Source organism: Fundulus heteroclitus, unplaced genomic scaffold (assembly GCF_011125445.2).
Source record: "Fundulus heteroclitus isolate FHET01 unplaced genomic scaffold, MU-UCD_Fhet_4.1 scaffold_43, whole genome shotgun sequence".
Taxonomy (NCBI): Eukaryota; Metazoa; Chordata; class Actinopteri; order Cyprinodontiformes; family Fundulidae; genus Fundulus; species Fundulus heteroclitus.
Genome location: NW_023396846.1, coordinates 71443 through 143531, shown reverse-complemented (window position 1 = coordinate 143531; position 72089 = coordinate 71443). Strand labels below are relative to the sequence as shown.

Below are 72089 nucleotides of genomic sequence, written 5' to 3'. Positions count from 1 at the left end.
GGAGGAAGGAAGAAGTGAAGGGTAAACTCGGTTAAAGGTTTCAGTCGCACTCTCCCTGAAAAGATGTTGTCTTCTAACATCTCTTTTGCTAAGTGGGAAAGATGCATTCAAAAATATCAGAGAAGTGGACAGACAGTGGAACCACAGTTACAGAGAGACCTTGGAAATATGTAGACCCTTATTGATGAAGACTAAAATGTGTCCCCGTTTGTGTGGTGGCTGTTTAACAGGTTGAATTGAACCACAGCTTTTAAGTATTTCACACAGTTCTTTTGCATTTCAGTCTTAAGTTGATGTTAAAAACCAGTTACAAGGAAATGGTTTAGATGCATGTGCAAATATGTCTGCATATGTTTGGATAATTTGATTGACTGTGACTGGATTCCATTTGACTTTATAAATGCCTTGAGATGACACAGGTTGTGAATTTGTACTATATAAATAAAATTGAATCGAACTGAACTGAATATGCAAAGCTGGTAGTGGTACTTTTGCTAATATACAGCTGTAGTTTTAGTTTTGATGAAGCGGTTTCTCCAAAGTTTTAACTTCGGGGACTGAAACAAAAAGTATGTTGCAGTGTTCAAATTTACTTGGCAAAAGGAATTGCTAAAACCCGTATAATTTTTCAGATCTGCAGAGCATCATCAGTACTCTGAATTTTTTTTAAATATTTTGGATCGCATTGTTAAACAGATTCCATTGAACACCTTAAGATGCTGACAATCACATCAGGTCCAGCAGATGGCAGTATTGTGTACCTGTTTTTGCATCTATGACAGTTGTCCTGCTCTCATGCACAAACCCAGCAGGTGCACAAGTGATCAAAGAGAGAGCCAGACTTTTTTTCTGGTTTTAGTTGTTATTTTAATTAAAAATAACTTTATCTCCTGATAAGAACCATCCTCCAAACTTTAAAAGAAACGGCCCATTGTACAATCAATATGTTGGCAGCCCAGAGGGGCATATAAACCCCTCTGAGCTGTAACTTAGAGAGGAAAAAGCTACTTTGCAGTTCACTTCTCCAGTTCTGTTTATTGTTCTCTACATGAGAGACACCGCACACAGTTTGGATTCTTGACTTAAAAACTGCAACAGCAGAATTTCAAAAACTCTTTGGCCAACATTTAGAAGAAAAATGTCTTCAAGATGACATGAGAGCGAGGATTTTTGGTAGGTTTTTCTTTTTCATAATGTAGAACAGGGGTTCCCAAACTCTTTTAGCCGCACACCCCCTCCCATGTCCCAGCCGGGTTGATGCACCCCCAAGATTATATATATATATATAAAGTACTTTATATATAAAGTTATATATAAAGTAGTTGCAGTTACAACTCAAATGTCGTAACAAAGCTTCTAAATCTGAGTCTGACGCCAAACTCAGATTTTTCAGATTCAGACTCAAACACAAAGCAGTTTGATTTGTGTCCTATTTGTGTGATGAGCGAGCGAGAACTGGTGAAGCAGCACAGAGTAACAATGAGTCTAGCGCTCCATAAAGATGTTATTAATCAGATAAATCTTTCTGATTGTTTCACAGCGGTTACCTTCAGCAGGTAAACACGGCCATGGCAACAAACCTCGGCTCCCCCAGCCCATTTCTGTCTGAATATGCGCTAAAACTGCCTCTTTAAAATGAATTGCACGGTGTAGTCTGCGCCTGTCTGAATCGCAATGAAAAGTATTACAGATCTGTGCATGAGCATAGTCAAGAAATCACGTCTATCACCACTAATCACCACCAGGACCAGCTGTAACGACAGCGGTGTGCGTGTCATGCGTGTCAGAGCTGGTCACCGGTTCAAAGTCGCGGCACCATGAGCAGCAGTGCTGTTTGTAGGCGCTGCACGATCCATAAAGACAGAGTCACTCAATTTAATCTCCTAAACAAAACTTTTGGCCCAATTAAAATTTTTCCTCTGCTGAAGTAAACGACGTAAAGTCAGGAGACATAAAGTGACATTTTCTTGTTTTCTTCCCCCGGATCCATTGCGATTCTCTCCTCTGTTGCCTCCAATTCCTTTCTCACACTCTTCCTCTCCTCCTTAATGACTAACCTTCACCTGTTTCCCTGATTTCAGCCAATTGAGCCTATTTGCGAGAATTATTGAAGCAGATACCACAAGCAATATGTGCATATACAATATAGTAATAATAGTAATCTCATCTTTATTGTCATTGAAACATACATTACAACGAAATTTGTTCTCTGCTTTTAACCCATCACCCTTGGGGAACAGTGGGCTGCCATGTGCGGCGCCCGGGGAGCAATCTGCGGTTAAGGGTCTTGCTCAGGGACCCAGAGTGCCGGCACTGGGAATCGAACCGGGTATTTGAATCCTTTTCTGAGTGCAAGCGCGCTGGAGGTAGCTGGGGGTAAGTTCTTCCTGAAGTCCACAACCATCTCCACTGTTTTTACAGCGTTGAGCTCCAGGTTGTTCTCCCTGCACCAGGTCACCAGATGGTTAGCCTCCCACCTGTAGGCGGACTCGTCACCATCAGAGATAAGTCCGATGAGAGTAGTGTCGTCTGTGAACTTCAGGAGCTTGACAGACTGATGACTGGAGGTGCAGCTGTTGGTGTACAGTGAGAAGAGGAGAGGAGAAAGAACACAGCCCTGGGGGGAACCAGTGCTGATGAGCTGTGAGTCAGAGTCATGTTTTCCCAGCTTCACCTGCTGCTTCCTGTCGGACAGGAAGTCTGTGATCCACCTGCAGGTGGAGTCAGGCACATTCAGCTGGGAGAGCTTCCCCTGAAGCAGAGCTGGGATGATTGTATTGAAGGCAGAGCTGATATCCATAAACAGGATCCTGGCGTAGGTTCCTGCAGAGTCCAGGTGCTGGAGGATGTGATGAAGGGCCAGGTTGACAGCGTCGTCTGCAGACCTGTTGGCTCTGTAGGCAAACTGTAGGGGGTCCAGGAGGGGATCGGTGATTTCTTTAAGGTGTGAAAGCACAAGGCGCTCAAAGGACTTCATAACTACAGAGGTCAGAGCGACAGGTCTAAAGTCATTAAGTCCTGTGGTCCTTGGCTTCTTGGGAACGGGGATGATAGTGGAGGATTTGAAGCAGCTTTGGTTTTATTTTTTCTAAAGTCGCTTGTAAATTTCATGAGTTGCGGGTTGCAGTTTTTTGGGCTTGTTCCTAAAGGTGAAGTTGATTGTTTTGGCTCTAAACTAAGTGACGCTGAAACGTCTCATAACGGGCTGCAGCCCATCCTGACAGGAGCAGAGAGAAAACTCAGAAAGAGCCGATCTGGACGTATTTTCTGCAGTTTACGGTTGCAATAACTGATTATAACTGCTGAAAGTAGATTAGGCGGTGCAGATCACCATTGGTTCTAAAGATGAGTTTTATACTCATCTTATAACATTGCAGAACCCAACCCATAAACCATACTTTAATGCTTATTTGTTGTCTTTTTATGTCTCTAAAATGTAAAATTAGTATTAATTTAAATTAAATTTAAATGCTTAATGCCATGTCTATCTTTGTTTAAGAGGTGTAAAAAATATATTTTGACATGAAAACGGATATTTATTTACAAGGGGACAGATAGGGCATTAAATGATATATAAATTGTACAGGTGCAGGTGGATATTTGAATTTAAATATCCTGAACATTTTAATAAATAGGCACCTTCAGCTAAATGTAAGAGTTCCTATATCATGGAACACTCAACAAATTACTAAATCACAATACAATCAAAATACGTGCTAATTTAAGCTTACGAAGCAAGCATACTTCTGCAGGACTGTACAACAGAGTACATTAGCTTCCCCTCCCTGGGCTGCCACCTTACCGTGGTGGAGGGGTTTGAGTGTCCTAATGACCCTAGGAGCTATGCCGTCAGGGGCTTTATGCCCCTAGTAGGGTCACCCAAGGCAGACAGGTCCTAGGTGAAGGACCAGACAAAGAGCAGCCCAAAAAGCCCCTTATGGTGAGTATAACATATGGATCAGAATCAGATCAGACAAACTTTTATCTCGTGTTCCATCGTCCAGACGTGGGTCACCGGGTCCCCATTCTGGAGCCAGGCCTGGAGGTGGGGCACGTTGGCGAGCGCCTGGTGGCTGGGCATGGTTCCTGTCATGGTTGAGTTTTGGTTTGGCTTCATTTTTCTGTTATTTTAATTTTTTCATCTCATGTGGGTTTGGTTTGACTTTATTTATTGTTAGTTTTCATTGTCATCAGTTATTTTCTGTCATCTTCACTTCACCTCCTCAGCAGTCAGTCACACCTGATAATCATTTACCAGCCAATTAGCCAGACCCTTGTTCCACCTGTGAAGTGCTCTATTTAAACCTGCCTCTGCCTTCAGTTCAGCACTGGGCCGTCTTCAGTTATCCACCTCTCCATGCCAGTCCCTGTTTTGCATTGGAAGATTTGTTTTTGCTCTCTTGTTAAGGTTAGTCCTGCCAGTCACTCTAAAGACTGTTCACTCACTGTTTGTTCCTGTAGAGGTTCTGCTCTGTGTCCTGGTGTCTCCAGTGATCTGCTAACTAAGCAGCACTTCGCCTTCCTAGCCACCCAGCTCCTGCCATCACCTACGTCCCTGACCTTCTGCAGTCCTGTACCTCCAGTCTTCTTCATCCAGCTACTTCAGTTAAATAAAACTCTGGGTAAACTTTAGTCCTGTGTGCGCTTCCTGAGTTCATCATATATATATATATAATATATATATATATACTATTATATATAATATATATCTATAAATATATATATTATATATGTGTAGGATCTACTCTCTCTATTATGTGTACTGTATATATCTCTCCTCTCTGTGTATTCGCTCTTACTTCTCTCTCCTCTGTGTCTGTCTCATATCCATCTCTCTATCTCTCTGTGTCTGTCTCCAATCTCTCTCTCTGCTCTCTACTGTCTTTCTCTCTACGCTCTCTCTATCATCGCCGCCCTGCCTTTTCACTCGCCTGCGTTTGTGTCTTCCCTTCTTTGTCCTTTCTATGTCCTCTTATTTAGGTCACTCATCTTGGCATTGCTGTATCAGAGTTACACCCTTAGTATGTCCTGCTACTGCAACGAGTAGTGATGATGAACTGAATGCTATCTACACATTAATGATTGTATCATTGTTATGGGAATATGTGCTCATTCACTCAAAGTTTAGGGGGTGTATGTGTTGACATCATTGGTCTTGCACACTCATCCTGTGATTACAATTTCTCCTGTGCTTGCTCCCTCCCTTCTTTTGAAGAAGAAGGGAGGGAGCATGTGACTGCTGCTCTGACTGAGACATTCTTAATGCTCACTTACATTGGGTCAATACACACATCAATACACTGATTGAATGTGATCTAAAGTGTTACTGAGTAAATTGAGATCTGTAACCATCCCCAGTAAGAGCAAGGGTACCCTCTTGCGTATGATAATCACCTTCATCATTATGCCTGTCAACATTGTCCGGCTCTGGAGGTTCTGTGAGTTGCCTGGACTTACTAATGTTGTGGCATACTCTAAAGGTTATTATTACTTTGCACACCTTTCCTCTCCAGAGAACCTCAACTCTCCATGCAACACATGAAACCTCTATTTCAGCTGTGCAATACCCATCTCAACCACTGCCCAAGTTCTCTTCTAGGCCTTATGCAGAATTCAGAGAACAGTTTTAATCAAAACAGCACACTGATAATAAAGCTGGTAATGCTAATAAACATAGATGAGAGCAAAATATTTCTACAGGACATATTGTATTCTAAGCATTTCCCATGTATAATACCAAGAATAAACATCTTTATTGTCACCATATGTTACCATGGTAAACTTTTTTGAGACATATACCAGCTCAGGATGCACACAGATAACATATAACACGCAGACACAACAAGACTTATTTGAAGAGTTTTTCTTTATTTGTAGGCTATAATCTCACACATTTTACCTGCTGTAATTTTGTTGTGGCCCTGGATCTGGACAGAGGTATGGTGTTAAAAGCTATGGTCTGCATGGATAACCACTGTCACCTAACAGGTGGGAACCAGCCATCGCATAGGGGGTCTCAGGCCGCTTTCAGACAAGATTCTGCCATCATGCGTTGAGCCGGGCCATTTTGCCACCACAACCAGAATGACAAAATTTTCATCAAAGACAATCTGTGTTTTAATGCTGTAATAACACCAGTCACTTATTACTCTGCTGACAGAGGTTGGTGACAAACCCAAGTCATACAAAGCTGCTCGTTGCAAGGAGCCAGGTATCACAATGTTGTGATGACCTTCGTTTCTAAGCTTACTAAGCTGGGTAGGACAGATAAGTTCATCCCTGATAAGCTCAACCACAAACATGATCCCAGCACTCTTAACCTGGTAACATCTTTTAATTTCTGTGTTGTTAATTGTACAAAGAATGTCTTGTCTTTCTCCTGGTCTTTCTGACATTTTCACTGCTTAAGACACTCTTAGGGTCACTAAAAGTCTCCCTCACTAATCCTAAAATCCCAGGAGCTGTCCTAAGGACTAAGGTGCTTTCTGAGTAACTTTTATCTTACTGAGGTAAAATTCTAAGAAAAGTCATAGAATGACCATGGTTGGGGATGCTAGTGTGGCTATGTAACAGCACTAAGGCTGTCAGCTGGGACCTGGATATGGAGTCACAGCATTTCTGGATTTTCTTTGCTTTCTGAAACAGTTGCTTTTAGATTTAACAGTGTTTGTAGAAGTGATTTATATGAGAATTAAGCTACGATTCCAACATTTCTGTGGATGCATATATGTCTAAATTTAATTGCTTTTAGTAATAAGAGATGAAAAAATGTCATGATTTATGGAACTACACCAGATATTCAGCCAGACACAAGGGGGAACGTTAAGTAGGTTTATTAGATGAAAGAACAAACAGAAAAAGTCCTTGGGAGAGTCCAGAGGGGAGACAGGCAGGGTGAGCTGCAGGAAGCTGAAAGACCAGGGGAATCTTCCAGGAGGGAGACAGAGCTCCAGTGGCAAGTCCAGACCTGGGACTCAGAACCAGGTCCACACCAGGTCCGACTAACTGGCAACTCAGAAGCAAAACGGGATTAGACAGGCTCAGCAATTTACAGACAGGGTCAGGCTCATGGGCAGACAATCCAGGAATTAACAGAATCCGAGGTCCAGCAGCCGAATCAGGTCCGATATCCAGGCAGGCAAAAACAGAAACAGACAGGGGTCAGGTTGGCTCGGTGACAGGAAGTAGAAACAGTTCAAGAACGAACAAACAGGCAGGCAGGCAGGCAGAGTAAGTTTGCACCGTGAGGATTGAGACGTTCTGGAGAAATCTGGTCAAAATCAGAATTCAAACTGCTGAAAGTACTTTAAATATAAAATTATTACATACTGTTCAATAAATGATAAGCTTTTTTAATTAAGATTCATTTTCAATTGAAGACCCTTTTATGGGGGCAGCCATCTTGGTGAAGAACAGTTCTGCCACCTACCTGTTTGTGACGTCAGGTTGTGGGACCGACTGTAGAGCAAGTCCCAATGCTCTATCTGTCCCCTTGTAAATAAATATCCATTTTCATGCCAAAATATTTTTTTTAACCCCTTGAACAAAGATAGACATGGTATTAAGCATTTAAATTTAAATGAATACTATTTTTTCATTTTAAAGACATAAGACAACAAATAAGCATTAAAGTACAGTTTATAGGTTAGGTTCTGCAATGTTAGAAGATGAGTATAAAACTCATCTTTAGAACCAATCTCTGCTCAAAATGGTGATCTGCACAGCCTAATCTACTTTCAGCAGTTATCATTAGTTATTGCAACCGTAAAAAGCAGAAAATACGGGCAGATCAGCTCTTTCTGAGTTTACTCTGCTCCTGTCAGGATGAGCTGCAGCGTGTTTCTCCTCATGTTTCTCCTCATGTGCACTCCGGCGCGTGCCAGAGAGCACATGAGGAGAAACAAGACATTCTGGTGGTGAGTGGATGACTGAGGCATGTGCAGGTAGGCATGTGAACAGGAGAGCAGAGTTGACTCTAATTAGTGCAGCAGGTGGATCTGATCAGAGTGCTGGCTGAGGAGTAGACACAGCTGATAGGATGGTGGCTGAGAGGTGAAGGCTGATTCAAGAAAAGACCAGCATAGTTTTAAACAAACGAAAATCTAAATCATGATGTTTTATATATATATGTTTGTCTAACCCATCACAACATGATGAACATAAATACATTTAATACACATAAGATGCTTTGGTTCCCATTATGTCTCTTGTTCTTTGCTGGAAGCTGATTATACCAGAAATAATGATGTCAGACGCGATAACAATACTGTAACAATACTTCAAATTCCTGTAATTCATAATAGGTATCATACTGTCAACAGTTCCACCATAAAATTGCAATAGTTTAAGGGGAACAGATAAAAGTGCACATAAAAGCAGAAAAAAAATCATTTTATAACTGAAATTAATGCCACAGGAAACTTTCTGAAGAATTTGCATTAATACAAAATGACCAAAAAACCCAGAGAAAATTTATACAAAGATGAAAATGTTTCAGTAGCAGATTGCTTGCATTTTGTTGTCATTAGATCACAGATAATTTGCTGACCGGTGATTTTAAAGAATATTTTTACCAAAGAGTTTGTTACTGATTGGCACAAAAACCAGTTACAGTAAACTGATTGTTGTGGAGGCTTCATATATGAACACCTACACAGTCTTAGTATTTGCCACAGTCGTGCTTTCAATATCCCTGGTGTTCATCTCCTGACTGTCAGATGTTTCACAAGAACGGAGTGAAGCCAGAAACTTATCCAGGAAGCTTTTCCGACTTAACAAATACAAAGTTGTGTCTGCAAGGGGACTAAGAGACACACAAACATAAAATATACAATGAGGTATAAAACTGGTAATTCCTAACAGGTTAAAAACTATGAAGTTCGGAAAAAGCAGAATGTAAATTAGCAGCACTGCAACCTGAATGGCTGTAATTCTTCGTTTTTCATCTGCTGGGACACTGAGGGCTCCAGAAAGAGCTTTAATAGTCCCAACCAAGCAGAAGATGAAGACGGGGATGGGCAGAAGGAAAGCACATAACGAGATAATGGAAACAGTCATACGATCAACAGGCAGCAAAGTGATTAGGTAAAAAAGAACAGAAAGAACCCAGACCACGACACAGACAACCACAGATGTCTTGATGTTTCTCCTGAATCTGTACCACAGTGGCTTGGCAACAACCAAATACCTGTAACAACAGAAATATCTATTCAGTCTATGGAGACTATCAGGTAAACCTAGTGGGATGTAAAATAAGCATTAAAGGGAACCATATGCTTACCTTTCCAGGGAGATACAGACCATGAATCCAAGACTGGCAAATAGACCAAAGCTAAGGATGTCAGAACCTGTATAATAAACCTTATTCATTGTAATTCTGCCACAGAACTGAATGAGATCAGAAAAAAGAAGATTGATGACGAAGATAGGGCAACCCTGGTTCTTTTTCACCTGCAAGAAAGAAAACAGAGAAAAAAAAGAACTAATGACACAATAATATTAACGCTTAAAATGTTTCCTGTTTGAAACATTCTAGTCTAACAAACATTTCTAAGGGTAAGAAAAGGCAACTTAGACCTTAAATGGGAGAAAGGTATTATTTTAAGAGCAAGCACAATGTCAATTAGTACATTCTTTGCTGAATAGATTTGTCATTTTGAACTCGCCTGTAGAAAAACTGCAACTAGTACTACTAGAGTGAAAGGAAGTCCAATGGGAATGGTAATCCAGTCCACCCAACTAGTCACTTTAAATATATCAGCTAAACTTTTATCAATTGATGTCATGTTTGAGATCAAATGGACACTCTGGTTCTTTGAGCTGTTGATGTATTCCAAATCTTCCATTCTTCTGTGTTGAACCACAACTGTGAAGACAGTGGTATCTGTAAACACAAGAAAAATCTTTATGTGTCATTATAATTGTACATAAGTGGTTTTAAGACATAATGGTCTTAAAATGCATTGGTTAAAGTGGATAATTTTCTGCATCATCAAATTTTAGATATTTTGGTCACAGCCTAAAATTCTGTGAACCTCCTACTGAAAACAGACTAGTCCTGTTTTAGCATTTCCTGGTGTGAGCCCTTCCTCCGTGATTTTCTATTGAAGGCTTTGTTAACCAGTCCTGCTGGTGCTGCAGGTCTCCCTGCTCCGCCCTCCCCACCTGGGGTTTCTGAATTGGATTGGAGCCCAAGGCATCAAGGACCTGCCTTTTTGCCTGTATATCTGGATTTTATTTGCCATCTTCAGGAACCATTGCAAATGTTCCCCCTAATTTTTCATGTGTCTGAGCAAACACACAGACTCCCAGAGCGTTCACTTGACGTCTGTGAGCAACATCACACAAGCACACTGAGGCTACATTACGCCTGTCCAAAACCTGAGATTATAACAATTTACTACAATACTCAAGTTACAGCAATAATTTCTTTTAAATTACTTAGTTTAGATAAAACTGATTTAGCCAGATTACATGAAGTCTTGCATTTTATAGCTGTATAGCATATTTTTTATTTCAGAGTAGGGTTCCTGCAAGGAAGTACTGAGAGACATTTACATCTTTCAGAGTTCCAATTTTATTCCCATTAAATTAACATTTTCTGCAGTGAGATTTAGAACCAGCATTTGGTGCTCTGCAGCCTCACTTCTGTCAGTCTGCTCCAGGGCAGCTGTGACTACAACGTAGCTCACCACCATCAGAGTGTGAATGTGTGAATGCATGGGTAAATGAGTGAACAGTGTAAAGTGCTTTGGGGTCGTCGGATGATTTATTTCAATATTCTCAGCCACACATTCCTTGTCTAACATAACGAGGGAACGCTCTCAGTTCTGGACAATTTTGTTGTGCCGCTCTTCGTTTTCATGCCAGCAGCAGCTTTTTAATAATGCAGAAAATCTTTCAGAGGCAACGTATGTTGCGCTATCAGGAATGTTACTGTTGCACTCAGTTATAGTTTAAATAGTTTAGTAGAACTGATTACTGCAATGGTGTTTTTACAGGTCTGCCTATATGAAGTGGATCAGACAGCTGCAGCTGATCCAGAACCTGCTGCCCGCATCCTCATTAAGACTAAGAACGTAGAGAACATGGACCCCAGTTCTAAAGTATTTACACTGGCTCCCTGTATCTCAGAAAATAGACTTTAAAATACATCTGTTAGTTTATAAATCCCTGAATGGCTTAGCACCTAAATACATCAGTGTATCAACCCTCCAGACCACTCAAGTCATCTGGCACCAGCCTACGCTGCAGAGCCAGAACTAGAAATTTTGGCACTTCCAGGTCTAATTTTCCATTCATATATTTTAGTTTACATTCATATATTTTCCCACCCAACACTGTTAGAACTACTGCATATTTCACTTAAATAACACCACCTTTACTTCAGCTGAAAATATACATATAGCCTATATGAACAATATAAAGGTAGGTTGGCATAAATTAAACACCTACATCAGTGTGAACTAATCTTTAGAAGGATGGGTGAACAATGCTGGCAAAAAGATGAACATATCAGTTATTTCAATAACTCGCACAATCCCACTATTGCTTGCATATGTTGAATATAGACAATTAATGCTTTAATTGAGTACAATTAAACATAGGGAGCCCACCCCGATTCGGAAGCTCCTCTGTGGCGGCTCGATCTGCATTGAGGAGAAACAGCTTAGGGCAAACTGGAAACTTTAGCCAAATCTGGAGAGGAAGATCAAGCTGCTGCTGTTACTGGCTGAGCTCCAGAGACAAGAGCTGCTTTGTCAGACAAGCTGTCAGAAGCTGCTGTCGTCTGCTAGATTTCTGATGCAAGGATTTCCGTTATTAAAAATATTTTAAACATTTTTTCCACTATCTGCAACAGAGAGTGGAAAACATCTTCCCCATTATTTAGCCCAGGAGCTGATGCGGTTGGTCATCTCCAGTCTTTTCCAAGATAAACGTAAAAGTAATTTCCCCCTGGGATCATTAAAGTATGTCTGAGTCTGAAACAGTTTGTTTTGATGAAATGGTCCAACAAGTTTAATGTCACCTCAGCCTTTTTGTAGACTTGCTCGAGTTGATACTAAAGAGCATTCTTTGTCTGGTTCTTTTTGTGGTCAGTCATGTTTTGCTGAGGTGGAGTAGTTAGACTAGAGTGCAGAACAGATGACAGTTAATGATTAAATTAATACTTAGAAAGTCCAAAATAGTACAGAGCAGGAAATCCAAAACTGGTCAACACAACGGAGGAACAGGGATGAGTCACAACAGAGAGACCGATGGTTTTAAATGGATGGGGAAGAACAAAGGGGAGATCAGAAGCACAGGTGACGACAATAAATCAGTAATTAAAGTGAGAGGTGCCAGCAAATAAAGGAGGAAAGATTGTGACAATGATGTCGTCTGTATATCCCTTTTTTGTGCGGAGGGTCTTTCTTGCATTCTCCTACTGTGTCCCTATTGAGACATAATGCGAGAAATGCATTTTTTTTCCCCTCAAATATCCAAATGTATTATTTTCTCTACTCTACAAAAAGTCTACAAAAAGTCACCAAAGCTGTTCATAGTTTTGTACAATAAAACATCAAACAAAAACACAAAATGTATTGTTCAGTAACCGTACAGTGTTAATAATAGAAACTTAAACAATATCCATGATAGTAAAATAACCTAATCCAAAGCATTGGTTCATTCCATTGTGTTTTGCATAATCTAGTTAGTAAAATCCCAGCAGATCTGCTCCTGCTTAGGTACTCAGACCAGATCTTCTTGCACCAACAGCAACACCATGTTCAAAGTCCTTAAATCTCTATACTTCACGGCTCAGTTTAAGCTTCAGAAAATCACCTTCATCATTTCTAGGTGTAAGTATATGCACTGAGTTGTAGCAATGTAATGGACTGATGTAGTGTTTGTGTTAATGATCTACTAATTAGGTGTTCTAATAAATTGTCTAATGAGTTTATATTGCTTATAAAACAGCAAAATACTTGAATGTGATTTATCTCATACAACTTAACATACATTATCATATTAAAATTGGATGTGTGTTAATTACCAATAACCTTTATTGTTACAACACATCACATGAGCAAAAAACGATTTTCATAGGAGGAAATACTAAAACGAAACAAAATTCACTAATGCATTTCTTTAAAACATTTTGTTACAATTGCATTTATAAACATTTTCTCTCAAACTGTATTGAGAATTTGTGAATAAATCTACTCACAGCTTCTTTACTCGAGATGGCTTTCAGGTCAGGTCAGCTGAATGAATAGGTCGGGTTATATCATTACCGTTTAAATGGAAGGAAAAACAGGAAACTGTGGTTTTGCTTATAATCGGGTCCTACAGTCACATGCTCTCTAAATCCATCCCTCTACCAGCATCACATTAAAAAAAAATTTTTTTTATTTCATCTTTTAGTGTGCAGCAATCTTTGTGCTGTATACAAACGTTACAGAAAATAAACTGCACAACAACCTGTAAATTGATGTGACCAAAGTAAATTAAGATAGAGACTAGTTTCATCCTGTAAAAAAAATAAAATTCTGCACTCTTTTAAGTGGTTGCCTTTGTGTGTTCAATGTCACCGGTCAAGTCTGGTTTAACAGGTAATGAGTTTTTGTCTGCTGCAGCATCAGATGTATGCCATCTGTATGAAATATGAAGCAGATACTTACTGGGAAACTTTTTTATCAGTCTCTATCCAGTAAATTATTTAAGTTACTATTGGTCAAGCTATGTATTAACCCACTGTACACTATTAAACAGTAAAAATGCATTTACATTATAAATCAAAGATGCAAATTTTATTACTTTTTTTGCTGTTCTGTCATTAATTTAACTTCCTGCCACTCGATCCATCACCATGATGCTCCGAAGACACAGAGAGTTTGGTTTCAAAATAGGTTTAACCTTTTGTGATTACTGATTAAGCAGTTTCCATTGGTGCTGTTTAATTTCTTCACTCAGAGTTTCAATTAATGTAAATTAATAGGCCTTTGCAGGCCCGGGAAATATTTGGATCACCTTTGTGACCTGTGACCCCTGTTTCCATCCAGGGGGTCCCTGTAGACACTGTGGAGGAGTATAGGTACCTTGTAGTATACTTTAACAATAAGCTGGACTGGACCAGGAACACCGAGGTGGTCTACAAAAAGGGCCAAAGCCGACTCTTCTTCCTGAGGAGGTTGAGGTCCTTTAACATCTGTGGGACGATGCTGAGGATGTTTTATGAGTCTGTTGTTGCCAGCACGCTCTTCTTTGCTGTCACATGCTGGGGCAGCGGGCTGAGGGCTGCTGACAACCACAGACTTAACAAAGTGATCAGGAGGGCGGGGGATTTTGTGGGGGAGGAGCTGGATACCCTGACGGCCGTGGCAGAGAGGAGGATGCTGTCCAGGCTAAAGTTCATCTTAGACAATGTCTCACACCCTCTCCATGACACACTGACCCAGCAGATGAGCTCTTTTAGCAGAAGGCTCCTCTTACCCAGATGCACCACTGAGCGTCACAGGAAATCATTCCTGCCTGTGGCCATCAATCTTTACAACGCCTCCCTCAGTTATTCTAATAGTGATGACCTTCACTATGGTCACATTTGGCCTAGAGCAGACTGTCAGAACCAGGGCTGCCATACAACTGGTGCCACCAGGTGGTCAGGACCACCATCAGCAGGCAAAGCAGGGGAAGTGTCTTGCCCAAGGATACAATGACTGAGATGGATGGAGCTGGGATTCAAACCAGCAACCCAGGGTTACAGGACAAACTCCTAGCTCTTGTGCCACTGACAGACCCCTTAACCACCCTCCAATGCTCCAGCTATCTAGTCTGCTGCAGTCAATCCACTGAAACCCAAGTTCTGTCCAACTTAAAGAAACATTTCCTGATCCAGCTGCCATCTTCCACTCACCTTCCATGGAGCTTTTTATTCTTCATCATTCAAGTAAGCCTCCACACAAGAACTCAGTTTGACTCCTGTTACCAACCTACTCACCTGTTGGGTTTCCATTTAGTGACTGTGTAACCACAGTTTGACAGATGCCCAACATATATTTGCTTCTCCAACCTAAACATATAAATCCTGTCCAATCACAGTAAAGTAGTCAGACACCCCTTGAGAAATAAGTTCTGCCCCATCGTTGTCGAGACAAAGCATGGAGACCCTCCAAGACAAGGCTGAGAGATCAACTTGATGTCATTCGCTGTTGGAGTAAGACAAATTGTCTTGGTTTTCTTGATGTATGTAACGGCCTTTAGGCTCCATCCTAATACATCTAATTATAGCTCCTAGCTCCTGTTCCTTGACCTTTCGTGGGGTCAGCAGTAAGAACACTATCATTGGTAGGAACGGAGCTTCCATCATTACATAACGTAACCACACATGGATGGTGTGAGACAAATCCGGGGATAGTGGATCTGTTTGTTTTTGTAAAGTGCCTTCAAATGTTTGTTCATTTACTGCTGTTTAAAGTGAGTTGAATTTAACTTTTATTCTGAATAAACAATCTAGGTTTTAATAGAGGCATCTGTACTTTAATATCAGAGGTAACATTACACTAATGTGTTTTTCCTATTTTTATTTTCTCTGCTCTTCTATCCTTAATTTCAATACAGTTATTGCACAATTTTATATAAAAAATTAAAAAGATTTTAAAATAATTTTATTTGGCTTGACATTAGACAAAGGCAGGTCAAAATTAGAGTTTAAGGTACATACTGTTTCTGCTGTGGATGTTTGATAGTCAAGGAACAAACTGACTCACACAGCAGCAGAGATGATGCAATGAAACATTAATTGTTATCTCCTTTTGTCACTATCTTCTTTCTACAGAAGATCTAAAAAGAAACATTCCTCTTTCAGAGGAGCTTTTTACAGATTTCTGAGAAGTTTACATAAGACATCTCACCAATAGCAGAAGATTCTTAAGTACAAGCACACATATTGTACTCTTTTAGTCACACATTTAAAACCTCAGTTTTCAAAAACCGTTTCATCATGATGAGATAAGTTTATATAAATAAGCAACCATCCTGATAGTGTTTTGATAGTTCTTTTTGAGCATACATAGGACCCCAGCAATGGGCACAATGAGCACAAATTGGCTACTGCTACACATTTGGATTGATTTTAAAATTCTTTTATAACATGTCTTATTGCAAGAGACCCATAAATCAGCTACAACTGTAAGTGATCTTAACTCACCTGAATTCCCTAATGTGTTTGCTGCCTGCTATAACTCTAGACAGAGAAGAGTAGCAATTTTAATCCACAAAAACTTTAGTTTTAAAATATTCTACTTAGGGCTGGGCAAGTTAACGCGTTAATTTCGCGTTAACTCATTAGACTATTAACGGCGATATTTTCTTTAACGCGCATTAACGCATGTTGCTCACATGCTTTTATTTTGTGAAGGTCTGTTGCTGCGGTGTAGGGATTTGAATCAGAACAGTTGGTGGCGATAATGCGCCAATAACCTCGCTGTCAGCCCAGCCTCAGATTCAAAGAGGAAGAAAGGTGCTGGCCGGAAAAAACATAGACATATATAAAGAGTAGACCCCGCATCGACCGCTCTCGCCTATAGGCGCTGACGAGATTTAGGGGCGCCATCTTGGGGCGGTCGACAACTCCGCTCAGTCTAATGTGTTAACCAGGTGCAGAATCAATTTTAATCAACTATAACTCGTTTAATGTTAAACTAATTTTCACATTTGTTTTGCTTAAAACTTTAAAACTATAGCTATTATAACAAATGGTCCAGTGCGTTTAAATAATCTTAGTGGGGTTAAAAGTAAAAGAATATTCTGACATGATGTATGTATGTTTCAAAACACAGCCACGCACACATTTTTTATAATTTTTTTATTGCTATATAAACAAACACATTTGTACATGTACATATGTACATATACGTCCCAAAAAGAACCCCTGATGGGCGAAATCTGTAAAGTAGTAACCTTTATTTATTTTTTTGCAATTATTATATACAATGAAATACACTATGGTATATTGAAACCATAGAACAAAACCTTTTTACCGGCCCAAGCATTTGTTTAACAAATGAAAGTACTATATAAACGTTTTTTTTATTATTTACAAATAAGCTGTAAAATAATAATTTTAATCAATACGAACTGAAGGCTTCAAATTGCGGAGATCAGCGCGGCCCACCGCGACCCGAGTCATTGGATTAGAACGGGAGAAAATGAAAAATTATTATAAAAAAATACAAAGTACAGTAGGACAATTAGTGACTCGTGTGTATTTCACTGCTCTTTTGACTGAGCCGCTGCATCCGTGACTCCGCTCTGTAGCGTTTTTTTCTTCTAAAGCCCGCGGTGCAGGTGAGTTTTTTTTTCGGGAGAAGAACACATTTTTATCGGTAGTTGTCACTCTTTTTTTTTTCTGGGCAAAAAGATTCTTATAAACCGACACGCCACCTGATGAAAACTGTAATGAACGGCTCATCAATGCAAATCCGTGAAGCAGCGAGACCGTGAAAGGTGAACCGCAATATAGCGAGGGTTCACTATACATATATAGTACATATATAGTATATATATATATATATATATATATATATATATATATATATATATATATATATATATATATATATATATATATATATATATATATATATGCTGTTTATTCACTAATGTCTAACAACAACTTTGTATCTCCTAGTATTAGAAAACTTACATTTTGATCAAAAATATAAACAATGTCTTTTCATCTTGCTTGTGAAAAGTTATCCCTCGAGCCCTGACATAAATAGTCCCTCGATTTAAACAAAAATGAGCCGCACAGTGCTGAGGTATCATTAGTGTGTCAGCTTGAATCAGCAGGATTAGGTATCAAGTCGACCGCCCCAAGGTGGCGCCCGTAATTCCTGCGCAGCGACAGTCAATGCGGGGTCTACTCTTATATTATGTCTATGGGAAAAAAACACAGCTGACATGCGGAAGGCGGTGTTTCCCGCAGGTACCGCGAGCGAGCTTAGGCGAGGCGAGGCGGTGAGTTGGCGAACGGAACAAGTTTTGTGCGGAGCGGAGCGGAGTCTGCATCGACGCCGTCGGTGAAGTCGCTTCTCGTTTCAAAGTATCCATTTATTTTTGCCTGTTTTTCCCTGCCATTCACTATATGCACGCGAGAAACCAACAACAAAAAAACGCGTGTCAACGTCAAATAAACGCAGATATAGAGTTAGCAAGCATTTCAGTTTAAAGTTCTTCCAGCATGGAATATGACAGAAACAAGTTAGTTGTAACCACTGCCAAGTTAAACTTTGGTATTGAACATAAAATGGTAATGCTGCTCCCTGCTGTTACCTCAGAAATTGCCTGTTTTTGGTAGATTTTTTCCCCATAAAGAGAATTCCCTGTCAGTGGCAATAAGCTTTAATTTATTATTATTGCTATTTTTTGTTTTACATGTTTAAGTTGAGCTTTACACTAAATATGTGTTACTGATAAGTGCTACAAATGTTACAACACTTTTGTTTATATGGCAGCAGAACATTAAAATAAAAGTGCTCTTTACACTACTTTTGAATTCATTCTTGGAGTTTGTAAATACAATGCGATTAATCGCGATTAATCAGTGCGATTAATCAGTGCGATTAATTGCGATTAAATATTTTAATCGTTGCCCAGCCCTAATTCTACTGAAGGTAGATTCATAATAATTAAAATATCTAGTTATGTATTGTCAGTATATATGGTCCAAATGTTGATGAACCCTCATTCTTCCACAAACTCTTCCATGCACTTTCAAAACACGGGGATTGTTCTCTAATTATCCTTAATCAACGTGCATATTAAAATAATCTGTAAAGCTTTTGCAAAACGATTAGATATAGTCACTCCTTTCATAATTCACCCAGACGAAACTGGTTTTATCAGAGGAGGACAGTCATCCACAAACACACGCAGATTACTTAATTTAATGGATTATTCCTACAGTACAAATATTAAAACTAATACGTATATTGTCTTTAGATGCAGAAAAAGCATTTGATAGAGTAAATTGGAATTTTTTATTCACTACTCTACATAAATTTGGTTTTGGCAATTTTTTTATAAATTGGTTAAAAATTGTATACAGCTTTCCTACAGCCTGTGTCAGGACAATCAAACGTCTTCCAGCTTTTGTCTCCAGAGGGGCTCTAGGCAAGGATGCCCGCTTTCCCCCTCACTTTTTGCCATTTTTATCGAACCTCTAGCAGCAACAATTAGACAAAAAAATGTTGTCAAAGCTATAAAATGCATGAATATAGAGCATAAGATTAGTCTTTATGCTAATCATGTATTACTCTATCTTCAGCACTCTTCCCTCTCTCAAGTAATTAGATTACTAGAATCTTATTTCAAAGGTTTCAGATTACTCAATAAACTGGTCTCAATCTACGGTACTGCCAATTAATTGCTCTTTTCAGAACCCCCTAGGTTTACATTTGCAATCCGGAAATATTAAATATTTGGGTATTGCTGTGTCGTCTAAACTAGCTGATTTAGTCAAATTTAACCACATCCCCCTTTTAAAAAAGATAGAAGAGGACCTTGAAAGTTGGAAATCGCTTCCAATTTCACTTATGGGTAGGGTAGCTTCAATTAAAATATTGGTCTTACCTAAAATAATAACTTTTTTTTGAATGATCCCCAATAAACCATCATCCGACTGGTTTAAATCTCTTAACTCTTTAAAACTCTTCTATCACTAAATTTCTTTGGAAAGATAAACCACCCCGTATCAGCTTAAAGACACTACAGAAAACTGAAGACAGAGTGGGACTAGATCTGCCTAACTTCGATAATTACTACTTAGCAAATACACTACAATACATCTCTAAATGGATAAAACATAATCCTTTAGATGAGCCCTGGATAGATAAAGAGCAGAAAATATGCAATAATATCACGATTTCAGATTTGCCTTTTTTTAGCTCAAATATAAAACGGCATACATGCTTTAAAAATATTAACATTAGCTTTACTCTGACAGCATGGTGGGAGTTTCTTAAAATGACAAAGTCATCCCTTATCCCATGCAGTCGTACACCCATCTGGAATAACCCTGACATCCTACAAAATAATAATATGATAAACAAGAGCAGCGCGCTTGCAGTCAGAGAAGGTTGCAAGTACCCGGTTCGATCCCCAATCCCGGCACTCTGGGTCCCTGAGCAAGACCCTTAACCCCAGATTGCCCCCCGGGCGCCGCACATGGCAGCCCACTGCTCCCCAAGGGTGATGGGTTAAAAGCAGAAAACAAATTTCGTTGTAATGTATGTTTCAATGACAATAAAGATGATATTACTATTATTACTAACTTTACATACTGGAAGAATAAAGGTATTGAATACCTGGAACATTTACTTGACGTAACCGAGTTCATCACTTTTGCCAAACTAAATATGCAATATGACATTAGTAAAAATAAATTCTTGGAATATAAACAACTTAAATCTATAATTAGAAATAAATTTAAGCATATTAAAGGTGGTTTACAAATCCCAACTAATATATTAGAATTCCTAGATTTCCAAACTACTGTCTAAATCAGGGATGGGCAACTGGCGGCCCGGGGGCCGCACACGGCCCTCGTCATCAGTCAGTGCGGCCCGCGAAAAGATCAATAATAATTTATTAATAAAAAAAAAAAAAAAAAAAAAAAAAAAAAAAAAAAAATGTAATTCTACTTTTGACCGATAGAGGCGCACCGTGCCCAAACAATAGCGGGCACGGGCCGCTTTGCAACAGAGAGAAAGAGTCGGGAGCCATGGCAACGAGCAGCGGCATCAAGAGAAAACTTGACCGAGAAAATCGCATTTTTCAGAGAAAATGGGAAGAAGAGTACCTTTTCACCGAATTCAAAGGAAAGCCAATGTGTCTAGTTTGCTTGGAGACATTATCAGCCCTGAAAGATTATAATTTAGGCCGACATTACAACACCTTGCATAAAGTTAAATTTGAGAAATACACTGGAGCTGCCAGAACCGCTGTAGTAGCTGACCTCAAAGCAAAAGTATGTAAACAGCAGCACTTTTTCACAAAAGCTACGACGTGTCAGGAGTCAGCCATCACAGCGTCTTATGATGTGGCACTCGAACTTGCCAGGGCAAAGAAGCCACTGTCGGATGGAGAAGTTGTTAAGAGGTGCGTGGTGAAAATGGCCAAAGCATTTGGTGACAACAACATAGCTAAAAATTTTGAAGCTGTGTCCTTGTCCCGACGCACAGTAACACGCAGGATTTTTGACATCCACGATCACGTCGATGTAAAAATGAAACAAGTCATGCAGGACTGCAAATACTTCTCATTAGCTTTGGATGAGAGTACAGATGTGACAGATGTCAGCCAACTGCTGGTTTTTGCGAGAACGATTGACAATTCATTTTATGTACATGAGGAGTTACTGAAATTTGCATCTCTGCACGACACTACTAAAGGCAGCGATATATTCAACGCCGTTACCGGTGCTGTGGGTGAATACGGTGGCTTTGAAAAGCTGTCAGCTGTTGTTACGGATGGCGCACCTGCGATGCAGGGAAGACACCGAGGTTTCGCCGGGCTACTCAGGCAGAGCGGAGTAAACTGCCCTATACTGCACTGCATCATCCATCAGGTGAGTAGCGTCATATTAATTGTGAGATGTAGGCTACTGTAGAACTGTTGTGCCGTGGTTACATAAAATAGAACCACATACAAACAATATATTTTATGACCGCAACTATTTTTTTCTAATCTTTCCAGGAAGCCCTCTGCGCAAAGACGTTAAACTTTGGCCACGTCATGGATTTGGTGACAAAAGTCACTAATATCATCAGAGGAGGGAACAGATCGCTATGTCACCGGAGGTTCATCACCTTTCTGGATGAAGTGGATGCCGAGTATGGGGACTTACAACTTCATACGGATATCAGGTGGATGAGTCGAGGAAAGTGTCTGGAGCGTTTTTTTTGCACTGCGCTCGGAAATACCAGCGTTCTTGGAGAACAGCATTAGTGGCGATGCAAGTGCATACTGCGGAAAGCTAAAAGATACAAAGTTTCTTTGTGACATGGCCTTTCTGACAGACATCAGCGCGCACCTCAATCACCTCAACACACTCTTACAGGGGAGAGATCAAACAGTGTGTGATCTCTTTTCTCACATGACCGCATTTCAGCGCAAGCTCGGGCTCTTTATTGATAGCTTTTCTTCCCCTCCTGCAAATCTGGCACATTTTCCCGCATGCGCTGAGATTCGCAAAGAGAGCCCCCAGTGTGAAAAACAAATCCAGAAATACAGAGCAGACCTTGAAAAATTACAGGAGCAATTCAACAATCGTTTCCAAGATTTTCACGAGATGCAACCACGAATTGCGCTATTCACAGACCCCCTTTCTGCTGCGGTTAGCGCACAACCATCGGAGCTGCAGCTCGAACTCTGCGAGCTGCAGGCAGACCCGTTTTTTCAAGCAAAGCGCAACGAGAGGGGAATTTCATTTTGGAGACTTCTTCCTGAGGCCCGTTTTCCACGTCTCCGAGATTTTGCCCTTTCAATGGCCAGTATGTTTGGGAGCACTTACATTTGCGAGAGCAGTTTTTCCACCATGAAGCACATAAAATCCAAAGAAAGAAACAGACTCACCGATGAAACACTGTTTCATTTGATGCGCATTGGGACCACAAAAATTGACATTGACATCCAATCCATTGTGAGCCAGCAGGCCAAACCACAGGTCTCTCATTAGCCTTTATTAATGTTGGGCCTCTGTGGTCTAGTTTTTTACTATTATTGAATGTGAGCTATTTGCAATCAGTTTTTTTTTTTTTTTACTTTTTTGTTCTTTGTTATAAATGAGTTCAGTTTTGCATTTTTTTAAAGCAAATGTTTTGTCTTTGTTTCTTATAGACATGTTAAAATGTATTTATTTTATACACACACTATTTGTAGTCAGTTTTTCAAGCTAATTTTTTTGTTCTTTGCTATAAATGAGTTCAGTTTTGCACTTTTTTAAAGCAAATGTTTTGTCTTTGTTTCTTATAGACATATTAAAATGTATTTATTTTATAGACACACTATTTGTAATCAGTTTTTCAAGCAAACTTTTTTGTTCTTTGTTATAAATGAGTTCAGTTTTGCACTTTTTTAAAGCAAATGTTTTGTCTTTGTTTCTTATAGACATGTTAAAATGTATTTATTTTATACATACACTATTTGTAATCAGTTTTTTAAGCAAACTTTTTGTTCTTTGATATTAAAGAGTTCAAATTCCTTTTTGCACTTTTTTTTAAAGCAAACTGTTTCTCTTTTGCTTAAGGACATATTAAAATGCATTTATATGCAGAATATAGTTGTATATTGGTGCAGTAAAAATACAGATATAAATTCGTACAAAATTTGTTCTTATTGAGAATCATTTGTAGCGTCTTTCATATCCAATTATTTGAAGTGCGTCATGTGGCCCTCCAATGGTCTTGCTGAAAAAAATTTGGCCCTCTTTATCATGGAAGTTGCCCATCCCTGGTCTAAATCATACAGGACTCTGACTAAAATAGATGATTCAATATCTCTTCCTATTATGAAATGGGAAGAGGGTTTATCCTCTGAACAAAACTTCTGGGCTCAGATATGTCTAAGAACTTACAAATTGACTAGAAACACCAACTTACAACTAATACAATACAATACAAAATCCTTCACAGAGTACACTACACAGGACAAAGATTATTCAAGATGGGTCTTGCACAAGAACGAGATCCCAGATACAAGCGGCTGAAATTAGTTTTCTCTGTAGTGTGTCTGGGCCCTCCCTTAGAGATAGGGTGAGGAGCTCAGTCATCCGGGGAGGACTCAGAGTAGAGCCGCTGCTCCTCCACGTCGAGAGGAGCCAGTTGAGGTGGCTCGGGCATCTGGTCAGGATGCCTCCTGGACGCCTCCCTGGTGAGGTGTTCCGGGCACGTCCCACCGGGAGGAGGCCCAGGGGAAGACCCAGGATACGCTGGAGGGACTATGTCTCCAGGCTAGCCTGGTAACGCCTTGGGATTCCTCCTGAGGAGCTGGCCCAAGTGGCTGGGGAGAGGGACATCTGGGCCTCCCTACTGAAGCTGCTACCCCCGCAACCCTACCCCGGATAAGCGGAAGAAGACGGACAGACGGATGGACAGTCTTGCACAATCTAATATTTGTCAACACTGCATAGGCCATCATACTGATAATTATTTTCATGCGTTATGGTTATGCACACCAGTCCAGAGGTTCTGGGCACAGAAATGTAAGGACTTATCAAAGTGCCTGAGTTGTAAAATTTCACCTTTTCCATCAGTTTGCTTGCTGGGTAACTTTGAGGAAAGCCCTCTGGAAAAAAAAATTAGTTTACATGGTTTTCACTGCATTATGTATCACAAAGAAAACTATCTTCATGAATTGGAAAAGTAAGGAAAATCTCGGTATCAATCAGTATAGAGATCTTTTGTAGGATCATATTAATCTTGAGACAGCATCTACATCCACATCTGATCAATCTCTTTGGGCTCCTTTGATCAGCACCATCACTTAGTGGAATGGGGGGCGGTGGGTTGCTTCCTGCAGGGCGCAGTGGATGGATAGAGGGGTCCCTGGGGCTCTGGGGGGCACTCGGAGTGGGGTGCCTGGTGGGTCTGACCCCGTGGTCTGCTGCCCCCATCTGGGAAGGGCTTGGGAGGCCTACGGGCGGCCTACAGCGGCCGCTTGCGGTGCTCTTTGGGAGTCCCGCGGTGACGGACGTGGGTTACTGACCTGGTAGCTGTGTTGCCGCTGGGTGGGTCCGGGGTGGGTCTGGGGGCCTGGGGTCCCTGGGGTGTGCCGCCCTTGGGCGGCCTTGGGGGTTTGGGTTCCGGGGGGTATGCCGCTTGGGATCTGGGCCGGCGCGCACCTGGGTGTCTGCCCCTGCACGGGGCCTCTGGTGTGCTGGAAGGCCTCGGGGCCTGTTGAGCTGGTAGGGGGGCATGGACATTAACATCTCAGGGCAGATGCTCTTCCCCTTCTTTGGGTTGGCACTCTGGTAGTGGGGGAGGGGAGGGAGGGGGAGTAGTGACTAACCCAGCCTGGATGTTTATGGTGGGGAGGGATTACATCTACGAGTGGGGGAGGGGGGGGATGTGGACATTTTTGTGGGCTTGTGTCCGGCCCCCCGTCTCGGTCCTGGTCCGTGCCGTCTCCCGGTGCGGGTGTTGTCTGGGGGGTGGGTTTTAGGATGACTAGCAAGGTTCCTCACGCTTATTTATTTTTCTTATTTCTTTTTGGTGGGGGTGCCATTACGCTTGGTGGGTGGGCTGGGGGGGGGGGGGGGGGTGTTGGTCCGGACGGGTGGTTGGCTCGCGGGCCCTGCTGCCTCTCCCTGGCCCCCGGGCTATGGTGGTGCCGCTGGCGGGGCCCCCTTCTCCGTCTGGGCTTTAAGGGAGTGGCGGTGTCTATTGGAGTCAGTAGGGGAGCTGGCTTCCTGGGACTGCTGTAGGCTCCCCAGTCCATTTCTCCCCATCACCGGACTCCTCCCTCTGGGGGCGTTACTGGAGGTTGCCACTTTGTGATGACGTCCCTCACCCAATTTTATCATGCATTTTAGACACTTTCGCTCCAAACATTTTCACAACTCACATTCATGTAGGCCATGGTATGGGGGGGTGGGGGTGAAGACATCTGGGGGGGGAGCTTATGTTGTTATGTTGTGTGAGCCTCGCCTCGGATGGCTCCCTTCACCCCCTCTCGTATTTAGACATTGAGGGCTCTGGGCAGTTGCTTGGAGGGGGTGTGCCGGCACCATCTACCATCCGGAGGGGGGATGGACTGTGCCGGGCACCCCCTTCGGTTCTCCCAGTTTTAAACCACTTGAGAACAACATGCAACAACACATGTTGGGCGCCCAATGTTGGATTGTGGTGCCCCCCCCCCCACACACACACACACTTGGGATTGTTGGATGTGAGTGTTATGTGGGAATGTGTGTACAGCGTCGTTTTTTTTTTTTTTTGTAAGTCTGTGTGTGGTGAGTGGGGCACTAGTCTGGGATGGTGTGGATGGTATATTTTATTTTTTTTGACAGGTTCGGGTCCGGTCCGCTCCCTCTCCCAAGAACATCTGAAGTCTCCGCCAGGTGCGGAGCCCATCCCCCCACGTCCTGCCCCACTCCGCTGGCTGGCACCTTTGCCCACTGGCGCCTTGGCTCGCTGGCGCATTGGCGGCCCTCGGGTTTGGGGCGGGTTCCTGGGTGGGTGCTGGCCCATTCCCTGTGGCTGCTTCGGGGGGCCTGGCCCCCCGGAGCTCGGGGGGCCAGGCCAGGTATCACTTTACCTGGCCTGGCCAGGTATCACTTTACACATGTCAGCTTAAATAATAATACTTTCATTTAGCAATGGTATCAAGGTGTTACTCTATTGTATCTGTTACACTATGTCTGTTGGTTGTGCTGTTCTTTTTCATCTTTCTTTCCAGGTGATGAAGCAGACGGAAGATGTTTTATCATTCTTTTCCTTTTATCTCTTCTTTCTTTCACCTCTTATCTTTCTTTTTTCTCTTCTTGTTCTTCCTTTACTCTCCTACTTTCCCATTGTAGTGTCCACATAATTTGAAATTCTCCCCGCAGGAATCACAATAAAAGTATTTACATGCATAAATCAAGCGGAGCACTATGGCGAAAGCTGATTGCTCCACTTGTGAAAGCAAAATATGTCGAGCTCTATTTGGCATTAAGACATCAATTCTTATTGCCACATTGCTGGACAGGACACTGGAAAAAAAATTATCTGCTTTTTAAATGTGTTTTAAATGTGCTTAAATGTTAGAAACAGAGACATGTCACAGGAAAGAGATTAAAGATAAAATCAAGAGAGTCTGAAACACCAAACCACAATCCACACTGCAGCAACAAAAAACAGGAAAGCAGGAAGTGATGCAATACGCCTTGCCGCAATGCCCGCTGTGTTGAACCCTTGCGGCTCTGGGGTCTTTGGCGTTGTGACTGTAGGTCACAAGCGAGCTCCTCTCTGCTCTCCACTGGAATGGGGGAGGCAGCTTTCCATGTGTTGGTTCCTCTTTGGCACCTTTGCTTCACTCTAGTGTCAGTCGAATTATTGGGTCTAGACCCAGAACCTTAACAACCGATACTGAGCATTTTTCTTATGGATAAACGTTGAGGCTGACTGAGCAGAAACACTTCTGGACCACCACTACTCGGATCAAAACAAGTGGTTCCAGTTCCAGAAGGTTCCTGCCCTGGATACACAAATCTTTAATACAATCTTTTAAGTTTACTTTGGTGTCAGTCAAATTATCTGTTTCAGACTCAGAACCTTAACATAACCAATACTGAGCATTTTTCTTATGGATAAATCTTACACACCAAAGTGCATTCTCGCAAACACTTACAGGTGCATTGATTCAGGTGCTCACAGCTTCAGTTCTATACAGAAAACACCTTTCATTAGCTTCATTTTATAAATTTCATATTAAACAATACTGGATATTATTCAGTGATGGCATCAAGGCGCTGGTTGTTTGTACCTGTAATATTGTATTAGTTGGTTTTGCTGTTCTTTTTACATCTCTCTTTGCAGGTGTGGAAACATACTTAGAGGATGTTGTATTGCTCTCTCCCTTTTTTTCTCACCTTTTCTTCCTTTTAGCATTTTTTCTCATCTGTTTCTCTTTTTCCTCTTCTACTTTTCCTTTTCTGTGTCCATTTAACATGAAATGGTGCCATCATAAAATATAACTAAACTTCTTGCTTATACTATAAATCAAGCGGAGCACTATCACAAAAGCGGTAAGGTTCCAGTTGTGAAAGTAAAATCGGTTGGGCTCTTTTTGGCATTCACACAACAATTTTTAATACTGAAAAACTAGACAACACACAAAAAAGGAGCAAAGACTGGAGGTAGGTCCACCTGGACCTCTTCCTTGCAGTATTCTGGCGCTAAAGCAGGACTCGAGGCGTCACCTAGAACCTATGAGACAGTAACTGGACCCGAGGCATCCTCTGGACTCTCGGAAAACGGAAGGGAACCAGAGGTGTCCCTCACACCCTCATGGATAGGAACAGAGGCTTCAAATTGGACCCCCAGAGGAACGTCCAGTTGTGAGAACAGGTGTGAGAGGCGTGAGCAGCAGCTGAAGCATCCACCAGACCTTCTGTGACAAAACTCAGGGAAGCTGAGGATGATAGAGATGTGACTGAGGATGATGGCTGAACCAGAGGTGAAAAGGATCCTGTTCTGGAGCTCTGAGGCAATGATCACCTTGCTCTTAGGTATTGTGGGGGTTCAGAGTGTTTCATAGCACACTCTGGTTGCTTAGAACAGGGTGTGGAGGGACTCCAGGAGTGTCCGATGTGACAGGGAGCACATCGGACGCTCCTCGGTGGTGGCGGGATCTGCATCGAGGAGAAACAGCTTAGGGCAAACTGGAAACTTTAGCCGAATCTGGAGAGGAAGATGGTGCTGCTGCTGTTACTGAGCTGCAGAGACAGGAGCTGCTTTGGCAGACAAGCTGTCAGACTAGCTGTCAGAAGCTGCCGTCGTCTGCTAGATTTCTGATGCAAGGATTTCTTTTATCAACCATTTTTTTCAAGCAGCTTCTCTGCAACAGACAGTGGAAAACATCTTCCCCATTATTTAGTCGAGGAGCTGATGTGGTTGGCCATCTCCAGTCTTTTCCAAGGTGAACAGTTTGTTTTGATTAAATGGTCCAATAAGTTTATTGTCACCTCAGCCTTTTGGTAGGCTTGCTCAAGTTGATCCATAAGAGAATTCTCTGTCTGGTTCTTTTTGTGGTCAGTCATGTTTTGCTGAGGTTGAGTAGCTAGACTAGAGTGCAGAAGAGATCTGAGAAGCAGCATCATTAAGTGATGACAATTTAATGACAAAATTAACACTTAGAAAGTCAAAAATAGTACAGAGCAGGAAATCCAAAATTGGTGAAAACAACGGAGGATCAGGGATGAGTCATGAACATAGCTTAGAAGCAGGATGATTAAGCGATAACAATTTAATGATGAAATTAACACTTAGAAAGTCAAAAATAGTACAGAGCAGGAAATCCAAAACTGATGAACACAATGGAGGATCAGGGATGAGTCATGAACATAGCTTAGAAGCAGCATGATTAAGCGATAACAATTTAATGATGAAATTAACACTTAGAAAGTCCAAAATAGTACAGAGCAGGAAATCCAAAACTGGTGAACACTACGTAGGATTTTACAATAAGTGAAGGGAGACAAATGGCCTTAAATAGAGGGGAAGAACAAAGGGAAATTTAGAAACACAGGTGATGACAATGAATCGATAATTAAAGTGACAGGTGCCGTCAAATAAAGTGAAGGAGAAAAGATGGCAAGGCAGACAGGGAGGAAAACAGAATTCTAACAGAAGCAGCATACAAGGAACTAATAAAAAGAATTAACACCATAAATAATAACTGAAGGAATGATCCACATAAGATAAGTTTAATACAAAACTGAGGATTTTGACAATTATGCCGTGACAATTATGTCGCTTTTTTTGTGTTGAGGGTTTTTCTTGCATTCTCATCTGTGTACCCGTTGAGACGCAGTGCGTGTAATGCACTTTTTTCATATCTAAAATAGGGCCACTGATCAAAGGGAATACCTCCTTAAACAACTTGGTTGGGATTGGGTCTAACATACAGGTAGAAGGTGTAGATGAAGCTAAAATTTTAGATAACTCAGAAAGCTCTTCTGCTGCTAAACAGTTCAAACACTGCTCAGCTTCTAAAGATTATTCCAACACTACCTCACTTACTGAGGATGAGGTAATCATGTTTGGGAGGGTGCCAATTATTTTGTTTTTAATGTAATAAATTTTATTTATGAAGAATCCCGTAATGTCATTACTGGTGAGAGCTGAGGGAATGGATGGATCAACAGAACTATGACTCTGAGTAAATTTGGCAACTGTACTGAGGAGAAATCTAGGATTATTTTAATCTCCTCAATTAATGATGAAAAATGTGCTGCTCTAACTCTGCGAAGGGTCTTTTTATACAACAATAGACTGTTTTCCCAGATTAGGTAGGATTCCTCATGGTGTTTAGAGCGCCATTTTCTCTCCAATTTCCTAACATTGTGCTTCAAAAAACACAGCTCTAAATTAACCCACCGAACCAGCTTCTTGTGAATAATCACCTTCTTTTTCAAGGGAGCTGCAATTTTCTAATGCAGAACGCAATGAAGAAGTCACACCATTAACTACCACAGAAACCTGAAACCTGGCTACAAAAGGACTACATTAGTATAAATGAGTCAACTCCCTCCAATTATTCAAATTATATCTCATCTTCTTTTCTAATCTAAAATTCTTGAGAAAGTAGTTGCTAATCAACTTTGTGAACATTTACAAATGAGCTACTTGAGGAGTTTAAAGTAGGTCAGGCTTCAGCGCTCATAGCACTGAAACAGCTCTGGTGAAGGTCACTAATGATATTCTCATGGCCTCAGATAATGGACTTGTGTCTATACTTGTCCTGTTAGATCTCAGTGCTGCATTTGTTACAGTTGATCACAATATTCTCACAATATATTCAGCAAACTGTAGGGATTGAGGGGAAAGCATTAGGCTGGTTTAAATCTTATCTATTGGACAGATTCCAGTTTGTTCATGTTATTTAACAAATCTTCAAACTCTAGGGTCACCTGTGGCGTACCACAGGGTTCAGTCCTTGGACCAATTATCTTTCCTATATATTTGCTTCCGATTGGCAAAATTATAAAACAGCATGGGATTAATTTCTACTGTTATGCTGATGACACTCAGCTATATTTATCCATAAATCCTGATGAATCCAATCAGTTACTTCGACTGCAGTCATGTCTTGATGACATCAAAAGCTGGATGACTTTATGAAGCTGGTGAAAGCTGGAAGTCTTCAGCTGATCCAAAATGCTGCGGCAAGAGTTTTGATGAAAATCAACAAGAGGGATAATATTTCTCCAATTTTAGCTTCCCTTCATTGGCTTCCTGTTAAATCAAGAATAGAATTTAAAATTCTCCTTCTAACGTATAAAGCCCTTAATAATCAAGCTCCATCATATATCAGAGCTCTGATTACCCCGTATGTTCCTAACAGAGCACTTCGCTCTCAGACTGCAGGTCTGCTGGTGGTTCCTAGAGTCTCTAAAAGTAGAATGGGAGGCAGATCCTTTAGCTATCAGGCTCCTCTCCTGTGGAACCAACTCCCAGTTTTGGTCCGTGAGGCAGACACCCTGTCTACTTTTAAGACTAATCTTAAAACTTTCCTTTTTGACAAAGCTTATAGTTAGGGTGGCTCATGTTACCCTGAGCTACCTCTATACTTATGCTGCTATAGGCTTAGGCTACTGGAGGAAATCAGGGCCTATTTTTCTCACTCTACTGAATTCCACTGTTCTCCAGTTTTTTTTCCTCCCTCACTCCACTGTCAGCTTGCTGGTTGGCTGGCCACACCAATGTTTAATCACTGACTAGCAGTCTGATCACGTAAGAACTCCATTCAACTACCGCTGTGATATTTTTTGAGCAGGGCCGAGAAAACGCAGCTAGGTAGGGAAAAAAAAAAGAAGACATCTATCCCACTTTGGATAGAGTAGCTCTTCTTTGTAGGAATCTGGACTGATTTAGTAGTTCTCTAACATGCTGACAACCCAAGATCCAGACCAGGAAGCAAAAAAAGCTTCTTTTTATGAGATTTTTAGGATTTGCTCTTTTTAGATCAGTGTTTTATCTGTTTAGTTTTGGCCGCGGGAAAGACACTGTCTCAATAGGGTAATGGGTGGGTAACAGTACGGAAGCTGGAGAGAGATCTGCTTCCTGGTCTGGACCCTAGGTTGTCAGCATTTACAATAATGTGAAATGTTATAGGGATAAAATACTTTGTGCAAATCTATTTGGTGGGGTGCCAAAATGTATTGGTGTATTCGTTCAGAAGAACAATTTAGTTTTTTCAGGGTTAAATTGAGATATTGGAACACAAGAGGGATTCTCTGAGACGTTTTGCACAGTTTTCAGAGGTTCCAATAAACTGTAAGTGTTCCTCACAGCTTTGATTCTTAACAGAGTTATTTCAGTTTGTTTCATTCTTTGTTGTTTTCTTCACTGTGCTTTGAATTTGATTTCAATAGAGCACGAACAGGCAGTGAAAAGAAAGCCAAGCAGCAGATGGAAACAAGTCTTACAGGGAATCAGTGGAGTTGGATCAGTAAACACAAGTCTGCCATCTGTTAAATGGAATGGACTGAACCCAAAAAGTACTTTTTTCAGTCATGCTGACCACTCAAAGTGCTGTACACTAGAGCCACATTCACCCAATCGATCTGAGTAACACACACACACACTTATACACCGATACGCAGCCCGGTAGGTAACTTGGGGTTTAGTGCCTTGCCCAGGGGCACATCGGCATGTGACAAGGGGAAGCTGGAATCGGACCTACAACCTTCCAGTTGCAAGGCAACTGCTCAACCCATCAAGCCACAGTCACCCATGTCAGGCCATTCAACAAGCATAGACAAGTAGTTCTTCAGGATCCAGACAGTTTCTCTCCTCCTTGTGGTGATTTGTTATACAAGGCAGTGAAGAGAAGCAGGCTAGAGATTAAAGAATAAATCTGAAATGGGGAAAACATTTCAATCTGCGCAGTGAGTTTAGGCCAATCTGCCACTCCTCCAAACAGATAAAGAGTGAGTGATGGTGCATGCAAGAAGTTAGTTTAAGTACAATTTGATAAACAAATAAACATCTAAATTCAGCCCACCTCGGTCAGTACTAAAAATAAGGGGTTAAAAACCCTGTCTGTGCACAAGGAGGTTGTGGAGTCCTCCAAAACTTACAGAGAAACAAGACTGCCCTCTTGTGTTTAGATCCGTGGTATGCCTAAAATCACTAAACACACACACACACACACACACACATACACACACACATTTTAATTAGTAGATGTGACATGTGAATTTCTCCAATGTGAGATCACTAAAGCCTATCTTATCTTATGTATATATATATATATATATATATATATATATATATATATATATATATATATATATATATATATATATATATATATCAGAATCAGAATCAAGTTTAATCGCCAAGTAGGTTTGCATTTACAAGGAATTTAACTTGGTGTTGATGGTGCAGACAAAAAATAAGAATACAATACAATAACAAGTAAAAAGAATATATACACGGAGGCTGTATAGACTCAGCAGACTGTGCGTCAGTGTAACGCAGAAGCTTATAAGTCCTGAAGAGAGACTTTGGAAATATGTAGACCCTTATTGATGAAGTCCAAAATGTGTCCCCGTTTGTGTGGTGGCTGTTTAACATGTTGAATCGAACCAAAGTTTTTAAGTATTTCACACCGTTCTTTTGTACTTCTTTCTTAAGTTCATGTTGAAAACCAGAGCTACAATGAAATGGTTTAGATGCATGTGCAAATATGTCTGCATATGTTTGTATGATATGATTGACTGTATGATTGGATTGAATTTGACTTTGTAAACGCCTTGAGATGACACAGGTTGTGAAATTGTACTTTATAAATAAAATTTAATCGAACTGAACTGAATATGCAAAGCTGGTAGAGGTACTTTTGCTAATATACAGCTGTAGTTTTAGTTTTGATGAAGCGGTTTCTCCAAAGTTTTAACTTCGGGGACTGAAACAAAAAGTATGTTACAGTGTTCAAATTTACTTGGCAAAAGGAATTGTTAAAACCCGTATCATTTTTTCAGATCTGCAGACCATCATCAGTACTCTGAAATTATAAATACAGACACAAAAGACTGCTGCTTTATTTCTGCATTGCATTGCTAAACAGATTCCACTGAACACCTTAAGACGCTGACAATCACATCAAGTCCATCAGATGGCAGTATTGTGCGTCTGTTTTTGCATCTATGACAGTTCTATGACAGTTCTGTCTCCTCGTTACAGAGGTGTGGACCAGTTTCGGTCCAATCTGCTGGCTTAATGGCTTCAACGACAGCCCATTACTAAGGGGTGGACCTGTTTCGGTTGAATTTGCATGTTATCTAAGCCATTACAAGGCCTTTGTTTGGTAATGGTATAAAGCTTGTTACTCCACATTACTCCAGACTTTTTGAATTGAGAAAGCTTCCTGGAGAGGAAGCGAAACATCTTCACTACGGAAAACAAGTCCAGTTGTTTTGTTTTTACATTTTTTTGGAATGATCTATGACAGTTGTCCTGCTCTCATGCACAAACCCAGCAGGTGCTGATCAAAGAGAGAGCCAGACATTTTTTTTTCTGGTTTTAGCTGTTATTTTAATTAAAAAGAACTTTAGCTCCTGATAAGACCCATCCTCCAAACTTTAAAAGAAACAGCATATTGTACAGTCACAATCAATATGTGGCAGCCCAGAGGGGCATATAAACCCATCTGAGCTGTAACTCTTGTAATTAGGAAAAACCTACTTTACAGTTGACTTCTCCAGTTCTGTTTATTGCTCTCTACATGAGAGACACTGCACACAGTTTGGATTCTTGACTTAAAAACTGCAACAGCAGAATTTCAAAAACTCTTTATTTGAAATGATTGAGTCAAAACTGTGTCAAATCAGAGAGACACTTTACTGGGTTGAATTTTTTTTATTAGTGGAGCATCATTTTTGTCTTGTATAACAAAAGAAACAAAAAAATGGTTAGGTTTGCACACATTTAGTTTTGAAAATATGCCTGCCAGCTGTGAGATTTTTTTGTTTTGCTTTTTTGAAAATGTACAAAAGGATATATAAGTGGTACAGGTGTAGGTGGATATTTGAATTTAAATATCCTGAACATTTTAATAAATGGGCACCTTCAGCTAAATGTAAGAGTTCCTATATCATGGAACACTCAACAAATTACTAATTCACAATACAATCAAAATATGTGCTGTTTTAAGCTTATGAAGCAATCATACTTCTGCAGGACTGTACAATAGAGTACATTAGCTTCCCTTCCCTGGGCTGCCACCTTACCGTGGTGGAGGGGTTTGAGTGTCCTAATGACCCTAGGAGCTATGCCGTCAGGGGCTTTCTGCCCCTAGTTGGGTCACCCAAGGCCACCCCGGTGATTCCCAACGTGGCTTCCCAAAGGTGGCTTCCCTCCGCATACGTGTGGGGGGACAGGTTCTGGCTGTTTGTCCTTATGTGCCAAACAGCAGTTCAGATTACCCACCCTTTTTAGAGTCCTTGGAGGGGGTACTGTAGAGTGCCCCTCCTGGGGACTCCCTTGTTCTTCTGGGGACGACAACGCTCACGTGGGCAATGACAGTGGGACCTGGAGGGGTGTGGTTGGGAGGAAGGGCCCACCTGATCTGAACTTGAGTGGTGTTCTGTTGTTGGACTTCTGTGCTCATAATGAATTGTCCATCACGAACACCATGTTCAAGCATAAGGGTGTCCACATGTGCCTTTGGCACCAGGACACCCTAGGCCGCAGTTCAATGATCGACTTCGTTGTCATTTCATCTGATCTTTCTCCCGGCCATTCTGACATTTTCACTACTTAAGGTCATTAAAAGTCTCCCTCACTACTTCTAAAATCTCAGGAGCTGTCCTAAGGACTAAGGTGCTTTGTGAGTAACTTTTATCTTACTGAGGTAAAATTCTAAGAAAAGTCATAGAATGACCATGGTTGGGGATGCTAGTGTGGCTATGTAACAGCACTAAGGCTGTCAACTGGGACCTGGATATGGAGTCACAGCATTTCTGGATTTTCTTTGCTTTCTGAAACAGTTGCTTCTAGTTTGAGTGTTTTTAGAAGTGATTTATATGAGAATTAAGCTATGATTGAAACATTTCTGTGGATGCATATATATCTAAATTGAATTGCTTTCAGTAAATTTATAATGATTTATGGAGCTGAACCAGATATTCAGCCAGGCACAAGGGGGACATTAAGTAGGTTTATTAAATGAAAGAACAAACAGAAAAAGTCTTTGGGAGAGTTCAGAGGGAAGAAAGGCAGGGTGAGCTGAGGGAGGCTGAAAGACCAGGAGGGACACAGAGCTCCAGTGGAAGTCTAGACCTAGGACGCAGAACCAGGTCCACACCAGGTCCGAGTTACTGGCAACTCAGAAGCAAAACAGGATTAGACAGGCTCGGCAACTTACAGACTCACGGGCTCACGGGCAGACAGAGATCGCCCTTATCAAGGTGTTTAATGACATCCATATAAATACAGACTGTGGAAGAACCACAGTGCTGGTTCTGTTGGACCTCAGTGCAGCATTCGATACTGTTGATCACTCCATTCTGTTAGAACGCCTGGAGAAATGGGTCGGCCTCTCTGGTACAGCTCTCCACTGGTTAAATCCTACTTAAAGAACAGGAATCAGTAGGTAACATTACATCAGAAATGACAAAAATCACATGTGGGGTTCCCCAAGGCTCCATTCTGGGTCCCCTCCTCTTCAATATCTACATACTCCCTCTTGCTCAGATAATAAAAAACAACAACATCAGCTACAATAACTATGCAGACGACACAGCTTTACATCACCATGTCACCAGGTGACTATGGACCAGTTCACTGAGTAAATGTTTAGATTAAATCAATACCTGGATGTGCCATCATTTTCTTTAATTGAATAAAAAAAACTGTAGTAATAATCTTTGGACCAATAGAGGAGAGATCAAAAGTTAGCACACAGCTTCAGCTGCTTCAGCTAAAAACCACTAATCAGGCCCGAAATCTGGGAGTAGTGATGGACTCAGAGCTGAACCTCCAAAAGCATCTAAAGACAGTTACAAGGTCGGCTTTCTATCACCTGAAGGACATTTCCAGGATTAAAGGACTAATGTCTCAGCAGGATCTGGAAAAACTAATCCATGTGTTTACATTTAGTAAAATTGATTACTGCAACGGTGTCTTCACAGGTCTGCCTAAAAAGTGGATCAGACAGCTGCAGCTGATCCAGAACACTGCTGCCCGCGTCCTCACTAAGACTAAGAAAGTAGAGCACATCACCCCAGTTCTAAAGTCCTTACACTGGCTCCCTATATCTCAGAGAATAGACTTTAAAATACTTCTGTTAGTTTATAAATCCCTGAATGGCTCAGCACCTAAATACATCACAGACTTGTTATCAGTGTATCAACCCTCCAGACCACTAAGGTCGTCTGGCTCCAGCCTACTCTGCAGAACCAGAACCAGAACCAGACATGGGGAAGCAGCATTTAGTTCCTATGCTCCGCTTATCTGGAACAAACTTCCAGAAAACTGTAAAAATGCGGAAAGCATGAGTTCCTCTAAATCAAGATTAAAAACACATTTGTTTAGGATTGCCTTCCACAGTTCTAGTCAAACAGTTCTACTGAGTTCAACTTTTTCTGGTTTTTTTTAGTCCAAATGTTTTTTTTTTTAGTCCAAATGTTTTGATGTTTTATGTTGTCTCTACATTTTATTCCTACTTGCTTCTATTCTTTTTTATTTTCCTTTATATTAATCATGTAAAGCACTTTGCATTGTTTCTGTACTGAATTGTGCTATACAAATAAATTTGCCTTTGCCTTGCCTTGCCTTTAATTATTTAACTCACCATAGATAGCATGCATTGTCTCTTGGGTATCTCTATAAGACATTTGATAAGTGTAAGTAATAGATGTACAATAAAACTGAAATTCTAATCAATAAACAATGAATAAAAAAGAAGATTCACATAACAAAATGCAAACACACACATACATGCATACATATCAGCTGAACACAGACTATAGCTTGGAAAAGGCAGGCAAGCAGAACCAGACTTGACAGATGAATTTTGGTTGATCATGAAGGCATGATACTGATACTGGGTACAGAAGGTGTAGGCCGATGACCCATGAGAACAGGCAGAGCAAGCCTGTGGAACTCAGAGAACAAGGCAGAAGTGAGCAGCACACAGGCACTGGAGAAGCAAGACGTTCTGGTGGTGAGTGGATGACTAAGGCATGTGCGAGTAGTGAACAGGAGAGCAGAGGTGACTCTAATTACTGCAGCAGGAGCATCTGATCAGAGAACAGTTCCACCATAAAATTACAATAGTTTCATAGGAACAGATAACAGTGGACATAACAACAGCAAAAAAAAAAAAAAAAAAAAAAAAACATTTGATAACTGAATTTATGTCACAGGAAACTTTGTGAAGAAATTGAAAGAATACAAAATGACCAAAAAACTCAGAGAAAATTAATACACGATGAACATTTTTCAGTGGCAGATCACTTTCATTTTGTTGTCATTAGATCACAGATAATTTGCTGACCGGTGATTTTAAAGAAACTTTTTTACAAAAGAGTTTGTTACTAATCGGCTCAAAAACCAGTTACACTAAATTGATTGTTGTGGAGGCTTCAGATATTAACAACTACACAGTCTCAGTATTTGCCACAGTCGTGCTTTCAATATCCCTGGTGTTCATCTCCTGACTGTCAGATGTTTTAAAAGAACAAAGTGAAGCCAGAAACTTATCCAGGAAGCTTTTCCGACTTAACAAATACAAAGTTGTGTCTGCAAGGGGACTAAGAGACAGACAAATATTAAACATGCAAAAAGCTCAAAACTGATATTTCTTGCCAGGAGAAAAACTACCATGGGTAGGTGTTATAAGAATTATAATTCTGAAGTCACTATGGCCTCACACCACTTGGACAGAGGAGGCCTGGAGGCCTGATGTCTGTGTATAAGATCCACTGTTTTCTGATTGCAAGGCCAAATGCTGCAGCTGCTGAGGGATACTGATTGCTTACGATAGACTGTCTTTGTTATGTCTCAAACCAAGGCCACGGTGCAGTATTAGGGGAAGCCCGAAAAGCGAGGCAGGGAGAGACAGGGCAGACAGAGACTGAACCAGCATGGCTACCACAGCATCTTGCAGGTACATGCTATTCAATCCGGTTTGGTTTAGTTGGACCATCATTTATTTTTCAACAGGACAATGACCCCAAACACACCTCCAGGCTGTGTAAGGGCTATTTGACCAAGAAGGAGAGTTATAGGGTGCTGCACCAGATGACCTGGCCTCCACAATCACCGGAACCGAACCCAATCAAGATGGTTTGGGGTGAGAGAGAGAGAGATCGATCTATTATTTTTTCTACCTCACTCCTGTTTATATTGGCTGTTTTCCCAGATATATATCTAAAAAAATTCTCCCCCACAAAAATAAAGTTCCACACACAACACACCGTTTCATAAATGTTCCATTTATTGACTATGAGGTGTTAAAATACGCTGGATATGGTGATTAACTGTCACATTAATGAACAGCGACATTGCAGTTAAATCTCTCTGACACTCAATAGATGACTTTATTCCGAGTAAACCCTGTAGCTATAAAAATTATAGATATATATTACATCTAAATATATGTATATATTTATATATGTATTAGACCTGCTTTAATTTAAAACACAGAAGTTTCGATGAGGGCAGAAAATACAACGAAAGTTTCTCCATGCCATGCCTTCATTTTGAAGGGTACCGGACCGGAGGGCTTGAAAGCCACGCCCACTTCTGAAACCGAAAATTGAATGGTATTTCCGTTTTGGGGGCGAAAACAAAAAAAACAAAATCAAGCCGTTTAATGATTTTGGTTTTATGTGCAGAAACCACAAAACGGGAAAACTAATCGTTTTCCTTTTTTGTTTTTCTGTTTTTTCTATGTTGAATTATACCGTTTAATCAAACTGATAAAAAGTACCTTGGTCCCACAGCAAGGCAGACAGACGTTTTTTGATTTGCAATTGAAAATAGAAAGAACGAAAGATACACGGATTCTGTCCGTTTTTCCATTTTGTGTTTTTGATCTGAGCTTAGATTTGAAAGATGAAAAACCAATCCCTTTTTTGTTTTTTTTTTAACCATAAGAAACAAAAAACAAAATAACCAGTCAATTTTGTATTTTTTGTTTTCTGATTTGCAATTGAAAATAGAAAGAACGAACGATACACAGTTTTAAATTAAAAAAAACGGCCCGTTTTTCGATTTCGCCAATTCTTTTTTCCATTTTCTTTTAAGGATTGAAAGACGAAGACGCTTTCACGGATGGCCCGGAAGTGCAGAAAAATATTTCAAAATAAAAGACTAACATAATGCAAGCCTGAAGAAACAAATAATGAAGCGTAGAGATGTTTTTTGAATGAAAAGAGGACGTGATAGTTTATTGTAGAGACGTAAGCTTTATTACATTACTGTCTGTTTTATTGGTGGAACATGAAACACAAAGGCTAATCAGATGCTGTAAACCAAAAATATAGAAGCAAAGTTTATTTGATGAAGATTTTTCTCATCAAATAAAAACCCACCTTCGCTATGGGATTACTGTCTATATGTGTCTTGATTTTAGTGAACAGTACATATTTTTGAAGCTAACAGAGAAATTAAGATTTTTTTATTGATTTAATTGATTTATCTTCACCTGAAAATAAAAACAAATACTGCAACGGGGATAGAGTGCCTCATATATTACCTATTTGTCATACAAAAATTGCTAGTTAAAAAGTTAAACGGTTCCCTGTCTGGGCTAGAAAAGCGTCTAGTTTGTAGCATCTATAGCGGCTTCCACGGAAGTTCCTCAGTGTTTCCTCTCTCCTCGATGGAAATGTTTGATTACATTTTTAATTCAATTTTCAATTCAATTTTATTTATATAGCGCCAAATCATGAAACATGTCATCTCAAGGCACTTTACAAAATCAAGTTCAATCATATTATACAGATTGGGTCAGATTATACAGATTGGTCAAAAATGTCCTATATAAGGAAACCAGTTGATTGCATCAAAGTCCCGACAAGCAGCATTCACTCCTGGGGAACCGTAGAGCCACAGGAAGAGTCATCTGCATTGTACATGGCTTTGCTGCAATCCCTCATACTGAGCAAGCATGAAGCGACAGTGGGAAACTGAGATCCAATCTAACCAATAGCTAGATAGGCTGCATTGCCTGTCTTTTCTAAGTCTGCTTTAGAAAGTGCAATTCTTTGCTCATTTGCTAAACAAACCGATCCAGAAAGCTGGTCCTGTGCTGAGGATCCTCTACCGGAACCGCTTAGCTGATTGTCCAGAAAAGAATGCTGCATAAACTGCATCACCCGCTATTACCATCTAATGTAGAACATATTACTGGATCAATGTGTGCTTCTGTGCGTCTTGTTAGACAGTTGTTACAGAGGAGTGGACCAGTTTCGGTCCACTCCATTGCAGAGGATTGGTCCAGTTTCGGTCCAACCTGCTGGCTTAATGGCTTTGACGACCGCCCATTACTAAGGGGTGGGCCTGTTTCGGTTGAATTTGCATGTTATCTAAGCCATTACAAGGCCTTTGTTTGGCAGTAGTATAAAGCATGTTACTCCACATTACTCCAGACTTTTTGAATTGAAAAAGTTCCTGGAGAGGAAGCGAAACGTCTTCAACTACGAAAAACAAGTCCAGTTGCTTTGTTTTTTACTTTTTTTGGAAAGATTTCAGAGAACAACAGTTTCACTCAAAACAGCACACTGACAATAAAACTGCTAATGATAATAAACATAGATGACAGAAAAATATTTCTAGAGAACGTACTGTATTCTAAGCATTTCCAATGTAAAATACCAAGAATAAAAATCTTTATTGTCACCATATATGACCATAGTAAACATTTTTGAGACAGACACCTGCTTAGTGTTATGCCATTTTCATGACGTGACAGACTGTATTTCCCATGATGCAATGTGGTCAAAATGGCCACCAACTCCCATCATACAACATGACCAAAATGGCCACCGGCCATAACAACGAGATAACGTTGCTATGATAAAGGTATTTAACACAGCCGCGCATTGCAATCCTTCTTTTTTACTTGGCACCCTGCCAGCTGTTCACTCCATTGGGATAATCCCCCACGTGCCACGTGCTCGATTTCTCGCTGGACCGAGAACTTCCAAAGCAACCCATCCCTACGTTACTGCGCAGGAGAGCGACTTAAAAAGTACTTTTGAATACACTTTGATCAAAGACTGAGAGCCCCGTATCTCCCAGTGATTGTCAAGTGACCATGCTTTCGTTTTGGCCAAACAATGCTTCTGAAGAGCCCAGAGACAGAAGGGATTTTCCTCCCGTTTCCTCACTGACCAAAGGACCGGCCCCGCCGAAGCTGAGACCAGATTCGCGGACCCAAGACCAGGACACCCGCTGAGGCAACGTCAGAGTAAAGAAAAGATCCCCCTTTTTATTTCTCTTTTCACCCATAAGGTGATATATTTTGTGCCTGCGCAGAACCTATTAGGATTTAGTTTAATGCTTAATTACTCCAAGACGGAGTTTGTTTTAACTGCTGGATATTTCTGATGTATGTGTATGCATTTTGTAAGTGATCTTGGCTGTGTTTGATTTGTGGTTCATAAGTGACCACGCCGCGGGTCGATTTTTCCATCTTTTTCCCCTTTTTTTCTTTTCTTTTTCTTATCTTCAGTTCCAATCTCCTTGTCTGAAAATTCACAGTTTGCGGCTTTTCTTTGAATTCCTCGTTCAGTTTAGACCGCTTCCCTAATGAAGGCATACCCCACACCAGCGTAGGCGCTGATTACGTCCTTAAGACCTCCCGCTTTACGCATCACGCAAGGTTGTAGGTCATGTGTCGTCATAGTCGCCATCTTGGGAAGGTGCAGCATAGCTAAGCTGTTAGCTAGCTTGTTGAAGAACATTGAAATGCCCATCCAGCTTCTCAGAGCTATTTTTGTCTTTCAATGCTACTACGTCAAGTGCCGATGTCTTGAATAGGATGTTCAAACAACTGTGAGTTAAACTAATATTTGCTACCCCTCATTTTAATTCATTTTTCACTTGTTTATTATCATTGATTTTTCTTTGGCATGTTCATTTTAGTAGTGAGTAGAGTTTCCTAGGTATTGAATTAGAATAATTACTGTGACAGGAAGTTGTTGTGGTTCAATAAATAACGTGTGTAATAGTAAGTGTTTGTGTTTATTTCGATCCAGAGTTTGCATCGTCTTTCAGGATACAGAGTTATCTCTTTTTGAGTTAACATCTGAAAATAAGCTATCATCTGCATGGATAACCACAGTCTCCTAACAGGCGGGAACCAGCGTAGTGGGTCTCAGGCCGCTTTCAGACAAGATCAAATCATGCAAATAGCCGGGCCATTTTGCCACCACAACCAGAATGACAACATTTCCATCAAAGACAATCTGTGTTTTGATGCTGTAATAACATCAGTCACGTATCACTATGCTGACAGAGGTTGGTGACAAACCCAAGTCATACAAAGCTGCTCATTGCAAGGAGCCAGGTATCGCAATGTTGTAATGACCTTCGTTTCCGGGGTTACTACGCTGGGTAGGACAGATAAGTTCATCCCTCATGAGGTCAACTACAAACATGATCCCTGCACTATTAGAGGCGAGAGGGGATAAAATCTGGACGTGAAACGTGACAAAGCCGAACTAATTTGGAATATTGGATCCATAGAGCCAGCGTGGAAATACCGTTAAAGCTGACGGAAAACTTGGTTCAGCTTGTTTCTTATAACGAATTGTGTATTTTTAATTAGGCTTTCCCACTATCTAAAACTGCCCTGGATGTTATGGCGAGAGGGCCCAGAAGTACTCCCCCCACTCCCTCCTCCCCTGCGAACACCTGTGGATGCGTTAAGCTGCGGTGCGAGTGATAAAAACTTTCCAACGTATCAAGAACACTGCCTACTGGATGCCATTCATGGACATACAAAACAAACAACGACTAAGTTTTTGTTGCACTCTTAAGTCCTGCACATGACTCAACGGACCCGGGGAAGCAAGCGGCTTCAACACGGATGATTGGGAGAACCCATTTGTGCTAAAAAATGTAAAAAAAAAACTTTCTTACAAGAACCTTCTGTTGAGAATGCTGGTGAAGATTGTCAGTCATCCAGGTCATGGTCATTCAAAAAGAAGTAAAAAAACAAACAACTGGACTTGTCTTGTGAAGTTTGAAGACGTTTTGCTTCCTATCCAGAAAGCTTTCCCAATTGAAAAAGTCGGAGAGTCGTTAGGGTCGTTATTGGCCTGGCTTGCAGGAACGATGTTTCGATCCCCTGCATGATTGATAATTGAACCAATTCATGGAAAAATGACAGGGAATCCTCCGTCAAATTTTTAATGCTTTAAGTATTTAACTCACCATAGAAAGCATGCATTGTCTCTTGGGTATCATCCATAAGACATTTGATAAGCGTAAGACATAGATGTACAATAAAATTTAAATTCTAATCTATAAAAAGTGAATAAAAAGAAGGTGCACATAAGAAAATGCACCACACACACACACATACATGCATACATATCAGCCGAACACAGAACAGCTTAGAAAAGTTTATTGTGAGGATGAGTTGGGGTAGCTGAGGCAGGCAAGCAAAACCAGACTTGACAGAGGAATGATGGTTGATGATGCAGGCAGGCAGGGATGAGCAGGGAACCAGAACAAGCAGGTAGTTACAGACTTAGACTTGGTGATGAAGGCATGAACTGACAAGGTACAGAAGGTGTAGGCCGATGACCCATGAGAACAGGCAGAGCAAGCCGGTGGAACTCAGAGAACAGGGCAGAAGTGAGCAGCACACAGGCACTGGAAACTTATGTCAATGAGGGCTGAACACTAGCAGATATTCCAAGAAAATGGGAGTGTCAAGGCCGGAGTGCACATGAGGAGAAACAAGACGTTCTGACTGAGGCATGTGCAAGTAGGCATGTGAACAGGAGAGCAGAGTTTACTCTAATTAGTGCAGCATGAGGATCAAGATCAGAGTGCTGGCTGAGAAGTAGACACAGCTGATAGGATATTGGCTCAGGGATGAAGGCTGATTCAGGTAAAGACCAGCATAGTCTTAAACAAACAAAAACCTACATAATATATACTGTCACGCCCGCCGACAGGGGGGGGACATATGGGTCTGTTGTCCCGGGCCCAGGACAGAGGGGGGGCCCAAAACTGACTTTGACCAGCGCGCGCGGGCGCTGCTTGCAGAAACTGCACCAAAGTCTCCCTCATGGCACTCTGTTGCTCCCCCTCCCCTCTCCTACATGGCTCAGCGGCGCCAGCCATTCATCACGCAGGCTCAGACCGGCCCGCCCACTCTGTTCCCAACACAAACATCCGCTGTGCTGTTCAAATCAGACTCGGAGAGAGAGAGGGACTGCACGAGCGGAAAAAAACATGAACAGGGAAAGAAGCGCCATTTGGCTAAAATTTAATACCGTAAATGAAATCAGGCTGTATGGTTTGTAAAAAGCCGGTTGAATTCAGTGTTAACATAACAAATTTATATAAGCACGGGAAAACCATGAGCAAGAAAACGTTGGGCAACAAACGGAGAGAGGAGACGAATCTTCTCTCATTGCCCCGACAAACCCACAGATTGACTGAGGCGTTTCAGTCCTCCAGAGAACATCCAGGTAGATCAGATTGGTCTTCAGCAGCAGTTCATGTTAACTTTCAATGTAGATATTATCTATCATATGTTACTGGAGCCCATACATAAAATGTAATTAAGACCTTGAAAGAACCCAGTAAAAAGTGTTTTTTAAGATAAAATAACATTTACTAATCCTTTATTTATCCCACGACGGGGAAATTTATAGGATTAAAGCAACAGGCAGGTGCACACAACACAGACAAAATTACATAAGAATTGAAAGATATGAGGTTGATTTGAAAAAAAAAACACTATGAACATAAGATTATTATTATTATTATTATTATTATTATTATTTAATTGTAATAGTAAAATAAAAATCACAAAACCCGGAAGGTCAACAGTTTCATTATACATCAAGCTTAGGAACTGGCTAATATACAGCAGGTCAAAAAAAGCCATATTTTGGCTGCAGTGCTGCTGTTCTCTGATGAAGAAACTAGTATTTTTTAACTAGTGCACTAAATTCAATAGATGGGTTTAAAATATCCAATATAAAATACAGAGATTTCCAGGGCATGAAGTATACAGTTAAGATGACTTTTTTTTAGTGTGTGTGTGTGTGTGTGTGTGTGCGTGCGTGCGTGCGCGCGTGTGTGTGTGCATACGCGCGCATGTGTGTGTGTTGGCGGCAGATGTAGAGGGGGGGCCCAAAAAGACTGCGTTGTCCCGGGCCCTAGCAAAGCTGTCAGCTGGCCTGTATACTGTATATATATATATATATATATATATATATATATATATATATATATATATATATATATATATATATATATATATATATATATATATATGTGTGTGTGTGTGTGTGTGTGTGTGTGTGTCTCCTAACCCATCACAACATGATGAACATAAATACATTTAATTCACATAAGATGCTTTGGTTCCCATTATGTCTCTTGTTCTTTACTGGAAGCTGATTATACCAGAAATAATGATGTCACACCAGATGACAATACTGTAACAATACTTCAAATTCCTGTAATTCATCATAGGTATCATATTGTCAACAGTTCCACCATAAAATTGCAATAGTTTCAGGGGAACAGATAACAGTGGACATAACAACAGAAAAAAAATCATTTGATAATTGAACCAATTTATGTTCCGGGGAAGCTTTCTGAAGAATTTGCATGAATAAAAAATTGACCAAAAAACCAAGAAAAAATTGAAAAAAAGATGAACATTTTTCAGTAGCAGATTGCTTGCATTTTGTTGATATTACATCACAGATAATTTGCTGACCAGTGATTTTAAAGAGACTTTTTACAAAAGAGTATGTTACTAATCGGCACAAAAAACAGTTACAGTAAACTGATTGTTGTGGAGGCTCCAGATATTAACATCTACACAGTCTCAGTATTTGCCACAGTCGTGATTTCAATATCCCTGGTGTTCATCTCCTGACTGTCAGATGTTTTACAAGAACAGAGTGAAACCAGAAAATTATCCAGGATGCTTTTCCGACTTAACAAATACAAAGTTGTGTCTGCAAGGGGACTAAGAGACAGACAAACATAATATATGCAAAGAAGTTCAAAACTGGCATTTTTTAACAGGAAAACAACTATGATGGGCAGGAAAAGCAGAGTGTAAATAAGCACTACTGCAACCTGAATGGCTGCAATTCTTAGTTTTTCATCTGCTGGGACACTGAGGGCTCCAGAAAGAGCTTTAATAGTCCCAACCAAGCAGAAGATAAAGCAGGGGATGGGCAGAAGGAAAACACATGACAAGATGGTGGGAACAATCATATAAGCAAAAGGCAGAAGAACAATTAGGTGAAAAGAAACAGGAAGAACCCAGACCACGACACATACAGCCACAGATGTCTTGATGTTTCTCCTGAATCTGTACCACAGTGGCTTGGCAATGACCAAATACCTGTAACAACATAAATAGCTATTCAGTCTATGGAGACTATCAGGTAAAGACTAGTGGGATTGTATGAGACAGAAAAGAAGCATTAAAGGGAACCATATAGTTACCTTTCCAGGGAGATACAGACCATGAATCCAAGACTGGCAAATAGACCACAGTTAAAAATGACAGAACCCATATTATAACTCTTAAATAATAATGTAATTCTGCCACAGAACTGAATGAGATCAGAAAAGAGAAGGTTGATGACGAAGATAGGGCAACCCTGGTTCTTTTTCACCTGCAAAAAAGAAAACAGAGAAAAAAAAACTATTGACACAAGAATATTTATGCTTAAAATGTTTCCTGTTTGAAACATTCCAGTTATTTATAAGGGTAAGAAAAGGAAACTTAGACCTTATATGAGAGAAAGCTATTATTTTAAGTACTGTCATGGTTTTTAGGTGCTTAGCCCAAGTGCAGAGAGAGACAACGAGCAGTTCAGAGTTTTTATTAATGAACACACGGGTTTAAATAGTTACTGAGCGGGGACACACATGTAGGTAGCGCCGGAACGAGCTCGAATGATCTGTGGGTAAAGGCAGAGGATTAGACAACGTAGGAGGAAAACGATAATCAGCGAGCGAGGGTGGAACGCTTACCGCCGGGCACCGCAACCTATGGAGGGACAGGCTCAGCTTGAGACCACACAGGGAGGCAGCTGGTGACATAGTGACCGGTGGGCGGGCAGGTGGAATCCATGGAGGGGCCCGAGCAGCAAGCATGGTAGATGGTTGGAGAGGACTGGAGGAACCAGAGAAGTCCAATTGGGGTTCCTCAGCCCGGCTTGGTAATACCAAGGGAGCCGAGGTGATGGGGTCCGGAAGGCTTGACTCGGGACTTCTGAGTCAGAGGAGGCGCTGAAAGCGCGATCAGAGCGAGAGGCGATCTGGGAGACACAAGAGCGACAGTTAGCGCAAGGAAAAGTAAGCTGTCTTGAGACAGTGGCCACTGAGACATACTACTTATAGGTTAACACTCTGGCGTCCTCCAGTCGTCCGAATGCCGCTTTTATGCTCGGCCACATACTGCCAAACAAGCCGCAGGTGGGGAGCTACCTGCTGAGTGCTGACCCCCCCCCACACACACACACACACACACACTCAACGGTCGGCACCCGGCAACCGCGAGGGCGATGTGGAAGGACAAGAGGCCAGGAAGGATTCGATCTCAGCCCGATCCGAGATGGAGGAGCCGGGCACCCATGACTGGGCCTCGGGACCATGGCCCTCCCAGTCAACGAGGTATTGCCAACATCTACCCCGTCAACAGGAGTCCACGATCCGTTGGATCCGGCGACCTTGATGGAACTGTGTGGGTGGAGGGGTTCCGGCTGGAGGGCACACTGGGCTTGATAAAACGGACTTGGTCTGAGAGACGTGGAACGTGGGATGTACTCTGGAGTGTGGGGGGAGACGGGGGCGGACGGCCGTAGGGCTGATAATTGACTCGATAATATACGGGCCGGTAAACCTGGGAGCCAGATTGCAGGGAGTAGAACCGGAGGGGCCGTCCCTGGAGAGCAGCCAGACTCATAATGTGGGGCTGGAGATCGCCTTCGATCAGCGAATCTGCAGTTCTGCTCGGCAGTTCTGTGGAGGGCCTGGATGGTCCTTTCCGCCCAGAACTGCCAACAGCGGCGGGTAGGATTCTCCACGGATGGTACAGCGATCTTACTCTCCTACGGAGGGAGGAGATGTGGCTGATAGCCAAGGAAAACCTTGAAAGGGGAAAAACCAGTAACAGAGGACGTGCAAGTGTTATGTGCATACATCACCCATGAAAGGAACTTACTCCAGTCCGATGGGTTGGAGGACCTGAGACAACGGAGTGCTGACTCAAGCTTCCGGTTAAGCCGCTCCGTCTTACCATTAGTTTGAGGATGGTACCCGGATGAAAGAGAGCACCGGGCCCCTAGGAAGGAGGTGAACTCTTTCCAAATGCGGGACATAATCTGGGGACTACGTTCAGACAAGATGTCCTGAAGGATGCCATGTAAACGGAAGATGTGCTTAACCAGGAGCTGAGCAGTCTGGAGAGCAGAAAGGAGCTTGCGAAGGGCGACCAGGTGACAGGCTTTCGAGAAACGATCGACTATAGTTAAGATAGTCATCATTCCCTGGGAAGGTGGAAGCCCTGTAATAAAATCCAAAGTAATATGGGACCAGGGGTGCTTAGGGATGAGGAGGGGCCGTAGGAGGCCAGATGGAGGTCTGTTAGAGGGTTTGTTTTGGGTGCAGACCGGGGAAGCGAGGACATACTCCCAGATGTCCTAAGCCATGGATGGCCACCAGAAACGCCTGCAGATGTGAGAAAGGGTTCTTTGGACGCCCGGATGAGCAGAGAGCTTGAAAGAATGACACCAGTGGATGACCTGTGAGCGTGCTGTGCGGGGAACGAAGGTTCTATTGGGGGAACGTTTCCCGGCTCCGGTTCCTCCCTTTGTGCCCGAGATATTAGGTCCTCGATCTCCCAACGTAAGGCGCCGAAGGTGCAAGTGGACGGGAGGATGGGAGCAGGTTCAGGGTCCGAATCCAGTGGTACGTGAAGGCGAGAGAGAGTGTTGGGCTTCTGATTCCTGGAGCCTGCTCGGTAAGTGATGGAGAGGTTAAAACAGGAAAAAAACAGGGACCAACGGACTTGTTGAGTCGTTTGGCTGACTGCAAAAATGCCAGGTTCTTATGATCTGTTCAGATAATGATGGGCTGCTCGGACCCCTCTAACCAGTGGCGCCATTCTTCTAGGGCAAGTTTTATGGCTAGAAGTTCACGGTCTCCACCATCATAATTGCGTTCGGCGGGGGTTAAGCGTCGGGAAAAGAAAGCACAAGGGTGGAGCTTTTGGTCGTCGTCCGCATGTTGGGAAAGAACGCCGCCAACTCCGGTGTTGGAGGCATCGATGTCAAGCGTGAATTGCTTGAGGAGATCGGTATGCACGAGTATGGGCACCTGGAAGAACTTTTTCTTTAAATCCTCGAACGCAGCGTTGGCATCTGGATTACAGGTGAAATGTGACTCAGGTGACATTAGTGCGTGCAGTGGGGTGGCGATCTGACTGTAGGAGAGATTCTGCCGGAGGGCGTGCACAGCTTAAGACAGCTGACTGATCTGAGCTGACAGCCCCTGCAGCTGATCCTGAGTAGATTGAATGGCTACCCCGAGTGTCTGAAGCTGCTCCTGGTGGAAGGAGAGTGTCCTCCCGAGAGGGTCTGCTGGGTCAGGTTGGCCAGTGTTGGTCTGTCATGGTTTTTAGGTGCTTAGCCCACATGCAGACCACACTCGGGAGACAACGAGCGGTTCAGAGTTTTTATTAATGAACACACAGGTTTAAGTAGTTACTGAGCGGGGACACACACGTAGGCAGCGCCGGCACGAGCTCAAACGATCTGTGGGTAAAGGCAGGGGATTACACAACGTAGGAGGAAAACGATAATCAGCGAGCAATGGTGAAACGTTTCCCGCTGGGAACCGCAACCTATCCGGGGGGAGTGGAGTGGAAGGACAGGCTCAGCTTTAGACCACACAGGGAGGCAGCTGGTGACGTAGTGACCGGTGGGCGGCAGGTGGAATCCATGGAGGGGCCCGAGCAGCAGGCGCGGTAGATGGTTGGAGAGGACTGGAGGAACCAGAGAAGTCCAGTGGGGGTTCCTCAGCCCTTGGTACTACAGAGGGAGCCAAGGTGATGGGGACAACGAGGCACGGAAGGCTTGACTCGGGACGTCTGAGTCAGAGGAGGCGCTGAAAGCGCGATCAGAGCGAGAGGTGATCTGGGAGACACAAAAGTGAGAGTTAGCGCAGGGAAAAGTAAGCTGTCTTGAGACATTGGCCACTGAGGCATACCACTTCTAGGTTAACACTCTGGCGTCCTCCAGTCGTCCGAATGCCACTTTTATGCTCAGCCACATACTGCCAAACAAGCCGCAAGTGTGCGGGCCCCGCCCACCTGTCAACCACAGTCACCTGTGAAGTGAGCAGAGGAGGCAGCGCCGGCAGAAACTGTGCAGGGCTACCTGCTGAGTGCTGACAAGTACAAACACAAAGTCAATTAGTACATTCTTTGTTGCTGAATAGATTTGTCATTTTGAACTCACCTGTAGAAAAACTGCAACTATTACTATTAGAGTGAAAGGAAGTCCAATGCCAATGGTAATCCAGTCCAACCAACTAATCATTTTCAATAGTCTCTCATCAAAACTAAAACTGAAATGTAAATTTTTTTCACTTGATTTCGTGTTTAAGATCAAATCGACACTCTGTTCCTCTGAGCTGTTGTTGTATTCCAAATCCTCCATTCTTCTGTGTTGAACCAGAGCTTTGAAGACAGTGGTATCTGTAAACACAAAGAAATACTTATTTGTCATTGTAATTGTACACAAGTGGTTTTAAGATGTAATCATCTAAAAATGTATTGGTTAAATTGGATAATTTTCTCCATCATCAAATTTTAGATATTTTGGTCACAGCCTAAAATTCTGTGAACCTCCTACTGAAAACAGACTAGTCCTGTTTTAGCATTTCCTGGTGTGAGCCCTTCTTCCATTATTTTCTATTGAAGGCTTTGCTAACCAGACTTGCTGATGCTGCAGGTCTCCCTGCTCCGCCCTCCCAAACTGGGGTTTCTGCATTGGATTGGGGCCCAAGGCATCAAGGACCTGCCTTTTTGCCTGTATATCTGGATTTTGTTTGCCATCTTCAGGAGCCAGAGCATTCACTTGACGTCTGTGAGCAACATCACACGAGCACACTGAGGTTACATTACACCTGTCCAAAACTTGAGATTATAACAAGTTACATGGTTTACTAAAATAACCAAGTTACAGCAATAATTTCTTTTAAATTACTTAGTTTAAATACAACTGATTTAGCCAAGATTACATGAAAAATACAAAAGTCTTGGATTTTATAGCTGTACAGCATATTTTTATTTCAGAATAGGATTCCTGCTAAGGAAGAACTGAGAAAAAAATTTACATCTTTCAGAGTTCCAATTTTATTGCCATTAAATTATTTACATTTTCTGCAATGATATTTAGCACCAGCATTTGGTGCTGTGCAGCCTCACTTCTGTCAGTCTGCTCCAGGGCAGCTGTGACTACAATGTAGCTCACCACCATCAGGGTGTGAATGTGTGAATGCAGGGGTAAAGGAGTGACCAGTGTAAAGTGCTTTGGGGTCATCAGATGATTTATTTCAATATTCTCAGCTTGCACATAACTTGTCTAACACAACAAGGGAACGCTATTAGTTCTGAACAATTGCGTTGTGCTGCTCTTCGTTTTGATGCCAACAGCAGCTTTTTAATAACGTAGGAGATTCAGAAAATCTTTCTGATGTAGCTGTAAATAGTTTAGTCGAATTGATTAATGGAAAGGTGTTTTCACAGGTCTGCCTAAAAAGTGGATCAGAGAGCTGCAGCTGATCCAGAACGCTGCTGCTTGTGTCCTCACTAAGACTAAGAAAGTAGAGAACATGGACCCGGTTCTGGGAGCCAGAAGAAGTCCTTCCTCTGGCTCCCTGTATCTCAGAGAATAGACTTTAAAATGCTTTTGTTAGTCTATGAATCCCTGAATGGCTTAGAACCTAAATACATCACAGACTTGTTATCCGTGCATCAACCCTCCAGACCACGCAGGTCTTCTGGCCCCAGCCTACTCCCCATACCTAGAACCTGAACCAAACACAGAGAAGCAGCATTTAGTTCCTATGCTCCACTTATCTGGAACAAACTTCCAGAAAACTGTAAAAGTGCTGAAAGCCTGAGTTCCTTAAAATTAAGATTAAAAACACATTTGTTTAGGATTGCCTTTGACTGTTCTAGTTAAACTGTTTTAAACTGTTACTGAAAAATCATTAGTTCAACTTTGTAGTCCAACTGTTTTTAATGTTTGCTTTTAATTTCTATTCTACCATGTTCTATTTTGTTTCTGCATTTTATTCCTACTTGTTTTTATTCTGTTTTATTTTCCTATATTTTAATCATGTAAAGCACTATTGTGCCATATTAAAGCCATGATAAAAAGATGACGTCAGATTGAATTCTAAACGTTTGACCGGAGGAAAATTCTGGAGGGGTTTGTGAGTGAAAGATTTTCCAGGCAAGGACGGCCCCTCTCTCAGCAGGGTGCTTCTGCAAACCACCCCCACAGACAATAGGTCAGAGCACCCCTGACCAAGCCCTCTTTCAGAGTTCTGACCACTTCTGACCAGACTCTGAGACGATGACTACTTTTCTCCTGGAACCCTCGAGGAGAGGGGGGCTGCCCTGCAAGAGCCACATGGGGCCTGGAAGAGGCCACAGGCTGAGTGAGACATGAGTCTCTCTGAAACTCAGTTCCTCCCGGACATCGGGAGAAACGGCCAGCCGATTCAAATATGAGTCTCACACTTCTGCTTAAAAACAGATGCCGAAGTGAATAAATCCGTCTATGCCAGCTTTGTTTTGCTTTCTTAGCGGACTCCAGGCAGAGCTGGTTCCAAGCAACGCAGAGCTGAAAAGCCGGCAGAAGGACTCACTTCTAGGGTGACCATATTTTCATTTGGGAAAACCAGGACATCTTGGAGCGGGGGGGGGGGGGGGGGGGGGAGGAATCTCTGTTCCCATGCATAGAGATGTCTGTGGCATGCACTCACTTAACATAGGCCTACGTAATCCTACAATAACATGATATTTACAGTTGGTTTATTAAAAATGCTTTTCAGTAAAAGTCAACAGCAATAACTCCAATAACAAATGATAATTTTATTCAAAATTGATTTATTAAAAAATGCTTAAAAATTCCTGTAATGAATGAATAGCACAATAAAGGCCTCCCATTTGTCTCGACCCGGTCTGAAAGCGGGGAAACTCTTTTTGGTTTTGGATGTAGATCCAGGCAAAATATGTAGCCTTCTGAGATATTCTAGCCTGAATCTATTTAACTGAATTCTTTGGGCTACAGGTCTGACATTAAATAGACCTTGGTGTGAGTAATAAAATTAGCCTCAGCTTACAAAAAATGTGAATAATAACATCTATTCATTCAATTACTTTTTCATAATAGGCTGGTTTGGACAGCTTTATACCCCTTAATAAATACAATAATTTAAAAAGCTTCTGGATACATTCAGCTCATTTGTCAGATTGTATACATTTGTTTCATTTTTGAAAAAATAAAATAAAATATAGCCAAAACAGAAAAGCAGAAACAGAAAATAATCCTCTCACATATATGTGAGCTTTTAATTTCATAGTTAAGACCGTCTTGAATGTCCGGGTATTATTGATAATCTTACAAGCATATTTTCCCCTTTTTCCTCATTACCTAATATGTTATCCACTGTCATTAGATTTTTTGCGAACACATCTTTTTCTGTATACTGTGTTATTGTTTAAATTCTACCATTATTCCGCTCTCAGTAAATTTATCATGGGATTTAAAATGTGTACATTTTCTTGTCTTTTTCCAAGCAAAAACTGCCTTAGTGCCAAATAGGGAACAACAAGACGTTGTGTTTGAGTGATAGCGATAGATAAAAAGGTCTGACCAGTAACCAACGTGTGGATGGGGTGTGAAAACTTTCCAGTGCACCGTCAGGTTCTGACTTGATGTCAGAACTTTTGCTCTCTGGTTTTCTTACACACCTAACTTAATCAAACATCAATTAAAGCTCACACAGATAAACAAAAAAATTAAATACTGCACACTAAATGATGAGAGTATATATAAATGATGTAAGTGCAGTTTAAAAAGCTCTTTGAGTAATTTAATTGCAGATTTTATAATGTATTGATTATATTATATGTAAAATTTCACACAAAGTAAAAGCTATATATTAAAAAAAGATGCGTAAAATTGTTGTTGTTTTTTTGTCACTGTTGTAAAATCTCACTATACCAGATATTCTTTTCATTATTTGACTCAATTCTAATCTCAGTTTCAAATGAACAATCCTTTAGAATTTCAGCACATAGTCCTCTTGCAACTAGGTCATCCAAATGCAAACAATTAATGCTATAAAATAAATAAGTTGAGTGACAATCGTAAACGTTGCTCGTAAACAAAGCAGCATGTTTTTAACCATTGAAATTAGACACCTGATAAACTTCATACTATCCTTCCTCTTTACCAAAGACAGATTCAAAAACTAGCAATAAACTATTTTTCTACAAGAGAACCCTCAAAGGAGTAATAACTGGTGGGTTTTTATAGCATATTTGCCATAAAGTGACACACACACACACACACACACATCTTAGGGCGTCAAATATAGTTACTACCCACACTCGTGTTGTATGTTGGGTTTTTACTGCTAATTTTGGACTGTTCTTTTTCAGAGTGGACAGATAATACAACTTTAGAAAGTAAAAAAAAAAAAAAAAACACTCTGGTTTTCAAGTTTAAAATTGATATTTTCCATAAATCTTCATACAATACAATTTTACTAACACTATCAATCTGGCATAAGCAGAGACACAAAAACAACACAGAAACACCGATCCACAAATGGTTTCTACGTTAAAGACGGTAATGGCGTCACAGCTAAACAGAATGCCAGGGTAGATGTACCTACTATGAAGAGAAAAAAAAAGAGAGAACATAAAGTTGAAATAACAACAAATAATGTACAAATAAAAAGGACCCAAAAGGGTTGTAAGTGTTGATTTTGCAAAATAGGAGTAGAAGAGTTAATTAGTCAATCTAGACCGTTTACATATTTTTTAAATAGTTGCTACGGTTTGATTTCACCTATACAGGGACAACATATCCTGGTATTTTTCCAGTCAGAAGTTTACATACACCGATCGTGGAGATGAATTTTGGAAGAAAAAAATTAAAACTAGCTATTTGGTTTTGCCGCTCTAGACAGGGTCAAAACGTATACAGGCTAAACCTCTCCGCATGTTCACCTAAATGTTTTAACCAATGGTGCTGGTTCTAGATGTGTTTGGAAACTAAATGAAAACTAAGAGAAACTTCCATCCACCACAAAACTCCCCCCTTAGTTCAGGGTTCACCTCATGTAGCTTTAGAGGATTTGTAGCAAGGGTTTGGCTGTTAGAGAGTCTGTTGTTCTGTGGTTGCCACTGATTTCCAAACAAAATCCAACAATTTTGTACTTGTCAGCAATTTTGTCAAATAAAAGAGAAAGTTTAGACAATTACTGGCATTATTCAACAAGAAAAAAGCCACTTCCAAACTGACTGATTTAACCTAAGTCTAGATTGATCTGTTAGTACAAACAGACTGCGTGGTTTGTGTGGAAAAAAAATACGGCAGTGCAAATGTTGGCTCTACTGATTACACGCCAACAGGTATTGCTGACAGCAACCTCTGCATTTTTACTGTGCTGCAGGTCGGCCTGTACCCTGCATGGATTTCTGTTGCTGCTTGCAGCCGGCTGATGATCAGCAGCCTTTATATCCACCAAATAATGGATCAATGTTTATAACCGTAAAACCAAAAGCTACTAACTGGATATTTCTGCCATCACAATTAAAAATCATGTTCTTCTTACTTTGGTTACCTAACTTTTACTTGTCTGGTACAATGCTATACTGTTCTGCTGTTTTTAATGATGAAAAAGCAATATTTTGGTAAAAATCCCCCCGGCACAGTTAACCGCAAACATATATATATATCACTATGAATGTAAATAAGACATCATTTGCCCATTCCTATTTCTTTTTGTATTTTTTTTTGTATTCTTTTTGATCCATTGTATATATGAAGATTCACTGTGTATAACTGAATGCACCTTTCCTACTCTGCACCTTCTTGTATGAGCCGATGTTGCAAGTGAATTTCTCCATTGTGAGATCAATAAAGCCTATCTTATCTTATCTTATGGAATCAAAGCATCTAGTTTTTTAGTTTAAAGATGGAGACGACAAAGTGGAGCAGAATGAGCAGGTTCCAGTGAAAAACCTGCAGAGTCTTATCAGAGCAATATATTGAGAGCAAAGTTTGGTTTTGGTTCTGTTCTGTGGAGAAAGTCTTTGCAGTTTTTGTTAATTTGTGTAACAAAATATGTTTAAAATGTTACATTATTCTGCAAATGAACTTTTTTTATTTTTCAATCGTTATCTGACTAGGCCTTATGTATTAATAATTGCAGTTTGTTTTCTTTTTCCTTTGCTGTACTAACTTAACTTTAAATTGAGCTTTGTTCCATTTTAATCAGTATTGTCTAAAGTCAGCTGTCACCTGAATCTCCCCACTTTGGGACGGTACAGCTACTTCTATTCTGTTAAGAATACGGTACAGCTATTTCATTCTGTGTCAGAATGAAATGAAAAAGGTAGTATTTATCAAACCTTAATTTAAACTAGATGTGTACCTTATTTGATAAATGTGTCATTATCATTATATTATCATTTGTCGACTAAAAAAAAACTAGTTTAACATTGTCCCTGCAGTACACTAGAAGGATCAGTTTTATATAAATAGAATAAAATCTATTCTATTCTAAAAAAGAAAAAATCCAGAATGTAATGTACAGGTGTAACTTGATACTTGTTTGTGACTATTTTCACTACAGATGCATTTGCACTGCATTTGCAAGACCACCAGAAAGGGCTGAACTTTTAGCATTTTGATCCTAGAACTTTTTTAGTTGGAGATTTAGCCTTGTTATTCAGAGTGAATTAATCCCCGATTTAGCTTTTTTTTTTCATTTCTATTACTCATAGAATAAGTTTAAGTAATTATGTTAAGAACCAGCAGAATTTGTAAATTTTTAACGATTACACGATTAATTGTCTGAACAATCATTAGAATAGTTTATAAGAGCCATAGTTAGGACACGTACAGGTGACAGGAGAAATATTAGTACAATCTGTAGAGAGATGGCTGCCTTCAGAGTTGGTAAAAAACATATCACAGGTGGAGCGCGTGTAGACCGGTCATTGAAGTTCTGAGCGGTTGTAGCTCGCCGCGAAGAAGGAAGTTGTGACATGTTTCGTAGGAGTCACCGTGCATGCATTCAGTTAGGTGGGAAGAGGGCCTTATATATACATTATTGATAATACAGGCATTGTGTTTGTCCGTGTGATGGGGATTTTTAGGATACGTAAAGGCGTGAAATACAACATCCTGTCGATTTTTTTTTTTGTGACAGGGTGTCCGCTATTTATAAATAAAGCATGACAGCGCGAGGGTTGTAGAGAAAGACAGTTTTTGTGTTGAGGGGTCAGATGATTGAGAGAAAGCGAGATCTTCCCCCTTGTGTCTCCTCCCGCGCGGCATTTCGAACAAGTTGAGTATTATTTTAACTGCTTACTGACCGAGTGAACTTATGACCCTCAAACTGACAGTGACCTGTAGAGTGTATGGACTTATTATGTTCTAAGCTGCAACTGGTAAGCAGTCAGTAACTGAGGTTAGACGCTTGCTGTTCACAGGGAGAGCTGAGGGGATGCATCGCAGGATTCTGGCTGAGCGAGAACCGTGAGCTTTTTATGTACAGATTCCGGATGGGGAAGCTTATGCGTCTAAACGCTTTATATAGTTTTATTTTTAATCTTTATTTTGAAACTTTAAGTATTCAGAGTCTGACTGCTTTTACGGCTGAAACAAAGACTGATTTCCTCCCACCTTAAAGATTGGGTGCGCGTAACGGAATTAAATAATTCAAAATAATCATAATAATACTAATAAAAAGATTGGGTATGTATACCGGAGTTAAATAATTATAAATAACTTTAAATGATTACAATAATACTACTAAATAAGGTTGGGTACGCATAACACAATTAAATAATTACAATAATATCAATGATGGTAGTAATAATATTATTAATGATATGAATATAAATGAAAATAATAATAATACAATTAATAAAAGAATAATTAATTCATTTAATAATGATTAATGTGGGGGGGGGGTCACATGAGGGGTCACGTGGTGGGGTCATATGGAGGTCACGGTAGGGTAATAATATCAATGCTAGGGTGTCACATGAGGGTCACGAGCAGGGCCACGTGACGATCATGTGAGTGGGGTCACCTAAAAGGTCAATTAAAAAATAAGCCCCGCCCCTTTTTTATCGCCCCGCCCACTTTTAATCCATCAAAATCGGATTAAAAAGTGACAGAACATATACACTATAGTCTCTCTTATCCCTGTGTTAATATTGAATATTAATGTCAATTTAAAGGCAATTGTGATAACTATATGCTTTAACCGATTTAGCAATTGATCGCTACAGCGACCCCTAGCGCCCGAAGGTAGAATTGCATTAATAAGATCGGCCGTTCATAAGGTTTAAATTATTTTACTGAGCAAATAAGTCTTTAGAATATCATTTACTCAAAATAATGTTCTGGTCAACTTGGGATTTGCATTGTGAATGTGTTGAAAAGATGTCAAATGTTGTTCTGAATTAGATAAACTAATTTAACCTCAATCCACATTCTTTAAGAAGTTGTCCCTCCTTTATTCTATGTGTGTGCAGGGTTTGCTGGTAAAAGATCGCTAGTGCTCGAATTCATCCCTTTCAACCATTGTCTTGATATCAGCTTAAGAGCTGATCATCACCAGACAATACTTAACAGACAGAGAGTTATTTAATAACCGTTAAATAACTTTAAACTTTATTAAAACCCCTTTTTTTTTCTGTCTCTGTCTCTCTTCGAGGACAGTCGTGTTTTTCTTCTCTCCAGCTTTCACCCCCCCTCCCCCTCTCCTGCTTGCTATGTCTTTCTGAGCACTTTCTTCATATCACCCAAACTCTGAAAACCATGAATCTGGTAAGCTGGTCTCTCAATAATATTGATCAAATTTTTTCGATGGGTAGGCAGCATAAATGGGACACGTCTTGTCCTGATTGACTCATTTCGTGGGATACACCCTACATTCCTGGATAGAAAACGGTGTGTCTTTCGACTTTGTCATTCCTTGACGTTAAAACGTTTGCATGTTTGGATTTACGATACTTGGATTTCTACTTATTGGATTTGGTGGATTTTTGATGTATCAGCAAATACAGCGGATGTCAGTAGCCATTTGGCCTTGATCAGTCTACCGGCTGCAAATGACGCGATCACTAAGGCGGTGAACGGAAAGACCTGGAAGGTGGAGGAGCAGAGCCGAAAAGCTGGCTAGGCTGGAACGCAGACTGGCTTCTGTGGTTGAACTCAAGGGGAAATGGGTTAAAACCTTGATGTGAAACGCAGAAAAGCCCAACAATTTGGAATATTAAGTCAGCTTTAAGCAAAGACTTAAAACTGACGGGAAAGTCAGTACAGCTTGTCCTCATAACAAATAAAGTATTTGGATTATGCCTCCCCTATCGATATCTCGCCCTGGAGTGTTATGAGGAAGGAGCTCAGAACCGCTTGCCTTACATGGTCATACTCAATTCTAGTCAGAATTTGAGTCTGATACTGCTCCATAGAGCTGTGATGATGGGGCGTGTTTTGAACGAACCAGGAAAAAAAATTCCTCTGCACTCAATTGGATAGACCTACAACCAATAAGAGCAACGGAGTGTGCGCCGTATGTTAAGCGACGCATAGTTGAATAGTCTGAATTAGCGAACGTACAACATTACCTACTTTGTTTACAACATGGCATTCATATCACAACATTGCGAGTTATTTACTAAGTCAGACAGTCAGATGATCTCTTACCATTTGTAAGTTAGATTAACTTCGTCCACGACGATACCCATAACGTTGGCTTGAAAAACATCGGAGCCTAGCATGTCCCTCCACTTGTTGTTCAGCAGCCAGGATTCCGGGCTTCCGAACAGGAGCTGGCAACGACCACTGGCTATATCCACCTCGTGGTTTACGCCGAGTTGCATCGCCGTGATGCCCATTTCAGCTACTTCTTTTACGAAACGAATTCAACCCAAGCGCGCTTTGGTGACGTGGTTGATTACGTTACTGTTGATCATCTGTCCATCATCGTATAAAGCTCGCCCTGACAATTTGATTGGCCCGCCAGATATTGGGCGAGCATACTCGCGCTAGTATTGAGCAATGCCAGACCGAACTTCCCGACCTAAAACGTTGTGGGCGGGACTAAGTTCGGAATGGCACCCAGGCTACAGAACCGCCTCCCCCGCTACCCTCCTCTCCCGCTGACACCTGCGGATGCTTTCTGAACTGTTGGCCGGCTGATAACATCAAGGACAATGGCCTCTGGAGAGCGTTTCGTGGAAATATAAAATACTTTCACCCAAACAGACACACATAACTGACGCCCACAAAAAAACATATGAACTTACACACGACTAGTCCCCAATGTTTATCTTCTGCTATATGTGTCTCGTTATTTTTGTGCTTCTCATGCATGAGGTTTTTTTCCGGATATATCTCACACTGTGCCGTGAGAGGATAGGGTGTGATACATCTGTCTTTTTTCTCTCCTTAACTGTCTTTCCACAGATTCAATGGTAGCGTCCTGTGGGCACTGTGTATGGCAAGGCAAGGCAAGGCAAGGCTAACTTATTTATATAGCACAATTCAGTACAAGACAATACAAAGTGCTTTACATGATTAAGATATAGCAAAATAATAAAATGTAGATAGAAAATAGAATAAAAGCAAGTAGGGATAGAATGTAGCAACAAAAAAGAACATTAAAAACAGTAAAACTGTTTAACTAGAACAGTCAAAGGCAATTTTAAACAGATGTGTTTTTAATCTTGATTTAAAGGAACTCAGGCTTTCCGCACTTTTACAGTTTTCTGGAAGTTTGTTCCAGATAAGCGGAGCATAGGAACTAAATGCTGCTTCTCCATGTTTGGTTCTGGTTCTAGGTATGCAGAGCAGGCTGGAGCCAGAAGACCTTAGTGGTCTGGAGGGTTTATACGCTGATAACAAGTCTGTGATGTATTTAGGTGCTAAGCCATTTAGGGATTTATAAACTAACAGAAGTATTTTAAAGTCTATTCTCTGAGATACAGAGAGCCAGTGTAAGGACTTTAGAACTGGGGTTATGTGCTCTACTTTCTTAGTCTTAGTGAGGACGCGGGCAACAGCGTTCTGGATCAGCTGCAGCTGTCTGACCCATTTTTTAGGAAGTCCTGTGAAAACACCGTAAGCGGTGTCCTTGGCAGCATGACCTCAGTAAATCGTCTCCCCCTGAAATGTTTGTGATGTATGTGATGGCGGTTGTACTGAAACAGTAATTTCCCTCTGGGATTATTAAAGTATTTTTGATTCTGATTCTGATTTGGATTCTGTGCCACTACTCGGATCAAAACAAGTGTTAACAGTTCCAGTTCCAGAAGGTTCCTGCCCTGGCTACACAAATCTTTAATACAATCTTTTAAGTATACTCTGGTGTCAGTCAAATTATCTATTCCAGACCCAGAACCTCAACACAACCAATACTGAGCATTTGTCTTATAGATAAGTCTTACACACCCAAGTGCATTCTCACAAACACTTACAGGTGCTTGGATTCAGCTGCTCACAGATTCACTTCTAGAGAGTGAATCTATTGCTCTCTCCCTTTTTTTTCTTTCATTATTTGTCCCTTTTAGCATTTTCGCATCTGATTTTCTTTTTTCTTCTTCTACCTTTCCATTTCTGTGTCCATTTAACATGAAATGGTGCCAGCATAAAATATAATAAAGCTTCTTGCCTATAGTATAAATCAAGTGGAGCACTATCACAAAAGCAGTAAGGCTCCACTTGTGAAAATAAAATCGGTTGGGCGCTTTTTTGGCATTCAGACAACAATTTTTAATACTACAAAACCTGACACCACACAATAAAGGGGCAAAGACTGGAGGTAGGTCCACCTGATCCTCTTCCTTGCAGAATTCTGGAGCTAAGGCAGGACTCGAGGCGTCACCCAGACCCTTTGAGACAGGAACTGGACCCGAGGCCTCATCTGGACCCTCGGAAAAAGGAACAGGACCAGAGGAGTCCCTCACACCCTCGTAGACAGGAACAGAGGCTTCCAATTGGACCCCCAGAGACGAGAACCAGAGCTGAGGGGTTCAGTTGTGAGAACAGGTGTCGAGACATCCCCCATTCCCTCAATGGCAAGAAAAGAGGCTGATGAGTCTTGCCTTGCTGTCATGATCTGAGCTGGTAGAGCAGACTGAGCAACAGAAGGTGCCTGCCTGCATCATCAGGTGGATAAGAAGGTAACCGGCATAGCTGAGGGTGTCGTTTGTGACCTAAGTTGTTCCCATACAGACTGTAATCAAAGCTGGTGTCCTTAGATGTCCACTCCATTTCCTCAAGCAGCAGTGGAGAAGGCAAAATGTCCAAATCTTCACCATATAGTTTACCCTCCTCTGGCTGCTTTTGGATCCAGTGGTAAAGCTCATCTTTCTGGGAGGTCTTGCCTACTTGGTCCCTCGGACCCTTGGTGGCGAGAACATGTGCCGGGGAGTCCACCGGACCTTCAGAGTCGTGAGCGGCAGCTGAAGCATCCACCAGGCCCTCAGTGACAAAACTCAGAGCAGCTGGGGATGATAGAGATGTGACTGAGGATGATGGCTGAACCAGAGGTGAAAAGGATCCTGTTCTGGAGCTCTGAGGCAATGATGACCTTGCTCTTCGTATTGAGGGGGTTCAGACTGTTCTATAACGCACTCTGGTTGCTTAGAACAGGGTGTGGAGGGACTCACACTTAGAAAGTACACTTAGAAAGTACAGAGCAGGAAATCCAAAACTGGTGAACACAGCGGAGGATCTGACAATTAGTGAAGGGAGACAAATGGCTTTAAATAGAGGGGGACAACAAAAGGGAAATATAGAAACACAGGTGACGACAATGAATCAATAATTAAAGTGACAGGTTCCAGCAAATAAAGTGAAGAAGGAAAGATGTCAAGGCAGACAAGGAGGAAAAGAGAAATCAAACAGAAGCAGGATAAAAGGAACTAATAAATAGATTGAACAGTAATAATAACTGAATGAAAGATCCAAATAAGCAAAGTCTAATACAAAACTTAGGATCGTGACAAGGATGTCGTCTGTATGTTGCTTTTTGTGCTGAGGGTTTTTCTTGCATTCTCATACTGTGCCCCTGTTGAGACACAGTGTGAGTAATGCACTTGTTTCCCCTCAACCATCCTATTGTATTATTTTCTCTACTCTACAAAAAGTCACCAAACTGGTCATAGTATTGTACAATAAAACATCAAACAGAAACAGAAAATTAAATGTTCAGTAACCTTGTAGTGTTAATAACAAAAAATTAAACAATATTCAGGATAATAAAATAACCTAATCCAAAGCATTAGTTCAATGCATTGTGTTTTGCATAAATTAGTTAGTAAAATCCCAGTAGATCAGCTACTGCTTAAGTACTCAGACCAGATCTTCTTGCACCAACAACACCATGTTCAAAGTCCCTAAATCTCCATACTTCACGGCTCAGTTTAAGCTTCAGAAAATCACCTTCATCATTTCTAGGTGTAAGTATATGCAATAAGTTGTAGCTTTGTAATGGACTGATATAGTGTTTGTGTTAATGATCTACTAATTAGGTGTTCTAATAAAGTGCCAGGTGAGTTTATTTTTCTCACAGAACATCAAAATACTTGAATTTGCTTTATCTCATACAACTTAACATACATTATCATATTAAAATTGGATGTTTTTACCAATAACCTTTACGGTTACAATAGATCACATGAGCAAAAAAAGATTTTCATAAAATGAAAACATAAAACGAAACAAAAGTCACTAATACATTTCTTTAAAGCATTTTGTTACAATTGCATTTATAAACATTTCCTCCCAAAGTGTATTAAGAATTTTGAATAAATCTACTCACAGCTTTTTTACTCGAGATGGCTTTCAGGTCAGGTCAGCTGTATTAATAGGTAGGGTTATATTGTTACCGTTTAAATGGAAGGCAAAAGAGGAAACTGTGGTTTTGCTATATCTCTAATGTAATGATTTACGCTATCAACCATTTTTTTCAAGCAGCTGCTCTGCAACAGACAGTGGAAAACATCTTCCCCTTTATTTAGCCCAGGAACTGATGCGGTTGGCCATCTCCAGTCTTCCCCAAGCTAAACAGTTTGTTTTGATTAAATGGTCATTGGTCCAATAAGTTTATTGTCACCTTAGCCTTTTTGTAGGCTTCGAGTTGATCCAAAAGAGCATTCTCTGTCTGGTTTCTTTTTGTGGTCAGTCATGTTTTGCTGAGGTTGAGTAGCGATTGCAGAACAGATCTGAGAAGCAGCATGATGAAGTGATGACAATTTAATGATGAAAATAACACTTAGTCCCAAATAGTACAGGGCAGGAAATCCAAAACTGGTAAACACAACGGAGAATCAGAGGTGAGTCATGAGAAGCAGCATGATGAAGTGATAACAATTTAATGATGAAATTAACACTTAGTCCAAAGATAAGTTTAGATTAGATTCAACTTTATTGTCATTGCACAGGTACAGGTACAAGGCAACAAAATGCAGTTTAGGTCTAACCAGAAGTGCAATAGCAGCAAGTGCAGGATAAACAATGGTTCCATAAGTATAGGACATGGGTTATTACTGAATAAATATAGAGATGGATACTGTTATAAACAGAATTTTACTGATAGATTTGTCCTATGAGTATAATATATAGATAACTAGTATTGTGAACTAAATTTACAGCTGGATATGTACCGTATAAAATATACAGGTGGATATTACCATAAATAGAGTTTTACAGATATGAACAGATATTTATATATAGATAACTAGTATTGTGAACTAAATTTACAGCTGGATATGTACCGAATATAATATACAGGTGGATATTACTATGAATAGAGTTTTACAGATATGTACAATAGCATAATATACAGATGATTGTTATTATAACAGAGTTTACATGTACTATGAATATATGTACAGATGGCTGTTACTATATGCAGAATTTTGATCATAATATACAGGTGGTTATTACTATAAAATGTATAAATAAAGTTTGGACAGAAGCTATTTAAATTAAAGTGCAGTGGAAGGTAATTGCATCTTACAGTTAAAGTACGGTATGACAAATGTATATGTCAACAATTGGTACTGTGGATAGACAGTCAGCAGTGCAAATCAATATTCAGTCAAGGTGAGTAGTGCAAGATGCATGTGAACAGTTGTTATAATAGTAACAGTCAGGAGTGACATTACAGTCTTGTAAATAACAGAATAAAAAAATGGAGGTAGGTGTGAGGAGGGAGAGGAGAGTCTATCAGTGAGGGTTAGAGTTCAATAAAGAGACAACTCTGGGGAAAAAAAACTGTTCTTCAGTCCGCTGGTTCTGGTCCAGAGGCACCTGAAGCGCCTGCTGGAGGGCAGGAGAGAGAACAGTCTGTGGGCTGGGTGGGATGAGTCCTTAAGGATGCTGCGAGCTCGATGTAGGCAGCGTTTTTTCTTGACGTGCTCAATGGTGGGTAGTGGAGTCCCAGTGATGTGTTGGGCGGTTTTCACCACCCGCTGCAGCGCCTTGCGCTCTGCAACAGTACAGCTCCCATACCACACTGTTGCACAGTTGGTCAGGATGCTTTCTATTGCACAGTGATAGAAGTTTACCAGGATAGTCGAGGATAGCTGATTTTTCCTCAGTGTCCTCAGGAAGAAGAGGCGCTGGTGAGCCTTCTTGACCAGGCAGGAGGGTTGGTTGACCAGGACATGTCCGCTGAGATGTGGGTCCCCAGAAACTTTAAACTAGAGACACACTCGACAACCATTCCATTGATGTGGATGGTGTCGTGCGTGCCTCTTGAATCTTTTCTGTCCACAATGAGCTCCTTCGTTTTGGTGGTGTTGAGGAGATGGTTATTGTCAGTGCACCATGTGGCCAGGTGGTTGATCTCCTCCCTATAGGCAGTCTCATCGTTGTTGCTGATGAGACCAATCACCGTAGTGTCGTCCGCAAACTTGATGATGGAGTTGGATGCGTACACAGGCTTGCAGTCGTGGGTGAAGAGGGAGTAGAGAAACAGGCTTAGCACACAGCCCTGTGGTACACCAGTGTTGAGTGTGATGGACTTGGAGCAGTTGGAGCCTGATCGGACATTCTGGAGTCTGTTGGTCAGAAAGTCCAAAATCCAGGTGCACATGGAGGTGTTGATGCCCAGGTCTCAAAGTTTGGCTATTAACTTAGCCAGGATGACGGTGTTGAATGCTGAGCTAAAGTCAACAAACAGCATGTGTGCATAAGTGTTCTTATTGTCTAGATGTGTGAGCACAGAGTGCAGTGCCATGGAAACTGCATCCTCCGTGCTCCTGTTGCTGCGGTATGCAAACTGGTGTGAGTCCAATGTGGATGGTAGCGAGTCTTTTAGGTGTGCCAGGACCAGCCGCTCAAAGCACTTAAAATAGTACAGGGCAGGAAATCCAAAACTGGTGAACACAACGGAGAATCAGGGGTGAGTCATGAGAAGCAGCATGATGAAGTGATAACCATTTAATGATGAGATTAACACTTAGAAAGTCCAAAATAGTACAGGACAGGAAATCCAAAACTGATGAACACAACGGAGAATCAGGGGCGAGTCATGAGAAGCAGCATGATGAAGCGATAACAATTTAATGATGAAATTAACACTTAGAAAGTCCAAAATAGTACAGATCAGGAAATCCAAAAATGGTGAACACAACGGAGGACTTGACATTAGTGAAGTGAGACAAATGGCTTTAAATAGAGGGGAACAACAAGGGGAAATTTTGAAACACAGGTGATGACAATGAATCAATAATTAAAGTGACAGGTGCCAGCAAATAAAGTGAAGGAGAAAAGATGGCAAGGCAGACAAGGAGGAAAACAGAATTCTAACAGAAGCAGGATACAAGGAACTATTACTCATACTGTGTCCCTGTTGAGACACAGTGCGAGTAATGCACTTTTTTTATTTCTAAAATAGGGCCACTGCTCAAAGGAAACACTTTTTTTTTCAAGATGCCGCTGCGCAGGCAGCAGCCGGTCACATCGGCTGTATCTTTTCTTTTCCTACTTTTTCCTCTTTATAGTATTTTTTGGAGTGAATATCAGATCAGGTATCCTGAACGTATGTGCACTGACGAAGCCAACTTTTGGGACTTTAGTGCTTAGTTGTCTGCTATTTTTGGCACTTTTTGATGCTGCAAAGGGAGACCCCTTTGTCCGCGACTCCGGGCGTGCCATTATTTACACGCGGAACCAGCTCCTCAAACTACGGGACTCTACGCGGTGCGGCCCAGTTACCCACCATGCTGAGAAACCAGACATCCCCGCAGACATACGGAGGAGACGGAGAGGCTGCAGGGGTGGCAGGACGAAGCGGCGGAAGAGTTATTTACCATCAGTTGTCATGGGAAACGTAAGATCTCTCCGCAACAAGACCGAGGAGCTCGCAGCACTAACCCGTTTCCAAATGAGGTACAGAGACGCTAATATCATGTGCTTTACGGAAACGTGGTTAGATGGATCTGTCCCGGACTCAGTGGTCTCCCTGGACGGCTTTAAACTTATCCACGCAGACAGAACATTGGCGGAGAGCGGAAAAAAGAGAGGAGGGGGGCTGGCGGTGTTTGTGAGTGAGAGCTGGTGTAACGCGGCTCATGTTCACGTGAAGCAGCAGATGTGCTGCTCAGATGTTAAAATTCTCACAGTGAGTTTGAGACCTTATTACTTGCCGCGAGAGTTTGGTCACGTGATCGTGCTGTGTGTTTATATCCCTCCCTCCGCGGACGCCGCCGCCGCGTGTGAGCGGATTCATGGCGCGGTAAACAAACTGCAAACACAGCACCCCCGCGCTCTCCTGCTCATCACAGGAGATTTCAACCATGCCTCCCTCCGTTCCACCCGCCCCACGCCCACCCAGTATGTCACGTGTACAACAAGGGACAATAAAACGCTGGACCTTTTCTATGCAAATGTTAAGGACGCCTACAAAAGACTTTAGATTATTTTTTTCGAAACTGTGATGTTATTGCTCATTATACTGTATAAAGTGACATTCTCTGCTGGCACCTGCCAGTCATTGTCATAGTCCGGGCCGAGGTGCAGGCCGGGTTTTCTCTCTCTCCTTCTCTGCAGGGTTGGACAGGCAGGTGCTCTACATCTGAGCTGATTACCACCCTTCTTAAGGAGCTGGAACCATGAGAAGGGCATCAGTTTGTTAGTGCTCATGCGTTGGTAAAGACCAAAACCTTACCAAGCCTTGACTCCTCGTGTTAACCACGTCTAACTTTGTTCTCATTCCCTTCCTCCTAGAAAGCCTGGATTCCAACCCAAGAACCACATCTCCGTTACTCACGCTCCCTGAAGACTCCACTGAGACGTTCCAAGCTCGAGTTCTGGATATTGTGATGTCTCATTTCCACACCCATCTATCTATCTATCTATCTATCTATCTATCTATCTATCTATCTATCTATCTATCTATCTATCTATCTATCTATCTATCTATCTATCTATCTATCTATCTATCTATCTATCTATCTATCTATCTATCTATCTATCTATCTATCTATCTATCTATCTATCTATCTATCTATCTATCTATCTATCTGTCTCTCTGTATCTCTCTCTCTCTGTCTCTCTCTCTCTCTCTCTCTCTCTCTCTATATATATATATATATATATATATATATATATATATATATATAAGTGCTGTCAGTTAAACGCGTTATTAACGGCGTTAACGCAAACCCATTTTAACGCCGACAAAACACACACACTGTTCCCTAATGTTTTTCCCCCGCCGCGCTGTGTTTCTTTTACCCTCGGCGCTTTCCGTAGTTTCAAGAGTGCTACAAAACTGTAGCAAAACACACCCGCCCCGAAGGGTTTCTTTTACCCTCGGACACATGCGACTTTGGGCTTCTTTTTTCTAAAAGCGCTTCTAAATTTCATGAGTCACGGGTTGCGGTTTTTTTTGGGCACGTTTCTGAAAGTGAAATCGCTTATTTGGGCTTTAAAATAAGTGACGAAACAGCGGTTATTATGAGACCTGCCTGCACTAGACACTTTGTATCCAGCTGAACTATCCCTCCGCCATAGGAGCCGACGGTAGTAAAGGCAGACAGAGCAACTCTGCACGTATTTTCTGCAGTTTACGGTGCAATAACCGGTGATAACTGCTGAAAGTAGATTACATGGTGCAGATCACCATTTAAGCAGAGATTGGTTCTGAAGATGAGCTTTTACACGTTGATAACAACATTGCAGAAACCCAACCCATAAACCGTACTTTAATGCTTATTAATTTGTTTTCTCTGTATTTGACAAACTAAGGCTGAATCACGTTGCCAAACGAAGGACATGGAGTTACTAAACAGTTGCTAAACAGTCTCATTCAGGGTACTAAGCTCCTGCCCAGTTACAAGCAAAGTGTAAGACTGGAATGACCTGTATTGTTGTTGGTGTGAAAGCTCAAGAATTAGATGTGTGAGAGAGAGAGAGTGAAGAAATGAACAAAACTTATGACTTTATTGAAATGTACAATTTTTATTAATTTATATGTTTATGCATAATACCATGTCTAGCTTTGTTTAAGAGGCAAAAAAAATATATATCGGCATGAAAACAGGTATTTATTTACACATTTGTTTGCACATGGTGTAAACATCAGGGCGTCATGATTAGTCATTTAGCCATTATAGCCCAGAGTTTAACATTTGGCACCAGGATGTTTTCATTCCAATTCTGAAAAGTGCTTGAAAAATAACATAAAATATGTTTTGTACAAGCATGTATTTTATTAGTGTCATTTATTGCAAAATTGCACATTAAAATGCCCAAACAGGCTATTACACTTTCAGAAATAAAAGGATAAAATATGCGATTAATTGCGATTAAAATTTTTAATCGTTTGACAGCACTAATATATATATATATATATATATATATATATATATATATATATATATATATATATATATATATATATATATATATATATATATATATATACACACACACACACACACATCAGTTAATACACCAAAGTGTCAAACTATATATTCTTTTGGCCTATTTACTTAATTAAAACCAATAACAACTGTCTTTTATGTTTTATGTCCCTTACTTACTAACAAAGGATAAACACTTTATAAGTAACACAAAGGTGTTCCAGTTTTTTGGAGAAATTATTATGTTGTACAGTAACTTTTGTTTTTCACTGCGTAGTATCGACAGAAAATGGTTGCCAGATATGCTTTAACTCTGACCCTATTTTAAAGTTTCAGTAAAACACACTAAGCATAGTAATTTTGTTGTTACCCTTGATAACTCAAGGCAGGTAAGTGATTTTAACAGCCAAACCATTTATATCAATCTTTTAGTGGCCAAGAACAACTACAAACAGACAGACAATTAGTCAATAATGGTTAACTTAGTCAAACAATTAATTTTCTTCTGAAAAATGTAGTTACCGAGTGATGTTACTCAATATTGATCGAGTAAGATATTACTGCTCAACTTAAAATTCTACCAACACAGTAAACATTACAAATGTTTTTTTTTCTTTTACGTATTTGAGAGAAGAAACTTTTTGACACTACCGTCATACATTTTTTCATCACTTGCCCAAATCCCTATCTGGCAACTCGTAAAGCTACGGGATCAGGTATAAAGCGGCGGGGATCGTAGCAGGGTTCTTTTCTTTGTGTTGGCCAAGTAGACCGAACACATTCTCCTTTCGATACAGATAACTTGGTATGTATCTTCATTATTTTTTCTAACAATTTGCATTATGTTGTCATGTTATAATACATGAGTTTTATGGTGCAATATACAAAAGTCATTCAAAGGGTGTCGCACATAGCACTTTCATAGGCTAACGCTAGCGGGTTTCTTTTAAATC

At 41.0% G+C, this 72089-nt stretch overlaps 2 protein-coding genes across 2 annotated transcripts; one reads left to right on the top strand and one right to left on the bottom strand.

Annotated features, from left to right (window-relative positions):
• The first annotated feature begins 20649 nt into the window (after positions 1–20649).
• Positions 20650–22383, top strand: LOC118560399 (general transcription factor II-I repeat domain-containing protein 2-like). Its single transcript, XM_036131378.1, has 3 exons — positions 20650–21610; positions 21739–21908; positions 22362–22383. The coding sequence occupies exons 1-3, from the start codon at positions 20765–20767 to the stop codon at positions 22381–22383; spliced, it is 1038 nt and encodes a 345-aa protein (XP_035987271.1). The 5' UTR covers positions 20650–20764.
• Positions 22384–46778: 24395 nt separating this feature from the next.
• On the bottom strand, positions 46779–61152 carry LOC110367517 (G-protein coupled receptor 4-like). The gene is made up of 4 exons (XM_036131377.1): positions 60962–61152; positions 51443–51515; positions 47421–47593; positions 46779–47316 (listed from the first exon to the last, which is right to left on the bottom strand). Exons 1-4 carry the CDS (start codon positions 61150–61152, stop codon positions 46779–46781), a joined length of 975 nt encoding a protein of 324 aa, XP_035987270.1.
• Between the last annotated feature and the right edge of the window lie 10937 nt (positions 61153–72089).

Bases quoted from the DNA above. Each gene is read 5' to 3' on its own strand.
- LOC118560399 (XM_036131378.1), top strand. From the start codon at position 20,765: ATGGCAACGAGCAGCGGCATCAAGAGAAAACTTGACCGAGAAAATCGC. The intron at 21,611-21,738 runs GTGAGTAGCGTC...TAATCTTTCCAG, and splicing joins TGCACTGCATCATCCATCAG to GAAGCCCTCTGCGCAAAGAC. The intron at 21,909-22,361 runs GTGGATGAGTCG...CGCTATTCACAG, and splicing joins CAACTTCATACGGATATCAG to ACCCCCTTTCTGCTGCGGTT.
- LOC110367517 (XM_036131377.1), bottom strand. From the start codon at position 61,152: ATGGGCATCACGGCGATGCAACTCGGCGTAAACCACGAGGTGGATATA. The intron at 47,594-51,442 runs GTGAGTTCAAAA...TCTTTTTTGCAG, and splicing joins TAGTTGCAGTTTTTCTACAG to GTGAAAAAGAACCAGGGTTG. The intron at 47,317-47,420 runs GTAACTATATGG...ATGTTGTTACAG, and splicing joins GTCTGTATCTCCCTGGAAAG to GTATTTGGTCATTGCCAAGC.